This window comes from Nuphar pumila, chromosome 6 (genome assembly GCF_984573655.1).
Source record: "Nuphar pumila chromosome 6, dmNupPumi1.hap1.1, whole genome shotgun sequence".
Lineage (NCBI taxonomy): Eukaryota > Viridiplantae > Streptophyta > Magnoliopsida > Nymphaeales > Nymphaeaceae > Nuphar > Nuphar pumila.
In genome coordinates this window covers 105119744-105191832 of record NC_143254.1, presented here as the reverse complement: position 1 = coordinate 105191832, position 72089 = coordinate 105119744, and the positions used below count along the sequence as shown (strand labels likewise).

The 72089-nt window shown below is 35.1% G+C and overlaps 1 protein-coding gene across 1 annotated transcript; it reads right to left on the bottom strand.

Moving 5' to 3' along the window:
- Positions 1–27402: 27402 nt before the first annotated feature.
- LOC149835534 (uncharacterized) lies at positions 27403–49506 on the bottom strand. Its single transcript, XM_090010564.1, is given in 8 exon segments — positions 27403–27662; positions 27807–27914; positions 28733–28976; positions 31545–31691; positions 31693–31778; positions 47158–47348; positions 47535–47769; positions 49286–49506. Coding segments are annotated over 8 exon segments (1350 nt in total). The 5' UTR covers positions 49505–49506; the 3' UTR covers positions 27403–27542.
- Between the last annotated feature and the right edge of the window lie 22583 nt (positions 49507–72089).

Here is a 72089-nt window from a genome sequence, read left to right as displayed (position 1 = left end):
TTCCATCATTTTCCCTTTTATCCTTTATTCTTAGCTTTTGAAATCAAAAAGAGAAAAAAAATAAATTTTCTAAAGGGGGCACCACTTGGCATTTTAAAATTAAATCAAACTCGTTTTTTTTAAATCTACTTTTAAAAAACCGCTTTTGCTTTTAAAAATACACATGGGCATCACTTGGAAAGTGATGCCATGTGCCAAGGTTTTAATCGAATGCCCATTTTACCCATTTATAAAACTTGGAAAAGACTCACATGGGCACCCACTTGCAAAGGGGTGCCATGTGTCAAAAATTTGGCAAAGTGGCAATTTTGCCCATTTAAAAAAATGAAAATGACCCACAATGGGGTTGCCCCCCTCCCATGTGAGATCCCTTGCCACCTCAGCCCTAAGCCCCAAAACATCTTAAATTTTAAGTACCTAAACTACCCCTCACTCAACTTATAAGTAGACCCCTTAGGAGGGTCTATTTCCATAACTTGAGAAATTGAGAGAAATCCCTTAAAAATTGGGAATTCTCTCTTTCTCCTTCTCCTCTCTCCTTGGAGTTGGCGCCACCCTTGGAGCTTCTCCTCTCCTTCTTCCTCATTTGGTGCAAGGCAATCCTCTTCTTTTTCTTTGTTTGACTTGATTTACACTTTGTAATTTCTATTCTTTTTTTTTTAAGCCCCCAAGAAGATGGAATTTGATCTTCCATAGATCAAATTTCCCTTCAATTGGCAATATCAAATAGATGTAATGCCTTGTTTCATTTAATTTTTACATTAGATGATGCTTTCTTTTTTGAAACTATATCATCCATGCATGTAATTTGCTTTGATCATGTTCAATTACCTTCAATCCATATCTTCAATTCTGGCCCATTTTTAGATCCATTAATTCACCTATAATTCGAAGTCATTTTTATCTAAAAAATTTATTGTATCTTCATGCATATGTTTTCAGAATCTCCACAAAAAATCAGATCATTCTGAGTTTGTTTGACCCTCTAAAAAATCAGAATTCAGACCCTATCATTCTAGACCATCCGGATTTTACCTGAAATTGGACCGACTTGCCAGAGTGATTTCTCCCTAACTGGAGATGATCTCTCTAATCTGTAAAAAGTTGTGTCTTTGGCATTTAATCCAGTTTGTTCATGCCAAATTTCAGCAATTTCTATGTGTTTTCATGCTTTATTTTTGTCATAAACCATGACCCTATCACATTGTATCATTTTAATGGCTTAGATTTTACTTCGTTTTGTCAGAGTTAGATCTTCCTAATGGGAGATCATTTTTGAGATCTATAAAAATGATCATCTTTATATGCATGTATAATTCATCTCTTTAAAATTTCAGCAATTTCTATGGTGGATTTCTATTTTTTTATATTTAAAACCAAGACCATATCTGTTTGCAATCTCATACATTGCTCAGACCTAGGATCGATTTGTTGCAATCATATCTTCTTAATGGGAGATCATTTATTCATTTCAATTTTCATAAATTTTTATTTTTTTTCACTGACCATTTAGATAAAAAACCAGAACCCTATCATTTTTCTTTGTTAGGCTTTACACAGGTTTTGGGCCAACTTAATTGGATTGGATCTCCCCAATGGAAGATTATTTTTACGATTTGTAAAAAATATTTTTCTCCTTTGCACGTCTAGTTTAAATCTGTAAATTTTTATCAATTTCTATGGATATTGCATATTTGATTTCGATCAAAAATCAGAACTCTGTCATTTTGCTTCATTAAGCATTACTTAAATCATATCTCATTTTGTTTGGATTAGCTCTCTCTAATGAAAAATCATTTTCAAAATTTGTAAAGAAGGTTTTTTTTCATTTTGTGTTTAGTTTATCCATGTTGAATTTCATAAACGTTTATGTTCATTTGATATTCTAATTTTGCTAAAAACCGGGACTAGTTATAGAACTTCAAGTTCTATAACAGGACCATTTTCTGAGATAGATTAGTGACTTTTTGAAGTCATCATTTCCAAACCAGGATTGATTTTTCATTTATGTAAATTAGAGTTGTTTCTTGGTTGCATTGAAAAACTTTTCCTATAAATTTTGGAGAAATTAAGTCGGTTTAGCCTCTGAAACACTAAAATCACAAAAACTTGTCTGTTAAAATCCAATTTCATGTTTCTAAAATTAATTATCTAATGTTTTAATCATATCTCAAGTTTTAAAAATGATTTTGAAGTTTTATATAAATGATATGTTTATCTGATGTGTTACAAATTCATGTATTCATTTTTAGCTTAATTTGAGTTGTTTTACGCCTTCATTCACCCGGAATGCTCTAACAAGTTTCTTTATAAATCCTGGTTTTGTAATTTCCTGTTTTAATTGGATAAAAGACCCTAATTCAAGTTTTTTTCCAATATTTTCTTGCATTTTTTAATTCTAAAGCATTCCTAAGGTTGTTAAGAGTCAACATATCAATTTTTATAAATTTTTTTGGTCATTTGACCTCTTATTCATTGCATTTTTAAAAATCGATTTTATGAAAACCTTGTTTTTTTGTTAAAATGAAGTTAAATTGGGCATTTTAACCTTTTTAAATTTAATTTTTAAATATAATTCCTATATTTCATAAATTAAAAATAGTTTTCATCAAATTAGAATGCCTTAGCTTCATTTTAAACAAATTTTGGAGTTTATTTGCTTTTTATTTCAATCATTTTCAATATATCTTCATAAAATCCTCAATTTCAAAGTTAAATTCATTTTAAATTCAAAAATTAAAATGAATTTAGATATTTCAAATCCCAATTTTAAAAATTTCAAACTCCAAAATATATTTTCAAAATGCTTTTACAAAGGCCATGCATCATTTGTATTTATTTTTAATTTTTCTTTATTTTTGATAGCATAAAAGGCTAATTTTGGTTATTTTCTTCAATTTTCCAATAATTGAAGAAAAATCTATAAAAGACTACATTTATTTCTAACAAGTTTGCTTATTTTGCAGGAATTTTTATTTGTTATTTCTTTTTTAATTATTTAAGAATTGTAATAAATCAATTAATGAGATTTTTACTTTATGCTTAGTTTGGAATGAATGAGCATATAGTTTAATTTTTTATGATGAATTTTTTTATTTTTATTTTTTATTTTAAATTTACTATGGTAAAACATGAATGGCATGCGCACCATTTTAATAAAGAATAAATAAAACTAAGTAAATTTCATATTTATGGCTATAGTCAAAATATGAATAATACTTAATATTATTATTCTTTATTAAATGAAATTTGACCTACACTCTTTGGTCATTTTCAAAAAATATGATATTTTCAAAATTTATTCATTTCCTTCTTTTATTAGAGTTTAAATAAAGATTAATTCAAAGTATATTTGTGGCCATAGTCATGAGTATATAAAAAACTTAATCTTGTTTAAATTCTATAAATGCATAAAATTCTCTTATAAATTTTAAATAATTTTCAATATTTAGGATAGAATTGCATCATTTCAATATTTTCCATTTTCAAAATTATCGAAAATATTCTCAATTTCAAAATATTTTCCAAGTGATTTTCAAAATATTTTCAAGTTTATTCCAATTTATTTTCAAAACATTTCAAGTTTATTTCAAATCATTTTTCAATTTTATTTCAAATCATTTTCAAGTTTATTCCAATTTATTTTCAAAATATTTTTAAGTTTATTTCATTTTATTTTTAAAACTATTTTATTTTTAAATTCAAAGTCATTTTAAATTCATTGTCAAATTTTAATTTCAATTCAAATTTGAATTTCAAAGTTTAATTTCAAATTCTAATTTCAATTTTGAAAGTCAATTTCAAATTCTAATTTCAAATTTCAATTTCAAAGTTTAATTTCAAAATCTAAATTTCAATTTTGAAGTTCAATTTCAAATTCTGAATTCAATTTTCAAAGTTCAATTTTAGATTCAAATTCAGTTTTAAGTTCTAATTGTGATTTCAATTTCAATTCTAAATTTCAAATTCAATTTAAATTCTAATTACAATTTCAAATCTTAAACTTCAAATTCAACTTCAATCTCAATTTTCATTTCAATTTCAATTTTTATTTTAATTTCTAGTTCAATTTTGACTTCAAAATAATTTTGAGTTTCAATTTCACAGCATTTCCCAAGTATTTTCCAAAAATTCAAAATTTCCAAAACACTTTCAATTTAAAAATATTTTCTAAATAATTTTTGACATATTTTCAAAGTTAGGTTAAAAATCATTCTAGGATATTTTCTAAATCAATTTCCAAATAATTTTCAAAGTAATTGTGAATTCATTTTGAAATCATTTCAATTCAATTTTCAAATAATTTTAAAATAATTTTCAAAGTAATTTTGATTTAATTCTGAAAGCATTTTCAGATATTTTCAAACAATTTTCCAAAGTATATTTTCAACTCAATTTTGAAATCACTTGGAAACACAATTTCAAAATATTTTCTAAGTATTTTCAAATCAAAACAAATTTCCAAAAGTATGCATCATATTAACATTTTCAAAATTCATAGCACATACATGATTCTATGTGCACTTAGGACTTAGAGTAATTTCTTAGACAAATTTAGGTAAAGCAAAGGCATAAATTCGACCCTTGGTTCAATTACCTCTGGTAAAGGTGACAAGAACGGTTGAACCTCATACCGATGAGCGAGTCCTGTCTTCCAGTTTTCCCACATTTTAAAAAATGGAGATGAGTTATTTTCAATTTTTTTTTTAAAAGGTCAAGTGGATCTTGTGAGAGCTTTTCTTCCCTAAAAAGAGGAAAATTTTTTGCAATGATCATTGGTTTGGCGACCGTGATGGGACTCATTTTCATCTGATCGAATTAATGCTTTTGCCTTGCTTAAAATTCTCTAAGTTATTATTCTACAAATGTCAGCTTTGTTTTTCATGCAAAACTTAGGAGTCTAGACTCTGACCCAACTGACATAATGCATATAGGCTTAAGTATGGTTTGGTAGGACCAAATTGAAAAGATTTATTCATGTTCACTTAGACTTAGGCCTAAATACAACCCTCCTTAATCTAAGGATTGAATGCAAATATGGTATGCTTCTTATAAATTTTCAAAATTCTATCTCTTTAGGACTTTGCATTATAGACATGATTTTCTTGCATGTTGGTCATATTTCTAAAAACATCTCCTACCTATATTGTCCTGGTCTTCACGTTGTTGGGCTTTATCCATAAACCATAGTTAGGAAAAAAGCCTCACAACTGGGCCACTTATTTGAGCTAAAACCCCCCATGCCACGTACTAAGAGCCATAGTTCAAAGTACATCGACAGACACTCAAGGATGTTGGAAAACCATTACTTTAGAACCGGAGATATTTTTATGCCACGTACTTCGAGCTTTGACTCGAATATATTGACATATCTTGATTGGACTCAGATGATCTAAACCTTAGAGTTAGGATTAAGGTCCCATAAGCCTTTTAAAATTTTGCATGATAGAGTCAACTTTTTTAGGGAGTGTTGTTTGTGCATCCTTGTTTATATGATTTTTTGTTGTGACTGTAATTTCCTATAATTTCTCAGAATAATTTTCTCAAACCCTGGATATTTTAAAAATTTCCTCTATATTTTCAAAATCCAGGTATATATTTTACTCTTTCTTCATTTCTTCAGATCAATTTTCTAAAAACCCTGGGAGTCTTTTCCAAAATTTCTCCTCATTTTCAAAAACCCAGGTGTATACCTTTTTCCTTTCTCATCATTCTGGATCTCGATCTTTCTGGTCTTGCCTACTATTTTTCTCAACAATCGTGTATTTTTTTCTTTCCTTTTCTCCTGGATTTTGATCCTTATATTTCAATCCTGTTATCTATTTTCAAATATCTTCACCTTATTTTTCTCATATTTTCCAGTAAATCCCTCGATCGTTGCAATGGGAAGTTGTCAGCCCAAATCTTCTATTTTTTTACTCATTCTTTCTTCATGGTTGACGACCTCGCCTGGGTAAGAAGGCATATTTTTAGTTTTTACTTCCTTTATGGGAGTAATAATGCAATTGTCATGACTTCTGTGATGACCCAATCCCTGGTAATGGGATATCTTTTCCAAATTGTCAACCCAATTCTCAAATATCTCCTTTCTCATCATCTCTCTTTCTTTCAATTTTTTTAGTCTAAACCATCCCCTTTATTCTGTAGAGAGCTTGGCATTGTCACATAGTTCTGACGAGATCTCAACTTTAATGGATTCCTCGAGGTCAAACAAAGGACAAGATCAAACAAGCAAGGATGACATCGATCCCTCCATATATCAGTTGTTCAAAAAAATGATGACCAAGATGTTATCCGAGTAGGCTAAAGCAAGTTCCAAAAAGATTCCCATTGAGAAGAAGGCACCTGTCACCATCTCCATGAACGCCACTGGCAAAAACAAACACAACGGCACGGGAAGTTCCAAGTTCGACAAAAACAATAATTAAGGCAAAAGGGAAAATACCTTCAAGCAGGATCACAAGCCATTCCAGTCGAAATCTCACCAGAAATCTTAGCAAAAAAAAAAGATAAAGCGTGACGATTGGGGTAATGATCGCAAGTTCACTCCTCTACGTCGGTCGTGCGAAGAAATTCTTGAATACATGTTGATCAAAGGGATGGTTAAGCTCCCAAGAGTCGTTGATTCCCCTATGAACATGAAAAGATTTAAAGAGGAATTTTTCAAATTCCATCGGGCAACGGGACATGACACCGAGCACTGCTTCATCCTCAAGAATATCATTCAATACTACATCGAAAGGAATCTTCTTGTTAAAGATGAAGAAAAGGACAAACCGGCCATCCCGACCAAGCCTTCCCAATCCAGCTCTCATCAGAAAGCAAGCACTCTAAAGAAACTAAAGCACGATGGTTGGGGTTACGATCATAAATTCATTCCTCTAGATCAGCCCCTCGAAAAGGTCCTGGAACATATTTTGGTCAAGGGGATGGTTAAACTTTCAAAAGTTGTTGATCCCCTTGTCGCCAAGGGCAAATAGAAAGATCGATTTTGCAAGTTCCACCGAGCAATGGGACGCGATACTGAACATTGTGCAAGATTGCATCGACAGACAGCTCTTTGTAGAAGATGAGAAGGAGAGTCAATCGGCCATCTTGTCGACACCTTCCCTGGCCACTCAAAACGCTGATGATGCCAATGCTCCCACATTTCTTTCATTTTGATTCTGTCATTTTGAAGGGACAATGTAATCCCAGCCCCCTTTTTAGGTCCTCCTTAGGGTGTCATTTCAATCCCTAATCACCTGTTAACATTTCATCAATGAAGTATCAAATTTCTTCATGTTTCTTTTTCCAATAATTTTTTTCTTTTGCTATACTGAGGCATCTTTTATTTTGAAACTCTACTTTCACTTTGAATGTCTTGTATGCAAGCAGGATCAAAATCTTTCATCATCAATTTTTATCAATTTCTATCAATTTCCTATCTGTTACCATAATGGACAATCATGAAATCATTCATAAGAGCGATAGGATTACCTATAGGGGTTTGTTCTAAATCATGAGTATTTTCAAAAATTTATTTCTTACAAAAATCCCCATCAGGATCACAGAGCGCTTTCAAAGCAACGATCTTTTCATCAAAATTTAATTTTTACCAAATCTTGTTTTTTAAAAACTGGTTTTGAACCGGTCTTTTCAAATCAACCCTCATGTTGATCATCCGTTTATCAAAATTGGTTTTGAACCGGTCTTTTCCAAAATCAGCCCCCTGGGTTGATCTCCTTTTCAAAAATTAATTTTTACCGATCTTTTTTAAAATCAGTCCTTGGGTTGATCTCCTTTTCAAAATTTATTTTTTACCAGTCTTTTTCAAAATCAGGCCCTGGGTTGATCTCCTTTTCAAAAATTTAATTTTTACCGATCTTTTTCAAAATCCGCCCTTGGGTTGATCTCCTTTTCAAAATTAAATTTTTACTGGTCTTTTCCAAAATCAGCCCCTGGGTTGATCTCCTTTTCAAAATTTAATTTTTACCGATCTTTTTCAAAATCAGCCCTTGGGTTGATCTCCTTTTCAAAATCTAATTTTTACCGGTCTTTTTCAAAATTTAATTTTTACTGATCTTTTTCAAAATCAGCCTCTGGGTTGATCTCCTTTTCAAAATCTAATTTTTACTAGTCTTTTTCAAAATCAACCCCTAGGTTGATCTCCTTTTTAAAATTTAATTTTTACTGGTCTTTTTCAAAATCAACCCCTGGGTTGATATCCTTTTCAAAATTTATTTTTTACTAGTCTTTTTCAAAATCAATTCCTTGGTTGATCTCCTTTTCAAAATTTAGTTTTTATCGATATTTTTCAAAATCAACCCCTGGGTTGATCTCCTTTTCAAAATTTAGTTTTTATCGGTCTTCTTTAAAATCAGTCCCTGGATTGATACTCTTTTCAAAAAGTGATTTTTACCGGTCATTTCTAACTCAACCTTAGGGTTGAACATTTTTTAAAATCCTATTTTCAAACCAGTCTTTTTGAAGTCAACCTTAGGGTTGAACATTTTCAAAATCTTATTTTCAAACTAGTCTTTTCGAACTCAACCTTAGGGTTGAACATTTTTCAAAATCATATTTTCAAACCGGTCCTTTCGAATTCAACCTTGGGGTTGAACTTTTTTCCAAGCTTACATTTTTAAACCGGTCAAATTCAACTTTTGGGTTGATCTCTTACAAAAATTCATTTTACTTCAAAGATTTTATATGCAGGCAGAATCCAAATAAAATCTTTCATCATCAATTTTTCATCAATTTCTCCTCCTTCCCATTCAGGATAAGGGATAATCCTGAGATCATGCCTCATGAACAATACAACTTTGTTCGGATCATAAACTATCTTAGATCAAGAATTCTCATAAATTTCTTATCTTAATTAGTAATCTCTAGATCCAGTTCACAATCTTTATCGATTCTCCTCAAAATTCCGATCTTAGATCTAACCATTTTCAAAACCCAGTCCTCGAACTGGTCATTTTCAAAAAATTTGATCTTAGATCGAACCATTTTTGAAACCCAGACCTCGAACTGGTCATTTTCAAAAAAAATTATCTTAGATGGAACCATTTGCAAGATCCAGTCCTCGTACTGATCATTTTAAAAAAAAATGATCTTAGATCGAACATTTTTAAGATTCAGTCCTCGAACTAGTCATTTTTAAAAAAAATGATCTTAGATCGAACCATCTTTTTCTAAACCCAGTCCTAGCACTGGTCATTTTCAAAATTTTCAATCTTAGATCAAACCCTTTCTCTAAAATTCAGTCATCGCACTGAATATTTTCAAAATTTTGACTTTCAGATTGAATACTTTTCTTTCAAAACCAACTTTCGAGTTGGCCTAGTTTTCCTTCGAAAACGAGTTATGACTCAGACTTTCTTCAAAAAATGAGTTACGACTCAGATTTTCTTCCAAAAATGAGTTCCAACTCAGACTTTCTTCCAAAAACAAGTTTTGACTCAGACTTTATTTCAAACCCGAGTTCTGACTTAGACTTTCTTTCAAAACCGAGTTTCGACTTGGATTGTTCTTCAAAAATTTGAGTTTCGACTCAAATTTTCCTTCAAATCCTACTTTCAAGATTGGTCTAGTTTTCCTTCAAAAACTGGAGTTCCGACTCAGACTTTCTTTTAAAATCTAAATTTTCCTTTAAAGATTCAAGTTTCGACTCGAACTTTTTAATTTTTCTTTAAAGATTTGATTTCTGACTCGGACTTTCTTTCAAAAATCTGACTTTTGAGTTGGTCTAGGTTTTCTTTGAAGACTCGGGTTCTAACTCAAACTTTCTAGTTTTCCTTGTAAGATCCAAGTTCTGACTCAGACTTTCTGTAAAATTCAGCTTCCAGGCTGGTCAAACTTCCAAATTCAATTTTGTGCTTAATGCTATGTTTTTACAATCAGACCTTCGGGTCAACCAATTCTATCAATTCCAATCATTTTCCAACCTTCGGGTTGCAATTTTATCAATTTCAATTGTTTTCAAACCTTTGGGTTGCAATTTTATCAATGGCAATCATTTTTCAACCTTTGGGTTGCAATTTTATTAATTTCAAACCTTCGGATTAAATCTTTCTACTTAAATCCAGTTTACGGTGGTCGAACTTCCTAAATCCAGGTTACGCTCGTCAAACTTTCTAAATCCAGTTTTATATTGGTCAAACTTCCTAAATCCAGTTTACGCTGGTTGAACTTCCCAAATCTAGTTTTATGCTGGTCGAACTTTCTAAATCTAGGTTTCGCTGGTCAAAATTCCTAAATGCAGTTTTACATTGGTCGAACTTCCTAAATTCAGATTACGCTGGTCAAACTTTCTAAATCTAGTTTTACACTAGTCAAACTTCCTAAATATAGTTTACACTAGTCGAACTTCCCAAATCTAGTTTTACGCTGGTCGAACTTCCTAAATCCAGGTTACACTGGTCAAACTTCATAAATCCAGTTTTACATTGGTCGAACTTCCTAAATCCAGGTTATACTGGTTGAACTTTCTAAATCTAGTTTTACACTGGTCAAACTTTTTAAATTCAGTTTACGCTGATCGAACTTCCCAAATCCAGTTTTACATTGGTCGAACTTCCTAAATCCAGTTTTACATTGGTCAAACTTTCTAAATCTAGGTTACGCTGGTCAAACCTTTTAAATCTAGTTTTATACTGGTCGAACTTCCTAAATCCAGTTTATGCTGGTCGAACTTCCTAAATCCAATTTACGATGGTCGAACTTCCTAAATCTAGTATATGTTGGTCAAACTTCCTAAATCCAGGTTACGTTGGTCGAACTTCCTAAATCTAGTTTTACATTAGTTGAACTTCCTAAATCTAGTTTACGCTGGTCGAACTTCCTAAATCTAAGTTATGTTGGTCGAACTTCCTAAATCCAGTTTTACATTGGTCAAACTTCCTAAATCTATGTTACGTTGGTCAAACTTTCTAAATCTAGTTTTACACTGGTCAAACTTCCTAAATCCAGTTTATGCTAGTCGAACTTCTCAAATCCAGTTTTACGTTGGTCGAACTTTCTAAATCCAGGTTACACTCGTCAAACTTCCTAAATCTAGTTTTACATTGGTCAAACTTCCTAAATCCAGGTTACGCTGGTCGAACTTTCTAAATCCAGTTTTACACTGGTCGAACTTCCTAAATCCAGTTTACGCTGGTCGAACTTCCTAAATCCAATTTACGCTGGTCGAACTTCCTAAATCCAGGTTACGCTGATCAAACTTCCTAAATCGAGTTTTACATTGGTTGAACTTCCTAAATCTAGTCTATTTTGGTCAAACTTCTTAAATCTAGTTTTACGCTAGTCGAACTTCCTAAATCCAGGTTATGCTGGTCGAACTTCCTAAATCCTGTTTTACATTGGTCGAACTTTCTAAATCCAGTTTTACACTGGTCGAACTTCCTAAATCCAGTTTACGCTGGTCGAACTTCCTAAATCCAGTTTACGTTGGTCAAACTTCCTAAATCCAGTTTACATTAGTCGAACTTTCTAAATTCATGTTATGCTGGTCGAAATTCCTAAATCCAGTTTTATATTGGTCGAACTTTCTAAATCCAGTTTATGCTAGTCGAACTTCCCAAATCCAGTTTTATATTGGTCAAACTTCATAAATCTAGGTTATGCTAGTCAAACTTCTTAAATCTAGTTTTACATTGGTCGAACTTCCTAAATATAGTTTACGTTGGTCAAACTTTCTAAATCGAGTTTACACTTGTTGAACTTCCTAAATCCAGGTTACGCTGGTCAAACTTTCTAAATCCAGTTTTACACTGGTCGAACTTCCTAAATCCAGTTTACACTAGTCGAACTTCCTAAATCCAGGTTATGCTGGTCAAACTTCCTAAATCCAGTTTTACACTAGTCGAACTTCCCAAATCCAGTTTTATACTAGTCAAACTTTCTAAATCCTGTTTCACACTGATTGAACTTCCAAAATCTAGTGTTCGCACTGGTCAAACTTTTAAAACTCAGCTTTCGAGTCAATAACAATCTTTTCAAAGTCTAATGCTTAGTCACAGATTCATCAATCTGACATCAAGTAATTCTTTCACAAAGGATTCTGAGACATTTTGCCAATTTTCTATCAAAAATGTTATTTGATTTCAAATTTTCATTGTGCAAAAGAATTACCTTGAACTACCTTCAAAATTCTCCCTAAAAAGACAAAGCATCTCCAAGAAAAGAACAAAAATTCAAGCTTTTTTTCTGTTGATCAACCAAAAGGATAAAGAAAGATGCTCGATATGGCCGATAGGGAAAAATTCAATGATGTTGAAAAGCCAAAAATGAATTGACATTGATAATATCTATGGCACATTCTTAAAGACGATTCTTCTGGCAAATAGACAGTGGAAATATCCTGCACGATAAAAGAATCCACTCAATTTCCCCAATCATATAAACATAATTGATTATCTGCAAAAGGGATCTCTCAATCATCACCAAGATGAAGGTTGATAGGTGAGTTAGACCCCTGGGGACAAAGAAAATTCGAATCATCTCCAAGTTGAAGGAGCATGTGATGAGTCTTTCCAGGAAAGTTTAGATCATAGCCAAGTTGAAGGTTGACGTGATGAACCTCCCGAAAAACCCTAAAAGATATTTGATTTATGTTATCATCAAAAGATTTTCCATCAAAGAGACAATATCATCAAATTAATCTCTAGTGACAAGGCATTGATCATCTTCGAGTTGAAGGAGAATGTGATGTACTCTTCAAGAGAAGCTTTGAAATATCTCTAAGTTGAAGGTTGATAAGTCGAACTTCCTGCCAAACCCCAAGAGAGCTCACTTTCTATGTCTCAAAAAGAGTGCAAAAAGTTTATCATGAGAAAACCCCAGATATCAAACTACCAAAATTATCAAAAATCATCTTTACTTATGTGAAATTCTTTCATCAATGTTTTTTCATCAACTTGCTTATATAAAACTGAGAATATTTTCTCTCTTTTTATATCAAAAAAACAGATAGCTTCCTTGAAGAAACTCAATAGCAACAAATTTGAATTAGCCCAATTAGAGGTAATACCCTAAGTAAAAAAAGAGAATATTTTTTGCACAGATGTGCATATTTCAAGCATTTTGAATCAACTACAATTTTATCTTATTGGTAATATTTCCTGACTCTCCTAACATAAAATAAGAACTTGATTTCCTTTTGATATATCCCGATGCCCCCATTTATCCCTCTTTAAGACTTGATAACTGGAGTTTTCAAGGTCCTTCCCTTCTGTTTGGTCTAAGCGCCCAGGCTCTCAGATCCGCACATTTTTCTGCTTTCCCCACTATCCCACCATAGACAGTTATTTTCAGGTTCTAGATCGAGCTTGGTTTTGCAAATGGTCATTTTGAAAGCTCATTTTAGTTTCAGTCATGAGACGCTCTATTCCAATCCCTTTTTAAGCTTTAGGGACACCCATTTTCCCTGCCTTTTGCAACCCCTTTCGGATTCTTTGTGCGAAATCTGGAAGTCCCATCATGGTTTCTTTATTCGAGGACTTCATATTCTTCATATTCGTTTAGGTTAAGGATTGTACCTTAGCCTCACCTCGTGAGGTGTTCTTCATATCTGTTCAGGCTAAGGGTTAAACTTGAGCCTCATTTCAATGAGGTATTTTTTGTCCCCGTTCAGGTAAGGGTTAAATCTGAGCCTCATTCTGATGAGGTATTTTTGTCCCCATTCAGGTAAGGTTTAAATCTGAGCCTCATTCTGATGAGGTATTTTTGTCCCCATTCAGGTAAGGGTTATACTTGAGTCTCATTCCAATGAGGTATTTTCGTCCCTATTCAGGTAAGAGTTAAACTTGAGCCTCATTTTGATGAGGTATTTTCGTCCCTGTTCAAGGAAGGGTTAAACCTGAGCCTCATTCTGATGAGGTATTTTCATCCCTATTCAGGTAAGGGTTATACTTGAGCCTCATTCTGATGAGGTATTTTTGTCCCCATTCAGGTAAGAATTAAACCTGAGCCTCATTCCGATGAGGTATTTTCGTCCCCGTTCAGGTAAGGGTTATACCTGAGCCTCATTCCAAGAGGTATTTTCTCTTCGTTCGGGTAAGGGTTAAACCTGAGCCTCATTCCAATGAGGTATTTTCATCCCATCCAGGTTAAGGGCTAAACCTAAACTTTCTGCCAAAAAACCATTTCAAAAGCTTATTTTGTCTTAATCACGCGACCTATCTTCTATCAATCTCTCTTTCCAAAGCTTTAGGAAATTTCATCTTTCTCACCCTTTGCAACCTCACTTCTTAAGGATCATTTTCACAATCAATTCTTTTATATTCAGTCAGACTTTTCTAACTGGGGCATTTTTATTTTTGAAATTTGGTGTATTTTTCTTTACTACTAAGCTCGGCTTTCAACTAACTTAGCAGCAAAGAGGGGCATCTGTAAACACCCCAAATTTTTTAGGTCCATTCCGAACATTCCTTTTCGCAGATGCCAAACTTCTGTAGGGTAGTGTAGAGTTTCACCCTTAGGTTCACCTCAGTCTAGAGGATAGTTTTACCCTATTTTGTCAATAAAATTACCATTTTACCCCTAGTGTTAGACTTAAGTTCAGAAAAGTTAGAATGTCTGACATTTCTAGCTCCTCTGAGCTCATGATGCGTAGTGGCAGTTCATTCTGGCTAAATTTAATTTATTTCAGGAAAAATGAGCTCATTTTTAGCTCGAATTCCATCCAATTGACCTCAAGTCAACCAATTCTGGTAGATCCTATCCCCATGAGTCGAATTTGAGCTCACCAAAAGTTTAAATGGCCCAGTTCTAGTTCAAAGTCACTTTTTACACACTCAGACCTTTGTTTCAGCTCATTTAAGCTCATTTTAGCTCGCTTAAGTTCAATTCAGTCCAAATAGAGCTAGTCCCAATCAGTTAAGCTAGTGTTCTAGCTTTAAATTTAGTTCATCTTAGTATAAATAACTTTCAATTCAGTTCATTCCAATTTTGTCCAGTTCAAATTAGTTCAAACCAGTCTAGTACCGTGTTTCTACCCCTGCAGAGCAAAAACAAAAAAAAAATATTTTACTGAGGACACTGTTTCTATCAATTTTCTAAACTGAGACAAGTCTCAATTCAGACTCGAAACAATTCTCACATCTGATATTTTATCAATACCTGAGATCCAATCTATTTTAATTCGGATAGTAGATCCAATGCTAGATCTAGTGGACAATTTTCATCCTGAATCTGTCTTTTTCATCTGATTTACTCTATAATCCATATCCAGAGTCCAACTTATTCATTGAATCTGAAATATCCCATCGGATATCCAGGATCCAATTAATCATTTTGGATCCATTTCCATCTAGATCCACCTTCTGATCCGTTTAGAAAGATAATTGAATTGATTTTTGATTTCTGAACTCAGACTCAGATCCACTTCATTATATGATATCTGAGACCTAATTTCATTTCTTGGATTTCAATCCAGATCCAAGATCCAATTTCATTTTTGGGATTGACCCAATATCCAAATCCAAATATCATCATAAGCTTGGGTTTTGTATATTCAATTCATCTCGTATCTGGGGTTCGAACACCAATTCAAATAATTCTCCTTCATTTTTCAATTGAGATCCAGATCCAATCTTTTTCAAACATCGGATCCAGATCCTTTTCAAAATCCAATTTCTAAAACCAATCTTCTTATTTCAAAATAAAATCCAATATTTTCCTCATTTCAGAAATCAATATTTCAAAACTGGACTCATTTCAAAACCTTGATTTGGATTTTTAAATGTCAAACTGGTTCCAAATCCAAATTTAAAATCCAATTTTTATACCAAATCCATTCTTAGATTTTAAATTCAAAATCAAACCCAATTTTTATCCCAAATCCAAAAATAATTCTTGGATTTCAAAACCAAATTCAGTGTTTTTATAAAATTTCTCAAAATTCAATCTGGATCCAGTTTTAATTTGGATTTCAAAAATCAAAATGGATCTTAAATCCAATTAAGATCCATTATTTTCAAATCATCTTTATTTTGTATCATTTTTCCCTTTTATCCTTCATTTTTAGCTTTTGAAATCAAAAAGAGAAAAAAAAAATTCTAAAGGAGGGACCACTTGGCATTTTCAAAATTAAATCAAACTCATTTTTTTTAAATCTACTTTTAAAAACCCGCTTTTGCTTTTAAAAACACACATGGGCATCACTTACAAAGTGATGCCATGTGTCAAGGTTTTAATCAAATGCCCATTTATACAACTTGGAAAAGACCCACATGGGCACCCACTTGCAAAGGGGTGCCATGTGTCAAAATTTTGGCAAAGTGACAATTTTGCCCATTTAAAAAAAATGAAAATCAACCCACATGGAGTCCCCCCTCCCATGTGAGCTCCCTTGCCACCTCAGCCCTAAGCCTCCAAATATCTTAAATTTTAAGTACCTAAACTACCCCTCACTCAACATATAAATAGGCCCCTTAGAGGGGTCTATTTTCATAACTTGAGAAATTGAGAGAAGTTCCTTGAAAATTGGGAATTATCTCTTTCTCCGCCTCTCTCCTTGGAGTTGGTGCCACCCTTGGAGCTTCTCCTCTCATTCTTCCTCATTTGGTGCAAGGTATTCATCTTCTTCTTCTTTCTTTGATTTGATTTACACTTTGTAATTTTCATGTTTTTTTTAAGTGATCAAGAAGATAGAATTTGATCTTCCATAGATCAAATTTCCCTTTAATTGGCAATATCAAATCGATTTAATACCTTGTTTCATTTATTTTTTACATTAGATGATGTTTTCTTTTTTAAAATTATATCATTCATGCATGTAATTTGCTTTGATCATGTTCAATTACCTTTAATCCATATTTTTAATTATGGATCATTTTTAAATCCATTAATTAACCTATAATTTGAAATCATTTTTATCTAAAATTTTTATTGTATTTTCATGCATATGTTTTCTAGAGCTCTACCAAGAATTAGATTATTCTGAGTTTGTTTGACCCTCTAAAAAAATTGGGATTCGGACCCTATCATTCTGGACCGTCCGGATTTTACATGAAATTGGACCGACTTGCTGTGAACAACCCAAATTTTTCAAAAAAAAATCCAAAAAATTTCCTTTTTGCCCCTAACTTCCATCAACTGAATAAACTGGGTCAATTTTTGATCAAATTTTCATTTATTTCTCGATTCACTGAAATCCAGACTCAATTTTCATTTCTGACTCAATTTTTTATCCAAATCGGATACCCGGATCCAATTCTGATCTCAGATCTCTTATTCTTCAAAAAAATCAAGAAAAATCAATTTTCTGGATTTTCTCGGATGCTTTATCTGGATCCGATCTCAATACGAGATCCAAACCCAATATTTTATAAAAATCCTGGATCCAGATCCATTTTGGAGTTCGTTTTCTGAAATAAATCATGGATTTTCCACAAAAGCTTCATTTTAAAATTCCTTATATTTCAAAATAAAGATTTTTGCAAAAATACTCCAAAAAACCTCATTTGGGTCTCGGATTCTAAAATCCTCAGGCTTCCCTTATATTTTCGGATCTTCCCTCCAAAAATTTAGAAAAAGAGTAGTTCATCCACTTTATGAAATCCCCTTTTAGCTAAAAACTCTTTTTCTGAAAACCTCTTTTTAAAATTTCAGAAAAAAGGGGAATCCCTGTTGTAAAAATCGTAACGGCTCGTCGTTATAAGAAGGAGCCGAAGGCTCCTCTCCTTTTCATCCGTCTTCACCTTGCCATTTACCGCTTCCTCTGGATCTCCTTCACCCGACCATAGTTTCTTCTCGATTCTTCCTTCCTTCTTCCTGTCATCCTCCCGACTCTTCTCTCACGACTGCTTCTTCACCTCTCCACCTTTCTCTCTCTGATTGACCGCCTCTTCACCCCAACACCCTTCTATCTCCTTCAATCCCTCTTCTTCTTCTTCTTCTTCAGATTTCCCTGGCCTTCCTCCATCTAGTTGAAGAAAGCCGACCAATCTTTGCAGCAAGGCTACAGGGCACACAGAGGAGATCTCATTCCATCTTGATTAACCCCCGGTAAGCACCTTTACTCTCCTATCATTTTCATTGTTCTTCTGATTAATTTATATTTATCTCATCTAAGCGCCCATGTAGGGTCGACTTGTGTATGGCAAGATCGGCCCACATATGTGCAAAATTAAAAGGGAATATCCAATTCCAACAATCGTTTCTCCTTTTTGAAATTTATTCTTTTGAAATCGTATCTGTAATTTGCTGCTATAGCAGAGTTTCGGTAAATACCGTTCTTCATCTTTTGCTTTCCCCGAATTTCCTGTTAATTTCTTCCAGTTTTCTTTTTCTCTTTTTGGTTTTCTTCTTTCATCTTGTTTTCTGTTTTTCCTTTAATCAAGGCATCCGTGCAGAATCGATCTGTTATAACAAGATCGACCTGTGTACGTGCAACAACAACAGAACATCAGTTCCGACATCTCCCTTTTAAATTATTGAATTTTCTTTGGTTCTTTGATCAAATATGTTCATACTCGATTTTCTTATCTGATTTCCCATTTATGCTTTTAGATTTCTCATGTGCACTCTGATTCCCAATTCATGGCGAATTCCTGTTTTATCTTGATTGTATCTTGAATTTTGGATTTCTGCTTTTTATTTTGATGGCCTGAGGATTTTGATCATCATAGTGTGTTTGCATTCCCGATCCACATCAGATTCCTTTTTTTTATCGATGGTGTCGTGTGAGTATGTATTGGAGTTCATTCACGACACTCCCTTTTATCTCCTGGTTTCGATTACCTTCTAATCAGTCAGCTGATAGTATTGGACAATGTTTTAATCATTTTTACTGCATTTGGTTTTATTGAATATTCATGGTGTCTGATAATTTTTTTTATTACCCATGGCTTTCTTACATTTCTACATTTGGAAATCTGGGATCGTTGATCCATTATAGCAATTTGTGTTTTCTGAGTTGCAATCTTGCAAATGGCGACTTGAATCTGCTAATTCATTTTTGCAAATTGTCTTTCTTGAGATCACGCTTCTACAACTTGTGATGGGGAGATATCCTTTGTTCTGTTGATTTTGTTAAAATGTAAAACTGTACATATATGTATATATAATAATATTATATTATTATATATATATAAATACATTTTTCATTTCTTTCTTTTCTGTATTTTTTCCTTTATTTTTATTTTTTGTCTTTATGTCATCTAGTTCAGTTTGAACTAGAATGACTGTTGCTAGTCAAGTCCTGTCCAGACTTGACTAGCAATAGAGCTGTTGGACTGACACAGTCCAACAGCTCTTAATAGAGCTGTTGGACTGACACATTCCAACAGCTCTAAATAGAGCTGTTGGAATGTGCCCAACAGCTCTATTGAGTCCTCTTTCAGCTGTGTATATAAAGGGGTGCAGCCCCTCTTGCTTTTTAACTCCAATGCTTCTTAAGCATTTGGTTTTTCATATCAATAAAGAATACATTTTTATTTTTATTTTGTTTCCAGTTATACCCTTTTTAAGGGTTATGCTTTAGTGTCATTCTTGACACTTGCTCTTGTTAATCAAAGCTCGTGTTTCGAAGATCCCCATTTCATTTCATGGTATCAGAGCCGCGGAAGTACTAAATCTTGAGGAAAAGCTGCCTCGGTTTCCGTGCCCGTTTGCAAAAGTGTTCGCCACTTGAAGAGAAGTGTTTTATCACTTCATTGGAGAAGATTTCACATCTTGTTGTATTGTTTTTTTTTTTCTTTCTTTTTCATTTTCCTTCTTGTTTCTTTTCTATCCCTATTCTTTCTCTCCTTGTAATCGATGGATGACAATGATAAAGTCACCATCATGGCTATGAAACTAAGCGATACGAACTATGTAACATGGGCTTCAATCATGAAGCACCATATATGGGGAAAAGGCTTATGGGGGATTGTGGATGGTTCCGATTCGGAACCTAAGCTATCTCTTACTAAAAAGGAGGGAGATAAAGAGGTCCCTCTATCGGAAGAAGAGAAAATCAAGGCTATTGCCTCATACGAGAAGAAATGGAAAGAATGGAGAATATCTCATGCGAAGATAATGTCATGGCTTATCAATAGCGTTGACATTAAAAAATGCTCAAGTCTTGCCAAATTTGATCATGCCGATAAGGCATGGGAATACCTTAAGAATATGTATTCCCTTAAAGATATTGCATACGTGTGCAACCTCCAAGAAAAAGTTCGAATGATGACACAAGGAGACAAAACTATTCGTGAATATTACAATGGGTTGTCCGAACTTTGGGAAGAACTTTCCCTTTTAGAACCAAAGTGGCATTGTGCCGAAGACATCGAGCTTCGTCAGAAACAACTCGATGCTGAACATTTTTACCAGTTTATCACTGGATTAAGGCCGGAATTTGAAACCACTAAATCGGCCCTACTTCACCGGGGAAAAATTCCTTCTATTGTTGAAACTATTGAAGAGTTAACAATGGAAAAAAATCGTCTCCAGAAAGGTTCTTTAAAAATTGAAGATGATTCTGTTTTAGCCGTGTTTAGACCAGGGAATCATGTTCGATCATATAGGCCTCCTCACTTTAATCGACAAAATAGTGACTATGATAAGAAGAAAGTTATTTGTCATCACTGTCATGAACCGGGACACTACAGGCCACAATGTCCCAAACTTAAGGAGCTGAGAGAAAAAAGAGCTGCAATTGCTGGATCGGAGCCTAAAGATCAAGATGCACCAGTTTCCCTGGCCCAACTAATGGAGATTCTTCAGCCTCTCATCAAAGGTGCCTCTTCCTCATCTGAAGCTTCAACCGGCGCAACAGCCTCATCTCTTTCTGATTTAGGTAAAATTTCTTGGCTTCTTGACTCTGGTGCATCTTTTCATATGACCCCAAATAATCAAAGTCTATCCAAATGTGTTAAAAATAAAACAAGTGTGTCAAAGGTCTTTACTGCTGATGGGACTTCTTGAAATAGAAGGAATAGGAAATTTTGAAAAAATTTATAAAACAAAAAAAATTTTTATTCCAGAAATTAGACATGTTCCCAAATTAAATTTAAATCTTTTATCTGTATCTCAAATTTCTGATTATGGGTGTAATATTTCTTTTTCTTCTCATGGTTGTTGGGTACAGGATCGCCAGTCAGGCAAGCTGATTGGGGAAGGCCATAGAGAAGGAGGACTCTATTACATGGATTTTTTGGAAATGCCGAAAAAAGCTTTTTGTTATAATATTCAAAAAATAGAGTTGGAACTGTGGCATAAAAGACTTGGTCACCCACATATAGCCAAAATCCAACATTTTCCAAATCTAGGGAAATTTTGTAACTCTGAATCATTTGATTGTAAAGATTGTATTCTCGGCAAAATGAAAAGATTACCATTTCAGAACAGAACCTTTTTCTCTTCAAGACCACTTGAATTAATACACTCGGATGTTTGGGGTCCTGCACCAGTAATTTCTAAAGGAGGATTTGTTTACTATGTTATTTTTGTCGATGATTTCTCCCGACATACGTGGATGTACTTTCTCAAACATAAGTCTGAAGTATTTTCATACTTTTAAACTTTTCATAATATGGTTAAAAACAAGTTTCAAAATGATATTACTATTTTTCGCACAGATTCAGGGGGAGAGTTTTTATCCACAGATTTTCAAAATTATCTTAAATTGCATGGCATCACACATCAAAGATCTTGTCCTTATACACCTCAACAAAATGGACTGGCAGAACGAAAACATCGCCATATTATAGAAACCACTAGGACTTTATTAATAGCAAATCAAGTCCCTAAAGACTTTTGGGCAGAAGCTGCCTTAACTGCCACCTATCTCATTAATAGGATGCCATCTTCTTCGTTACAAAATATCACTCCCATTGAAAAACTTATGAACATTTCTCCAGACTACTCTAGACTAAGAATATTTGGGTGCAAATGTTTCATATTTACTGACAAAAATGATAAACTTTCCCCTCGTGCGATTCCCTGTGCCTTTTTAGGATATGCTGAAAACCAGAAAGGTTATAGATGTTTTGACTTCAAAAATAATAAACTATATGTGTCTAGAAATGTTTTCTTTCTTGAAAAGGAGAGCTTCTTTGATTTTAGAAAATTAAAAGACGTCACTGAGTACTCCTTTTTGCTAGATCTAACATCAACATCTGATGAATATGACCTTGACTGTAACTTTGATGATGATCAAAGAATTATTGATCTTAATGTTGAAAATGAAGAAGTTCATAGAGATACTAGTATTCAATATTCCAGGCGACAAGAGTCTAATACTCCATGTGCACTTGAGAAATATTCTAACATTCCAACTAGACAATCATCCCGAATATCGAGGCCTCCAGGAAAGTTTGTATCATACGAGTCTTTCTCACCCACATATAGGGCAGTTATTGCATTAATTCACTCATATGAAGAACCATCCACATATTTTCAAGCAAAAAATGATATCAAATGGATGGAAGCCATGAAAGCTGAATTAGATGCACTTGAAAAGGCTTCTACATGGAATATTCAAGATCTTCCTCCAGGGAAGAAAACTATAGGATGTCGATGGGTTTATAAAATTAAAACCAAGAGTGATGGTACTCTTGAAAGATATAAAGCCCGTTTAGTAGCCAAAGGTTATGCCCAAGAATATGGGATTGATTATGAAGAAACCTTTGCTCCGGTGGCTCGTATGACTACTGTCCGAACCTTAATTGCCTTAGCTTCTATCAAAAAATGGTCTATTTTTCAAATGGATGTCAAAAATGCTTTTTTAAATGGAAAGCTAGTTGAAGAAGTATATATGGAACCCCCTCCTGGTCTAAGTATTCCTAAGGGTAAAGTCCTTCGCTTAGAAAAAGCTCTTTATGGACTTAAACAAGCACCAAAAGCTTGGTATGATAGGTTTAGTCGTGTTATGATTGATATTGGTTTTCAATTCTGTTTAACTGACACTGCTTTGTTTATTAAGAATTCTGATGCAGGGATCATTGTGCTTCTTCTCTATGTGGATGATATGATCATCACCGGAAGCGATAAACAGGGAGTTGAAACAATCAAAACACTTCTTAAATCTCATTTTGAAATGACTGATTTGGGCTTGTTGAGATATTTTTTAGGCATTGAAGTTGCTTATTCTCCTAAAGGATATTTATTATCTCAGACTAAATTTGCTTTTGATATTGTTTTCAGGTCTGGTATTACTGATGATAAGAAAGTTGACACTCCAGAAGTTGTTAATGTTAAAATGAAGATTGATGATGGAGAACTTCTTGCAGACCCTACTCCTTACAGACAGCTTGTCGGGGCACTTTCCTATCTATCCATTACCAGACCAGATATAGCACATGTTGTTCATACAGCAAGTCAATTTCAACATGCTCCTACTTCTGTTCATATGGGAGCAGTCATGCGTATTATCAGATACATCAAGTCCTCTCTTTCACGAGGACTTTTCTTATCTTCCTCCTCTTCTCTTGATTTAATTGCATATACTGATGCTGATTGGGGAGGTGATCCCAATAACAGACACTCAACCACTGGCTTTTGTGTCTTTTTAGGGGAATCATTAATCTCGTGGAGGTGTAAAAAGCAGCAGAAGGTATCTCTCTCATCCACCGAAGTTGAATACAGAGCCATGGCAACCACGACCATGGAAGTAGTTTGGCTCCGACGACTGCTTGCTGACATGGGAGTTGAAGCAACAAAGGCTTCACAAATGTGTTGTGACAACAAAAGTGCGATCTACATTGCCAGTAACAGAACATTCCACAAACGCACCAAACACATCGAAATGGATTGTCACTACGTCAGAGAGGAATATCTACATGGGATAATTGATCTGCCATATGTCACTTCAGAATATCAATTAGCAGACTTCTTTACAAAGCCTCTCGCTGCTCCCCGATTTCACTTTCTCTTAGACAAACTTTCGCTCATTGTACCGTAAGTTTGAGGGGGAGTGTTAAAATGTAAAACTGTACATATATGTATATATAATAATATTATATTATTATATATATATATATAAATACATTTTTCATTTCTTTCTTTTCTGTATTTTTTCCTTTATTTTTATTTTTTGTCTTTATGTCATCTAGTTCAGTTTGAACTAGAATGACTGTTGCTAGTCAAGTCCTGTCCAGACTTGACTAGCAATAGAGCTGTTGGACTGACACAGTCCAACAACTCTTAATAGAGCTGTTGGACTGACACATTCCAACAGCTCTAAATAGAGCTGTTGGAATGTGCCCAACAGCTCTATTGAGTCCTCTTTCAGCTGTGTATATAAAGGGGTGCAGCCCCTCTTGTTTTTTAACTCCAATGCTTCTTAAGCAATTGGTTTTTCATATCAATAAAGAATACATTTTTATTTTTATTTTGTTTCCAGTTATACCCTTTTTAAGGGTTATGCTTTAGTGTCATTCTTGACACTTGCTCTTGTTAATCAAAGCTCGTGTTTCGAAGATCCCCATTTCATTTCAGATTTTATATTCTACAATTTTAAAGATGTTATCTCAATTAGGTCCCCATCTTATTCAGCATTTTCACCCACAGGCCTTCATCCAAACCAGACTTTCACAGTCAGTAAGTTGATCCTGTAAACATCACCAGGATTGAACCCCTTGAATGATTCTCCTCAATCTTATCCTTCAGGCTTGGTTTACACATGTCCCAACATGCCTGCAGATATTCCTTCTGATGTTCAGTGCCTACAAAATGTTGAATTAGTTGATGCGTGTCACACTTGTAAACCACAGCTTGTGGGTGAGTCATCAAGTGTGTACATTGATCCTGTAGAATACGTACCTGATGAAAACATATCTGTTGAGCCATCCGCCAGCAAAAAAAAAAACTCAGATAGTCTGGCTGCCCCCCCCCCCCCAAAAAAAAAAACCAGTAATTGCTTAATTCAGGATGCTTATGGTGGTTCCAATAGGATGTTATTTGGAGAAATAAATAGTGCATTAACCACATCAATTTTACCTGCTGCAACATCCCAGCACATTCTATCAACACCTTCATACAATACCATCTCCAGTCTTCCATTCGTCATCACCAACAGCTCCACCTACTTGCTGTAACACTCAAGCACCATAGCATCCACTGTACATTCTATAAAACCCCTACTTGTTGCCCAGCACTCACTGCCCGCAGCTAGAGTTGAGAGCTTATTATGATGCCGATTTTGGAGGAGTATCCTAGGACAGACATTCCATCGCTTGGTTTTGTGTATTTTTTGGGGACTCTTTGATATTGTGGAAGAGTAAAAAACAACAAAGAGTTGCACTTTCCACAATAGAGGCAAAATATCATGCCATGACGTGATGCGGCTAAGATGGCTGCTAAGGAGCATGGGTATTGTCATTGAGAATGCAACACCTTTGCATTGTGATAATCATAGTGCTATTCACATAGCTAAAAATATTGAATTCCACGAGAGAATCAAGCACATTGAGATAGATTGCCATTTCACTCGGAAAGCTTACTTGGATGAAACTATCTCTTTGTCATATATTGGGACAGCAAGTCAGATTGCCAATTGTTTTATCAAAAGTTTGCCCTCAAAGTCATTTCAATTTTTTCTTCAAACTTGAAATGATTGTGTTTTCATCATTCCAAGTTTGAGGGGTAGTATTGTGAAATGAAATCCATGTATTATAGTTATTGTGTGCTACCCTCTTATCCCATGTACATATGTTTATTCTTGAGGGGTACTCTTGTATTTTAGCTATGGGGCTCAAGTCAGGCATTTATGTCAGCCAAGAGGGGACGCCCCTTTATGTTGTATCATTCTCTCTTTGCTTAATTAAAGTTTGTTGTTCTCTCCTCTTCGTCTCTTCTTGGTATGCATATATGCCTTTGTGCCCTAAGGTCTCGATTGTTTCATGCAACTTACATGAGAAAGTGTTGAGCTGATGTAATCCTTTTCCACCATGAATGAAACAAAAATCAAATCATCATGGTGCAAAATTGTCCTGCTGGCACAAGTGGTTCCCAGTTTTTCCCACCACCTACCACTTTTTATGTGTAAATCCATTCATATCTTCCTCCATATGAAAGCTTTCACATGAAAAACTTTCACATTAGCCGAGCTGGCAGTTTTTTTAGAAATCCATGCCCATTCTCATGTAAAGCCTTTCCTTTACATGAGAATGAAACAAACGAGGCCTAAATGTATATAAGCTTCACCTTGTCTTGAGATCTATGGCAATATAGAAGTGATTTATCTAAAACTGGAGAAAGATCTTCAGTTATAATATTTCCAAGATTTGATGGATTATGAGATTTTATCCATCATTATCTTATTTTGATTGTTTGTGATTAATTTCCATACTTTTCTATACAAAAAATTTCCTCATTTAAATCATAAACCTGTATAAATATGTGACTTGAGAGATTGAATAAAATAAAAAAGAAAGCGGGAGTGTGAGTTTTTTCTCGTGGATGTAGGCCTTTGGCCAAACCACATATATGTGGCATTTTCTTCCTTTCTTCTTTTTAATTTCTTTTCTTATTTTAATTTAATTCTTTATATATTAACTGGGATCTGGTAACTACTGTTTGCGATAGGGGTGGGCTGCACATTGTGACCTGCACATATTCAACCTGGCCCTACCCATGTTCAAGGTAACTGTTGGTGGTCCATATGCTTAGAGGACAACTGTGGATTCAGTTGGGTAATGCAAGCTGTGTTGATTTATACCACTTTGATTTATAAATGGATATTCCCTTAAGTTTTCCGTGTTTTCAAGGCTTTATACATATGAATATCAATGAGGGTGATGTGTCAAAATAATGGCCTAAAGGATGAAACATTCTTTCATATTCCAAGTGAATAATGGAGTGGAATGGTTGATTAAAATCATCTAATGATGACATCTACCTTTCCTTCAACTTTATCACTAAATTGGTGCTCTAAAATTAGCATTGGAAAATACTGGAAACTCAATTCTAGGGATACCATTTAGGAAATGTCATTGAAACACTAAAGTAGACCCTTCAGGAACATACAGAAATACGAAATCTGGGGATATTTCATAGCAAGAGAGTATGTTGGTCAGTGAAAGTAATACATAGTGAATTACAATCTTATGTTTAAGTCAGGTGTTGCTATGGATCTCCAATGACCAGCATTACAATATTTATATTATTGTAACTACATATGTGTCCAGCTATGTCGCACATACTCTTCTAACAGGGCACCCCACCCGCACATAGGCGGGTGCGACACTTGGGCACAACTTTCTTTGTGTTAGGTAAAGTCAACCACGCCAAGGTCCATTTCTATCCAAAGGTAGATTGAGTTAACCCTAATCAAAGTCATTTTTATCTATATTATATATATAAATACATACATAATATATATGTATATATCCTCCCCTCACCCCCGCACCCAAATTTTTTTAAAGTGCCGCATCGCCGCATCCACACCCGTACCCGCACCTATGTGACATAGGTGTCCAGTAAGTAGGCACCCCCAAAGAAATATCCACCTTGTTGCCACTTTTGAAACAGTGCTGTTGCATATCTAGACTCGTTCACATCTCTAACAAAGTATCATGCATGACCAATCCAAGCAATGTAACCAACCGAAAGCATATACAGTCTTCTTCATGTCACTCCATGGCCAGGTTTCTTGTAATAGGAAGGCTTCCATCATAGGTGCATTTGAGTACATCTGGTTTCTTCACCACCTTGGGGCCAACTGGCACTTCTTGTTTCTTCGGACATATATCCTGCACCAAACCCACAAAGACATTGGGTTCAAGGTTTTTTCCCTATAGAGTTAATCCACAGAGTACGTGGTTTAAGCATCACTAGCCAGCTGCAACAGAATTATTGTTAAAGAGAATACTAGTGTGTGAAGGAGAAATTGGTACCTGGTCAAATATAGCAGTGGGTATCGCAAGTGTAGCCATGGCATTTGGAGTGTCCACTATCCCTGATAGCCTGCCTTCACATGGGCAGCAAGAGAGGAGAAGGTAGCACTAGCACCATTCGAAGGTACATCAGTAAATATGAAATTATTTCTGAAACAGAATTTTTTCATATCTAAAATAGATCTTGAATCACTATTAGGTCATCTATTTGTTTGTTTCTTTGAGTTTGATGTGGTTCTCTGCTTGATATCCTCATTTTGATGTTTGCAATTGTTGGTTCTCATGTTGATTTTTGTGTGTTTGAATCAAACCAAACTACCAAAGTTGCATGTAGTTTTTCCTTTACCCATGGAGAATTTAGAGCATGAATACAATGAGGGCCGGGTGGTTTTTGTTTCTTGCCTTTTGGGTTAAATGACGTTCAGTTTCTTTTATGACTCTGAATGCTCGTTTTTTTAACCAAGTCCTACTTGTGACATTTATTATCTGCTGTACTTTCTTGTAAGTATCAATGCTTTGCTACCAGATTATGAAATATAAATAAATGGTTCCCCTTGTCAGAACTCTTCTATTTTCTGTTCTACCCAGCCATGATCCATTCCATTTCTTTCCCTCTCCATTTCTTTCTATGCTGTTAAGGTGCTCATCAGCCTCTGTTTTGTGATGGCCGTTCAGAACTTCTAGAAATACATGATTGCATTAGTCATCCTTTTTGTGAAATCGTGCATTGTCTGATTTATATATAGAATCAATTATTAGTAGCATTCTTCACTTTATAATCCCTTTATCTTGCTTCTTCAATTACCTGTTGTTTTGGACTGTATTGCGTATGAAAGATGTCATGATAGTTTGTGTAAAAAGAACTGTTTCAACAGAACATGTCAGTCAGCATTTATCGCTTTTGAGCCTGATGAATTAGAGCAAACCTGTTCTTTGGAGTAGCCAAATTTGGAGAGGTAGTCAACGGCATTGAGAACTGCTCGCTTATAAGCAACAGTTGCATCAAGATAATGCTGCTTTCCACTTTCATCCACACTTATACCTTCAAATACAAGCCATTCTGAGAATCTTGGTTCGACTGGACCAATTTCAAAGATTGGATTTACGTGAAGAGTTGTTGGACCCATTGGTGTGAGGTATTTTCTCATCCCATCCCGTATAATTTCACATCTACAATGCACATATTCCTTCTGTCAGCACAAAGAACAAAGAATATATGACATGCTTTAGCACAACAAGAGAACTTTTGAATTTGGTTCCTTCAAGATATCATATCATGGTTAGTGATGGAGAAGTATTAAACATGAACATTGATAAAAAAGATTTTGTACTAAATTCAGTATGGTTTATGTTAAAAGTTTACCATCTTGTTTACAAGAAAAATGGAGATATTGCAGTCTAAAAGTGCGAAAGAACTATCAAGGAGATTTGTGAGTCTTCAAGATGGTGAAGGGCATATTTTCATTGACAAAATAGGGTTATCTAGAGTCCAATATGATGGCTGGGTTGTTTTTTTCTTAACCAATTTTGATGGCTGAATTGTGAAAGTCAAACTATCTTAATTAAGAGGCTTGTTACACCATCTCAATTAAGAGGTCTCAAGTTTGAATCCTCTTGGGTTATCCCCTAATTTGGTTATCAAAAGCATTTTTTTGGTAGGATTGTTAAGTTCATCTCATTGTATCTGTGAAGGGTAAATTTAGTAATTTACATAAGTAGGTGATGTTTAATGGTATATGCATAATAGTATCTGTTTTCATACTCACTGTGCATTATCCTTCCTGAACTAGTGATTATCTGTGTGTGTGTGTGTTATCTGATTGCTTTAAGGAAACAAATACATGCAATTTCTTATAAGGCATTTCTGTAACTTATTTACAGCCCCTCATTCCTCCTAACCCATCATCCTTCTTTTGTATCAACAGATTTTTATGTTTTTTTTATTACTCATCTACTTGCAGCAGTTTCTCCCCATTGACTAAAGTTCGTTTTGGAAGCACACACATTCTTGCATGCAAAAGTTATTGCTAGATATAATTTACAACTTTTAAGAGGTTTAATTTTAAAAAATACAAGGCTTCATATTGCATCTCTTTGTTCTATTGAGTCATTCAAAGCATAGTTAAGAAATTGTTTTGACCATTTTTCTCTAGTCAATCATGTGATTGATGTGATTCAAATTTTTGTGGTCTTTTTGAATGTTACTATTATATTCCTATAAAAAAATGTTACTAAAGTCAGAATAAATTTAGGTTTTAGTCCTGAGAAGATATTCTCTGTATATGAAACTCTATCAATTGTAAAATATATTTAGGTTTTGTTTTCAGAGGTGGTGTTTCTACTTAGTGAAGTATAGAATCCTATTTTGATAAATATTTCCGTGCAGTTTCTCAACAATTGAAACCTGATGTATTACTTGAAGCAGAGTTTTGGAATTTAATTCATTTTTTATAAACATATAAAACACTGACATCTGTCGTTCGTCATATAGAATATGAGGAGAAAACATTGCATAATATACCATAAGATAGGGTGTCTTCAAGCATGGGCCTTTAGAGACTTTCATGTTCAATTTCCTTCTTTTGTGATCTAAACTAATATTTATGTTCTAAGCCAATGAACCATGACCTTAATCTTTGTCGACTTCGAAAACTATAGATTCTTGTACAAATGGGTTGGTTGGGTTTCAGTGTTAAGATATCCAATCGAGGATCAGGTTCAGCATTATCCAATCTAGGGTCCGGTTCAGCATATGGTACAGATTCATCTCAAGAGTTGGAATCACAGAAGGATTTTAGAAACAATGTAGAATTTGGAAACCTTCAGCAGTGGACTTCTAAAATCAAGGAAGAAGATCTTACTAAAATTGTGAGACTTGTATCCCAAGTAAAGGAGGATTCAATTAGTAAGAATCCTAATCAAATTAGTAATTGTAAAAGCATGGCTTGAACACCATTTTTTAAATGGTGGAAACCTATCTCTGGTGCATGTATGAGACAGATAGGAAAAGTGAACGTAGGTTGTATAACCGAACCACTATAACCATATCTTGTGGGTGTGATTAAATTATTTTTTCCATCTTTCTCTGATCTTATTATTCAGTCTTCGCATAGAAGGTGTGAACAGAACAGTGGAATGAGTTCAGATATGATATTGTAGACCATTGCAAAGGGTTGTCCATGCACAGTTTGTGTTTGATACTTTGATATCAAGATCAAACTTAAGAAATCTAGCTTTTTGTGATCAAGTATGACACATTTCTTCAATTTTATAATGTACTTGTAAAGTTGCAAAAAAACAAGCATGTGTGCTAACTGTTTGTGTTTACTTCTCGGGACCAAGGGACTTGAGGAAATTTGGAAGGAGAATGAAGATTTGTGGCACTAGGAGGCCCCCGTTTCCATTGATATTTGTTTTATGGAACTTGGCAGCTTTCAATGAGGCATTCCAAAAGATAACATGTCTATGATGATGGTAGAAATGCTAGGTGAAGAGTGAAAAATATGATAATGATCAAATTCATGTCCACAAAAATGGCAAGGAAACATTATTTTTCCATGATTAAACAAATTGGTATCCATTGTGGGTACCTCATTTGTTAATGATGGAAAAGTAACTATATCTTTTCAGAATGCAAGAATAGGAATGCAATTGAACTATTGGAGTAGGTATATTTTTGTAAAATACCATTTCATCCATGACATGACTCAAGATTATTCTTAAGATGAGATGAAATACTTTAGCTCTAGGAATCCACTCATTTCAATTGCCCCACAAAATGAAACTTCACCATCGCCTTGGGAGAAGTGCATGTCTCCCATGCTAAGGTTTGCTCCATCCACAAATACTGGTAAGTATACTTTTGAACCCCTACTGAGATTCTTTGTCACAGTTTCCACCATTCTCCCTCCCTGGTATTGTCCTTGCAGCATCAGCTGCAACCTTTTCCCATTTCTCTGTTCCTTCTTTGATCTGCACATTTGTGGGGACATCGTGATCCTCCCATTTCATGGTACCATATCCAAGTATAGTGAAAATCTACAGTATAATATGCTAAATAACATAAAAGATTCATGCATAGATATTGGAACAAACAGTGCCTAGAGATGTTTCATGTGAATTTTCCAATCATGCAAGTGTAGTAGTATTACATAGCATAGTATAACATACAAGATCTGCATGTGGACTGTAATGAAATGAGGGATCACAAGTGATATCTCTAAACACGCAATAACAAGCCACTAATGGGCAAAATACATAAAGTCACAAGGCCACTAATGGGCAAAATACATAGAGTCACAAGATGCCTAGGCACAATAGCACATGAGAACATAAAATAAATAATGTATTTTATTGATAAAATGCTCTAAAGAACAATGCAAATAAGAGAGGAGAAGGTCCCTATTTACACAACAAAGGGGATCTCAATAGAGCTGTTGGTGAAATGAAACAAGGGCGAACAAATATAATGCCAACAAAGGGCTTATACACACACGAATCGAGGATGTTTTGAAAATTCTTCTGAAAACTCAAACAAATTTCGTGTTCCAAAAATTAGATATATACCCAAACTTAATTTAAACCTTTTATTCGTATCTCAGTTAACTGATCATGAGTGTAATATTTCCTTCTTCTCTCGTGATTGTCGAGTACAGGATCACCAGTCAGGGAAGCTGATTGGGGAAGGCCATAGAGAAAGAGGCTTGTACTACATGGATTTTTTGGATTTTCCCAAGAACACACTCTGTTGCAATGTTCAAAAGTTGGATTTGGATCTTTTGCACAAAAGATTTGTACATCCTTGTATATCCAAGATTCAATACTTTCTGAACATGAATTTTTTTTATAATTTTGAAACTTTTACATGTGAAAATTGTATTCTTGGAAAAATGAAAAGATTACCTTTTTCGGAAAGAACTTTTGTTTCTACACGACCACTTGAGTTGATTCATTCTGATGTCTGGGGTCCTGCACCAATTATATCAAAAGGTGGCTTTGTTTATTATGTTATCTTTGTAGATGACTTTACACGACACACTTGGATTTATTTTCTTAAACATAAATCCGAAGTCTTCTCACATTTTAAAATCTTTCATAATATGGTTAAAAATCAGTTTAAAGAGGACATTCCAGTATTTCGTACTGATTCAGGGGGAGAATTCCTATCAAAGGAATTCAAAGATTATTTAAATCAATATGGAGTTATACATCAAAAGTCATGTCCCTACACTCCTCAACAAAATGGCCTAGTTGAAAGAAAGCATAGGCACATTATTGAGACAATAAGAACCCTCCTCATATCACATCAAGTACCAAAAATTTTCTAGGCTGAAGCAGCCTTAACTGCTGTTTATCTCATCAAGAGGATGCCCTCTTCATCGTTAAACAATATTTCTCCAACCGAAAAGCTTCTTAAACAAATTCCTGATTACTCCAGGTTAAGGGTATTCGGGTGCAAATGTTTTGTATTCTCAGATAAAAATGATAAGCTTTCCTCTCGAGCTATTCCTTGTGTCTTCTTAGGATATGCAAGTCATCAAAAGGGTTATAGATGTTTTGACTTTAGAGATAACAAATTATATGTCTCAAGAAACGTATCCTTAGAAAATGAAAGTCCATTTGAAACCAAAGCATCTGCAGAAACAGATGAGTATTCCTTTCTATTTGATTTAGTCTCAAAGAATGAAGAATGTAACGTTGAGCAAGATGATCAAAGTGATATTTTTTCTATTGAACCAATTAGTGATAACCAAGAGTTCATTCAATATTCTAGACGAGGAAACTCAGAAAGACCATGTGCCCTTGAAAGATACTCTGTAGAATCAGAACCCAAGATGTCAATAAGAAAATCTACTAGGATCTTAAAAATTCTTGAGAAATTTGTGTCATAAATCTTTTTCGTCAAAATTTCAAGCCTTTATAGCCTTAATTCACTCCTATGAAGAACCTCCCAGTTATGCTATAGCCAAAACTCAACCAGAATGGGTAAAAGCCATGCAAGTGGAATTAGAAGCCTTAGAAAAGGCAAACACTTGGACTATACAAGAACCTTAGCCTAACAAGAAACCTATTGGTTGTCGATGGGTTTATAAAGTAAAGACTAAAAGCGATGGCAGTTTTGAGCGGTTTAAGGCTAGATTAGTTGCCAAAGGCTACGCTCAAGAATATAGAATAGATTATGAGAAAACCTTTGCTCCAGTAGCTAGAATGACCACAGTTAGAATCATAATTGCCCTTGCCTCTATAAAGCAATGGTTCATATATCAAATGGATGTTAAGAATGTGTTCCTAAATGGTAGTTTAACTGAAGAAGTATACATGGATCCATCACCAAGAATTGATGTTCTTAAAGGAAAAACTCTTCGTCTAAATAAAGCCTTATATGGACTTAAACAAGCTCTGAAGGCTTTGTATGATAAATTTAGCAAGGTGATGCTTGATTTTGGTTTTCAATCTTGTCTTACTGACACTGATTTGTCTGTTAAGAATTCTAATGCAGGTATCATTATCCTCCTTCTCTACGGCGACGACATGATCATCACTGGAAGTGACAAACAGGAGTGTGCAATATTAAAAAATTTCTCAAAACTCACTTTGAAATGAGTGATTTGGGTTTCTTATAGTACTTTCTTGGTATAGAAGTTGCTTATTCTTCTAGATGATATTTGCTAACACAATCTAAGTTTGTTTGGGATATTGTTGTCAGGTCAGGCATTTCAGATGAAAGATATGTGGACACTCCAGAAGTTGTAAATGTCAAGATGAAGAGTGATGATGGAGAACCTCTTGAAAACCCAACTCCGTATAGACAACTCGTCGGGGCTTTGTCATATATTTCCATTACAAGACCTAACATTGCACATGTTGTCCATACAGCTAGTCAATTTCAACATGCTCCAACCTCTGTCTATATGAGCAATTTTGCGAATTATCAGATACATTAAAAATTCTATATCTCGGGGTCTATTTTTGTCTGCTTCTTCTAATCTCAAGCTTCTTGCTTATACTTATGCAAATTGGGGAGGTGATCCGAATGATCATCATTCAACGACAGGTTTTTGTGTCTTCTTGGGGGAATCGTTGATCTCATGGAGATATAAGAAGCAAAAAAAAATATCCCTTTCATCAATAGAGGCTGAATACAGAGCAATGGTTACTACAACTATGGAAGTAGTCTGGCTTCGACGACTGCTTTTCGATATGGGAGTTGAAAGTTCAGAAGCATCCGACATGTGTTATGACAACAAGATCTCTATCTACATTGCAAGCAATCAGACGTTCCACGAACGTACCAAGCATACAGAAATGGATTGTCATTATGTTCGGGAGGAATTCTTGCGCGGCACCATCAATCTTCCATATGTTGCTTCAGAATATCAGCTGACCAATTTCTTCACCAAGCCTCTTGTTGCTCCTAGATTTCACTTTCTCTTAGGCAAACTTTCGGTTATCCAACCGTAAGTTTAAGGGGGGGTGTTAAAATATGTAATCTCATAGACAACTCATATCTCATATGTAATCTCATAGACAACTCATGTAATCTCTTGTAATATTTTTCTTTCTTTTAGTTAGTTTAGTTCTAGTTTAAACCCAACTAGAACTTACTTAAAACCCAATTTTAGGACACCTTTAGGCTTCACCTTTTTGACTAGTCAAAAAGGCCTTTTTGACCAAGTCAAAAAGGTGCAGCTCCAAGGGAGCTGTTGGGCTCCCAACAACTCTAATAGAGCCGTTGGGAGTCCAATGACTCCCTTGAGGCTCCTCTCCCCTTCTATAAATATGGGGTTGTTTCCCCTTGTAAAGGCATTCTTTTGTTCTTTGTTCTTGTGGGAGTTCTCTCCCAAGTTTATGAAATCTTGTTCTTCATTTTATGTATACCCTTTTTTGGGTATTGTGTATGAGTGTGAGCTCTTTTGTGTGAATGCCTTTGTTTCGTAAATCCTCTTTGTGAGTGTTGAAGAAAAAATCCTTGTTAGGGATTGCTATATTCTTTCAACAACTCCCATGTGAACTATGGTGGGAGCATGTTAGAACTGGCTGGTTGTGTGTACAACATGTGCTATGTCTGGTTTTGTAATGGAAATATAAGAAAGTGCTTCGATAAGCTGTCTGTAAGGAGTAGGGTCCTCCAGCGATTTTCCATCATCATTTTTCATCTTAACGTTAACAACTTTTGGAGTGTCCACTTTCTTATCATTTAGTAATTTCAGCCCTTAAAACAATATCAAAAGCAAACTTAGATTGGGACATTAAATACCCACGAGGGGAATAAGCAACTTCAATTCCCAAAAAATATCTTAATAAACCTAAATTAGTCATTTCAAAATGAGTTTTAAGAAGTTTTTTGATATTTTCAACTCCCTGTTTATCGCTTCCGGTGATGATCATGTCATCCACATAGAGAAGAAGCACTATAATTCTTGCATCTGAATTCTTAATAAATAAAGCAGTGACAGTCAAACATGATTGAAAACCAATGTTAAGCATAACCTGACTAAACATGTCATACCAAGCTTTTGGGTCTTGTTTAAGACCATAAAGAGCCTTTTCTAAACAAAGAACTTTACCCTTGGGATTACTAATTCCAGATGGGGCTTCCATGTACACTTCTTCAACTAACATACCATTTAGAAATGCATTTTTGACATCCATCTGAAATATGAACCATTTTCTAATGGAAGTCAAGGCAATTAAGGTTCTAACAGTGGTCATATGAGCAACTGGTGCAAATGTTTCTTCATAATCGATGTCATATTCTTGGGCATAGCCTTTGGCCACCAATTAGGTTTTATATCTTTTAAGAGTTCCATCACTCTTGGTTTTAACTTTATAGACCCATCGACAACCTATAGGTTTCTTACCTAGAGGAAGATCTTGAATAGTCCAAGTAGAACCCTTTTCAAGTGCATCTAACTCAGTTTTCATGGCTTCTACCCATTTCACACATTTTTTGGCTTGAAAGTACGATGATGGTTCCTCGTATGAGTGTATTAATGCAATGACTGCCTTATATGTTGGTGAAAAGGATTCGTATGACACAAATTTTTCAGGAGGCCTCGAAACTTGAGATGACCTTCTGGTGGATACTTCAGAATATTTTTCTAGTACACATGGAAGATTTGACTCTCTTCGTCTAGAATATTGTAAACTAACATCCCTATAGTCTTGTTCTTCATTGTTGCCATTGTATTTGAGATCAATAGTACTTTGATCATTGTCAAAGTCACATTCAATATCATATTTAGCAGGTTTTGAGGTCAAATCTATTAGGAAGGAATATTTAGTGACTTCCTTAGGTTTTTCAAAATCAAAGAAGCTTTTCTTTTCAAGAAACAATACATTTCTTGATACATGTAGTTTTTCATTTTGAAAATCAAAGCATCTATAGTCTTTTTTATTATCAGCATATCCTAAAAAGGCACAGGGAATCGCACGGGAGGAGAATTTGTTATTTTTGTTAGTGAAAATAAAGCACTTGCATCCAAACACTCTCAATTTAGAGTAATTCGAAGAAAGATGCACTAGTTTTTCAATTGAAGTTATATTTTTCAAAGAAGAAGATGGCATTCGATTAATGAGATAGGTAGCAGTTAGGTCCGCTTCTGCCCACAACTCCTTTGGAACATGATTAGCTATTAATAAAGTCCTAATTGTTTCCATGATATCACGATGTTTACGTTCGGCCAGTCTATTTTGCTGTGGTATGAATGGACAAGACCTTTGATGCGTAATGCCATGTAAATTTAGATAGTTTTTGAATTCTTGAGACAAATTCTCCCCCTGAATCTGTGTGAAAAATGGATATATCATTTTGAAATTTGTTTTTAACCATGTTATGAAATGTTTGAAAGTATGAAACAACTTCTGATTTATGTTTGAGAAAGTAAATCCAAGTATGTCTAGAAAAATCATCAACGAAAATGACATAATATGCAAATCCACCTTTCGAAATAATTGGTGCAGGACCCAAAACATCCGAATGTACTAATTCAAGTGTTCTGGAAGACACAAAGGTTCTCTCACAAAATGACAATCTTTTCATTTTGCCAAGAATACAATCTTTACAAGTAAAATTTTCAGAATTATAAAAATTTTCAAGATCAGGAAAATGTTGAATTTTGGCCATATGAGGATGACCAAGTCTTTTATGCTACAAATCCAACTCTATTTTCTTAATGTTATAACATAAAGCATTCTTAGGCAATTCCAAAAAATTCATGTAATAGAGCCCTCCTCTATAGCCTTCCCCAATCGGCTTTCCTGACTAGCGATATTGTACCAAAAAACCATAAGAAAATGAGATATTACATCTATAATCAGATATTTGAGAAACAACTAAAAGATTTAAATTTAGTTTAGGAATATATCTCACTTTTGGAATAAAAAAATTCTTAGTTTTATGAATTTTTTCAAAATTTCCTATTCCTTCTATTTCAAGAGAGGTTCAAACAGCTGTAAAAACTTTTGACACACTTGACTTATTTTTGAAACATTCAGATAGACTATTGTCATTTGGGGTCATATGAAAAGAAGCACTAGAGTCAAGAACTCAAGGAAAGTTACCTGGATCAGAAAATGATGAAACAACTACTCCAGTTGAGGCTTCAGATTAGAAGGAAGCCCTTTTGATAAGAGGTTAAAGAATCTCCATTAATTGAGCCATAGAAACCAGTGCATCTTGATTTTTTGGTTTCGATCCAATAGTCACAACTGTTTTTTCCCTTAGCTCTCTAAGTTTAGGACACTGAGGTCTATAATGCCTTGGTTCATGACAATGGTGGCAAATGACTTTTCGCTTGTCAAAGTCACTATTTTTTCTATTAAAATGAGGTGGCTTGTAAGAGTGTACATGGTTACCCGGTCTAGACACAGCAGAACGGAATCATCTTCTGATTTTGGAGTATTCTTTTTAATTTTATTTTCCTCTATAGTTAGTTCCTCTATAGTATCAACGATAGAGGGAACTTTTTCTCGATGAAGGAGAACCGATTTAGTTGGCTCAAATTCCGGTCTTAAACCGTTTATAAAATGATAAAAATGCTCCATGTCGAGTTATTTTTGATGAAGCTCAATGTCTTCGGGATAGTGTCGTTTTGGTTCTAAAAGAGCCAATTCTTCCTAAAGTTTGGATAACTCATTGTAATATTCTCGAATGGTTTTATCCTTTTGAGTTATAGTCTGAATTTTGTCTTGTAAATTGCACACATGTGCAATATCTTTAAGGAAATACATATTTTTAAGGTATTCTCAAACCTTGTCAGCATGTTCGAATTTAGCAAGACTAGAGCATTTTTTAATGTCTACGCTATTAATTAGCCATGATATAATTTTTGTATGCCCTATTCTTCACTCTTTCCATTTCTTTTCATAAGTGGCTAACGTTTTGCTCTTCTCCTCTTCTGTTAGAGGAACTTTTTTATCACCCTCTACTTTGGTAAGAGATAGTCTAGGTTCCGAATCAGAACCATCCACTATACCCCATTGCCCTTTTCTCCAAATGTGATGCTTCATAATTGAAGCCCACATTACATAATTAGTATCGTTTAGCTTCATGGGTATGATGGTGATCTTATCATTGTCATCTATCTTTTATAAGGGTGAGAAAAAAATTAGATGAGAGAAGAGAAAGAGAAAAAGAAGAGAAAAGAGAATAAGAGAGGATGCAATACAAATTTTTGTAGTAAACGAGGTTCTTCAATAGCCTTCTTTCTTCAATGAATCTTCTTGAGCCAAGAAAAAGGTGATGAAACATCTTTGCAAGGAAGGCACGAAAAATGAGGTGGAAGCTCTTCAAGATCTCCACGACCTTCGATACCATATAATGAAATGGTGGTCTTTCAGAAATACACTTGAATCCACCAGAAGAATGTCCATAAAGATACTTCAATCAAACCCATAAAAGGGTATAAAAGGAAGAACACAACAATAAATAAATAAATATTTATTGATAATAAAAATGCTTAAGAGGCATTTAAAGTGCATTACAATGAAGGGGTTCACCCCTATTTATACAAAGAGAATGGGGTTGGGAGAGCTCACTTTGAGCTCTCCAAAACAGTCGTTGGACTCTAGTCCAACAGCTCTTAATGTAGCCGTTGGACTAGAGTCCAATAACTAGACTCTTAGTCAAGTTCTAACTAGAACTTGACTAAGTTCCATAGCTAGTTCAACGCGAACTAGATATGAAAAGAAAGAGAAAAAATAAAAGAAAATAAAAAATATAAATATAAATATAAATATAAATATAAATATAAATATAAATATTATAATATAATATAATATTATATATATATATAAATGTTACTTTACACTTTATATTTTAACAAAAAATAGTCAAAAAGGTATAATAATATAATATAATATAATATTATATATATATATATATATAAATGTTACTTTACACTTTACATTTTAACAAAAATAGTCAAAAAGGTAAAAGGAAAAAAGTAAAAAATAAAAAGAAAGAAAAGTCCCTAGTGGACTGTGCTAAGTACATATGATAAAAAGACAAAAATTCCCCCGAGGGTTATGACAATATACAACTATATATATATAATAGCATACATTTTAGCACCCCCCTCAAACTTACGGCGAGATCACCAAAAGTTTAAGTATAAAAATAAAAGGAGAGAAGGGCTTTGATGAAGAAATCCACAAGTTGGTACTCCGATGTGACATACGGCAACTCAATAATTTCTTTTAAATATTCATCACGAACATAGTGGCAGTCTATCTCAATGTGTTTGGTTCTTTCATGGAAGGTGTGATTGCTTGCTATGTAGATTGCAATTTTGTTGTCACAACACATCTTCGAGGATTTAGAGATAAAAACTCCCATGTCTTGGAGAAGAGACCTGAGCCAAATAAGTTTCATTGTTGTCATTGTCATTGCTCGTTCATCTGCCTCAATTGAGGATAGTGAGACCTTATGTTGTTTCTTATACCTCTAAGAGATCAACGAATCTCCTAAAAAAATATAAAAACTAAAAAAATATAAAAACTAAAAAAATACAAAAAACAATAGTTGAGATTCTATCATTTGGGTTACCACCCCAATCAACATCAGTATAGGCAGTTAAATCTAAAGATGGGAGAGAGAATAAGAAAATCCCTTTTGAGATAATGTTTTTAATGTATTGCACAATTTTTATAACCGCAACCATGTGAACTGTGGTAGGGGCATGCTGAAATTGACTTGCGGCATGAACGCCATGAGTGATATCAAGTCGGGTGATAGAGAGGTAGGTGAGAGGTCCAATCAATTGACGGTATGGAGTAGGATCTTCAAGCAATACGCCATCTTTAATTCTTTATTTTGCATTTATAACTTTTGGGGTCTCCACCTTCTTTTCATCTGACCTAGCACATATGTCAACAACAAATTTCATCTAGGAGAGAATATATCCTCTAGGAGAGTAGGCAACCTCAATCCCTAAAAATATCTCAAAAACCCCAAGTCAGACATATCAAAATTTTCTTTAAAAATGATTTAATTTTAATAACTCCTTTGTCATTTCATGTGATGATCATATCAACATATAGAAGAATCACAATGGTAGTCTCTATTTTCTTCACGAGAGTAGTGCCGGTATAACAAGATATAAATCTTAAATTAATCAAAACATTACTAAATTTATCATACCAAGCCTTAAGAGCTTGTTTAAGACCATAAAAAGGCCTTTTGAGTTTTAAAATTTTTTCATTTAAATTAATCACTGGAGGGGGGGTCCATGTAAACTTAGTCACTAAGTTCTCCATTTAAAAAGACATTTTTAACATCTAATTGAAAAATGGGTCATTTTTTAATAAAGGCAATGATAATGAGAGTTTGAATGCTAGTCATTCTTGTGACAAGAGCAATGGTTTCTTCATAATCTATTCTATATTCTTGGGCATACCCTTTAGCGACTAATTTTGCTTTATATCTTTCTAATGATCCGTCACTTTTGGTTTTGACTTTAAACACCTATCTACATCCTATAGGTTTCTTGCCTAAAAGAGGATCAACTATTTACCATGTGTTTGTAAAAGTATCTCCAACAAGATACGAGGATCAAGATTACAATATTCTTGGAAATAAATACGTGCACATAAGCACAACAAGAACTCTTGAGACACTTGTGCACAAAAGCACAATACAAACTCACAAATGCGCAAATGCATACACAAGAATCATAAGCATTAAGAAAATAAGCTTGGGAAATAATCCCAAAGCCTTGAGAATACATAAGGGGAGAGCCCCTTTAAATAGATGAGGTGGAGGCCTTGGAGGGGCTCCACTTCTAGTCGTTGGAGCCCCTCCAACGGTCACAAATGTGACCATTGGAAGGGGCCCAACGACTAGATAGTGGGCCCCTCCAAGGTACATCTTACCTTTTACAAAATAAAATAAAAGAATAAATTAAAAAGAAAAAGAAAAACAATAATTACAAAACATATTCCAAAAAGAATGTGTAAAAAGACTAAACTACCCCTACAATACGAAAATATATATTTGATATATATAATAAGTAGATACATATACATATATATTAATATATGTATATGTATTACCTTATATATATCAATATATATCAATATATATATATATATATATATATATTAGATTACATGGTTGATTACATAATTTAACAGTGTTGGCTTTCCTAAGAACATTAAGTTCTATTTTCATTGCTTCATTTCAATGAGGGTATTGTTTGACACCATTATAATGATATGGCTCATAATAAGAGTGAAGAGTTATTAAACATGCTCTAAAGTTTGGAAAGAATGAGTCATATGACAAATCTATTTGAAGTACTAGAAATTTGACTTGTTCTCCTAAGTTGGGATTTCCCTAATAATATGTTTTGAGAGAACTTGTCAAGGGTACATGGGTGATTACCTTTCCCTATACATGTATATCACTTGATGCATTTTCATTCAAACTTTCATGTTGATGACTAACTTCATCAACAATCGGATGATCAATACTAGAGTCATTGTCCAAGAATCAAACACTTAAATAGAGTTAGACTCATGTCTTGGCAATAGATCAAATGGAAATTAATTTCTTCTTTAGGTTCTTTGCTATTAAACCCATTTTCATTTTCAAGAAAGGTAACATCTTTTGAAACATAGAGCTTGTTATTTATTGGATCAAAACATTGATACCTTTTTTTATTTTCATCATAGCCCAAGAAAACACATTAAATGGCTTTGGAAGATAGTTTATCATTTTTATAGGTAAGCACATAACATTTACAACCAAAGATTCTTAGTCTTTTAAAATCGAGAGTCATTTTAAAAAGTTGTTCAAATGGAGAGACATTTTGTAATGAAGACGAATGAGTTCTATTTATTAAGTAGGTTGAGGTTAAAATGACTTCGTCCCAAATTTTTTTTAGAATGTCCCTTGAAATCAAAAGAGTCCTAGTGGTTTCTATTATATATCTATGCTTTCTTTTCGCTAACCTATTTTGTTGCGAAGTTCTAGACAAGATCTTTGATGACAAATTCTATTTTGTTTCAAGTAGCTTTGAAAATCATGACATGTACTCACCTCCCAAATCTCTTCTAAGAATGGATATGTTGCTAAAAAATTGATTTTTAACCATTGAATGAAATTCCTTAAATAAAGAGAACACATTAGATTTAAGATTTAAAAAATAAATCCATGTATATCCAGTAAAATCATCAACGAAAGTAACATAATAGGAGTAACCTCCTTTTGATATGACCAATAAAGGGCCCTGTACATCTGAATGCACTAATTCAAAAGGTCAAGTAGAAATAAAATTTCTATGAGAAAAGATAATAACTTTCATTTTTCCAAAAAATGCAATCTTTAAAAGATATATCTTTTTCATTACAAGTATTTTTAAAGAAAGGAAAGAGATACATCTTCAGAAAACTAGAATACCAAGTCTCTTATGCCAAGTGTCAATACTTTTTTCTTGTACATAATTACAAAATGACTTGGGTGGAAGGGACAAAAAATTCACAAAGTAAAGATCGCCTCTCATATGGCTTTGCCAAATCAGCTTTTCGGGCTGGAGATCCTATGCACTCTTTAAATGAGAGAAATTTTGCAACCATAATAAAAAATTTGAGAGACAAAAAAATATTTAAATTTAACTTTGGAACAACTCTTATTTTTGGAACAAGAAATTTTTGAGAATTTTTTGAGTTAAGAATTCTAATACTAATTATTTTTAAGGAAGTTTCATCGGCCGTTGAAACGTAAGATGAAGTGGAATTAGTGTGAACTTCAGAGAGGGAATTCTCATGAGGGATCATATGAAAGGAAACACCAGAGTCAAGAATCCACATACCTCGAGGAGATGAAGAAGATGCAATGACGAAACTCGACATAGGAGAAGATTTGAGAAGTTGAAGTGCTTTCGATATTTGGCTAAGTGTGTCTTTGATATCTCTACCATTTTTGCTTGACTCATCTTTTTTGCGTGTGAATTCTCCACCAGGAGCGACTTTGCCTTTAAGCTTTGGACATACCGGTCTAATGTGTCTCGGTTCATTACAATAGTGCCAAATAGCATCCTTCCTATACCCACTATTATAGTTGGACCCTCCATTATAGTTATTTTGTTTTACAAAGTGAGGGGACTTATAGGCCCTTGCATTAGAACACGGCCTAGTAATGGCTAAGATATCATCATTCTTATTTGTCATGCCAAGGCAAGTTTTCTCTTGACACTCCTTGACAAGAGCATATTCAAGAGGTATATCCTTAGTTCTATGAAGAAGAGAAGACCTTGTTCAAATTCCAGTTTTAGATCACGAAGGAATTGAAAAAAGTGTTTCTTTTCAATTTGCTCTCTTCTAATCTCAACATCTTTGGGATTCAGTGTTAATTCGTCTTAAAGAGGAGACAAAATACTAAAATAATCTTGAACATACATGTCATCTTGCTTAATAGATCTAATCTTGTCTTGACAAAAATATTATCTAGCAAGATCCTTTTGAGTATACATACCCTTAAGAAAGAACCAAGCTTCATTGGCTTTTCTAAATTTGGTGATGTTGACACATATTTTTATGTCAACATTGTTCATAAATCATGCCAAAATTTTTGCATGGTTTCTTTCCCAATTCTCTACCTTTATTTGATGTTCTTTGATAGTTTTATCACGATCATCTTCTACAGTAGCTTTCTCAACACCTCCTTCAACTTTGGTAAGCTTTAATGATGGTTAAAGAGTAGTACTCATTACAAAGCCCTAAAGCTTCTTTCCTCGAAGATGATTTTTCATGGCCAAAGCCCACATCAAGTAGTTTCTTCCATTTAGTTTGAAGTTGAGCTTCAGTTCATACTCCATGACGGAAAAAAAAGAGGTAAAGAGGAAGAGAAGATAACACACCTTAGTCACGATCTTCACTCCTCCAAAAGCAAGACCTCCAAGATCAAGAGAACTCATTGGGCTTTGATATCATGTAATGAAATGAGGGATCACAAGTGATATCTCTTAACACGCAATAACAAGCTACTAATGGGCAAGATACATAAAGTCACAAGGCCAATAATGGGCAAAATACATAGTCACAGGATGCCTAGGCACAATAATACAAGTGATCACAAGAGAACATAAAATAAATAATGTATTTTATTGATAAAATGCTCTAAAAAACAATGCAAATAAGAGGGGAGAAGGTCCCTTATTTATACAACAAATGGGAGCTCAACAGAGCTGTTGGGAGCTCCCCAACGGTCACATTTGTGACTGATGGGAAGGATCCCAACAGTCTTATAATATGGACAGTTTTGTCCATGGTCAAAACAGTAAAAAAGGTAAAAGGAAAAAGTAAAAAATAAAAAGAAAGAAAAGTTCCTAGTGGACTATGTTAAGTACATATGATAAAAAGACAAAAATGCCCCAGAGGGTTATGAAAATATACAACTATATACAAATATATATATTTTGATATATATGTATATAATATCAATATAGCATACATTTTAATAGCGAACATGGTAACAAACAGTGCTGCGATATTGCATGTGAACTGGTTAATCATGCAAGCTTAATACTGTTACACGGTAGGGATAGTGTCGTGAACGATAAGAACATGAGGAGCACTCTCTGGGGATGATGGAAATTTCATGCGTGATTTCTTTGTCTAAGTTATTCAAATGACCATCCATACATGGATCTTTATGCTAGTTTTCCATCCAGTGTATGTTATGTAGATTCTTTAAATCATGCAGCACACCGTCAGTCTGTTGTCACATAAAAAATGACACGAGTTTATGCATAACATAGGAGTGACTGGCATGGTACAAGTGGTTATATGTGTATACACCATGGTTACTGGAATCTTTTGCCTATCTTGGGAAGCTCCACTTCCCCGAAGCTGCTTTGGAAATTGAACCAAGTGCTTTGGAAACTTGGTTCCATTATCATGGAAAGTATCCTTCCATTGACATCAGATTTTCAAAATGAAAACTGATCTTTTTTTAGAAAACAGTATATTATTATTTATATAATCAATGAGTTGTAATTGCTATAATAACAATACCATAGTTGACATATTTTAATTATACCGAGGAATAAATCTTAAATGGAAATATATCTTCTAGAGTTTCTTAAAATGTAAATGTTTTTTGTATCATTATTAAACTCAAAGGTGCTCTACTTTATTCATCTAACAAAATAAGGCGATAATGTTCAAGACCTTATTTTTTATTATATGACCATGTGTGATATTATGTACTCTTGTCTAATTCATAAGTTTGTTATGCTAAACTTCAGCTATTATTTACTGCTTATTAGCTATTATAAGATCAATCAATAACTATTTTTGCTTAGATATTTTCAAAACAGATATTTTCTTTATATGTATATGATCATAGCCACAAATATCGGTCTCAGCTATATTTCAGCGAGAAAAAATCTCAGGATATTATCATTTTTCGATAAATATCAGAAACATCTCCGGAGAATCTTGGAAGCTAAATTTTTTTTTAAAAAAAGTTGGAAAAAAAGAAAAAAATACATGTTAAGCAAAGAAGCAATAAAACGTGAATATAAATATAAATAACAAAAGTTATATGTTAACCAAAGAAGCATTGAAACATGACCATAAAACATAAATATAAATTCTAGAGATTTTCCCAATATTATCGCAATAAATTGGAATTCCCAATATTTTCAAAATATCACGAGATTTTTCCTGTAAAATCATTTTTTGATTTTACAGCAATAATATTGTGATATTTTGAAAATATTGCCGATATCTGTGACTATATATTAAACTAATTTTACAGTCTTATAGTAAAAAATAAGAGATTTATTTATTTATAGTGTTTTCATGCAAAACTGGTAATGCTTTGACATGATGGATGGAATCTTACTATTCCTAGTAGGCAACCTTTGGCTGTTGGTAAATTAGCAAGAGGTCGTGTGTGAAACACATCACATAACTTCAAAGAATTCAAGCCGTTTTCCTGTAGTTCCTTTTCCCTTTCATTCCATATGTCAAGAAGTTCCTTTGATGGTGCTGTTCCAATTATTCCAGGGTGAGTTAAACCTGGAAAGCGAACACCTGGTGTGCAAATATTATCACAATATGAATCATTAGTCTCATAGGTGTGAACAAGTTATTTCAATATGTAGCAATCAATCCTACCCCTTTTTTGGTTATAAGTAGCTTAACTATGGTTTTCAGAAGAGAACAAAACTGACCTATTTGATATATTTTCTGAAGAAAATGATTGTTACTTCATTTTACCTGGTATATGACGTGAGTATGCATAAATTCCTTCAAAATACCAAATAGCTTTGGTCGCACAGTGGAAATGATCAGTTAGGAACCCTCCACCATTTTCTCTATCAAATGTGGCTGTGTAACCCCATTCATCTCCAGGCAAAGGGCCCAAGTTGCAGATTTCAACAACAAGGTCTCCAGGCTTGGCAGGTACTCCGTCCACATCAAGAACTCTACATGGACCACTAAGATAATGCACCTGGTGTAATGTGAAAGAAAATAGAACCTCAACAGCAGGAAATATGATTACATACTTAAAAAAAAATCTTAGGTTCATATTCTTAATGTTGACTGGGAAGATATGGGACTTGCATGAGTTTAGACACCAGATCTGTGCTATGATCTTGTGTTGGTTCTATTATAGAGTAGGAGGTCAGTACACATGATGTATTCAAATATTCGTGGGAGTTTAGAACTTGTAATCACCACCAAAAGTCGTGTATAATCTGCAATATGGATTGAGCTTAAGAATTTGTAGTTTACCACCTCAAGTGAAACGTGCATATCGATCAATTCATTCCCTCCCAGTGATTGAGCAAGGATTTCTGAGAGGGGCCAATTAATTGTTCATTGATGTTGATAAGGAGTCAAACCTGCACAAGGCGGCCAAACCTATACCAAGACTATTGCTTGGAGGTACATAACATATTAGAAGAAAGTCAATTTATTCATCATTTGGTAAATCTAGTATCTATGTGATTGGTAAATTGATACTGTTATAATGTCAAAGTATGCATCCTTACAATTGCATTAACCAACACAAAGACCTCTGAGGGCATGAGGTCAGTCGCTTCTATATCATGTTGTTTGCATAAAATTTGCTTTTTCAGTTTTTGTTTTTGTATTGCTGCTGTTGGTTTCTTGTCCTTTTGTTTTTTCAAAATATCTTCAACAAGGTTGAACTGTGACCAGATTGTGAGTTTTATTTGCTTCTAGCGTGAACCTATTTCATTTTCTGTACTGTTGCTGCATTTGGGAAATTATTTTCAGAAATGGAGGTTGCAGTAGTTTATCTCAAATGTGAAATGTGTAGCACCAAGAGATATTTGAGATTTTAATTATATTATTTGGAGAAATAATTTCTGCAATGTGTAGTTCTTTTGGTGTTCATGTTTTTCATTATATTGTACATCAACTGATCCAGTGGCTGACTTTGTTCTACTCCGGAAGCAAGTCCAGTCTAGCTGGTAATTTGCTTGATAATTTTCTCTTTGCATAATCATGTGACTGCTTATTCTGAAACATCAGCATACTCTTTCTATTTATTTCACATAATCACTAACTTTTACTCGGATTGCCCATTGGTGATGTTGAGCCTCTAGAGGGCAGCAGGAATTGAAAACTGTGGTGTGATTCTGAGTTCTATCTTCCTAGAAGTGGCGTATACTTTTATCATCTAGGTATTCACTGGGAGTGTGACATCCTGGTGAACTGGAAATTCATCTCTTCAGAGGAGCATAGATTGTGTTTTAGCATGTCATGGTCTAAAAAAGTGTTCTAGATGCTCTACCCAACTGTTCCTGTGGAATCTATGCTGAAGGGATAGTGGAAATAGCTAGTGTAGTTCTTTGTGTATCTTCCAATTGGAAAGATAGTTTCGGTAAGTGGCAAGCCAAGAGATGTATTAGCAAATTCTTGTTTTTTTATAGTCGTAAATTCTTGCTGTTGGCAACTCTTACGTTTAGGAAACTATTGAAATGTTTATGCATACTTACTGTGGACAGATCGATGAATTTGACATCCATTGCAGATTCATTATCTCCAATGCTGCCTCCAGTCCAGTCCACCATCTCAACCCTGAACAGTTCTCCTGTTATGACATCTGCGACAGGGGGTATGATCGGGTGCCAGCGGTTATGGAGTGGCAATTTCTGTTCCCATGGCTTCTTCTTAGGGTCTATGGGCACTACCAACCTTGGGGTATTAGGAGCCATGATCATCCAATGAAGGGTTTGGTGTTCTATAGTTTTGTGTAGTCTAAATTGAAAGTTTGATTTCTTTCTGGAGTTTGATTCTTGTCTTAGTGGTCCCCCTGTCAGAATGCCAACCAATTGGATGGTTTCGTCTGTATGGTTGTCTAATGGGCAACCGATAGACGATTTCATCTCTATGGAAAATAAGCATTATTGTTGGCGTCTTGCCAAGCACTGGATTCTGAGGCTTGAGGAGATGATGTCAGGTTGGACTTCTGCCGTACTGCAGCCCGATTTGATGGACCTCATTCAGTCACCAAATCCTATACAGTTTTAAAGTTAAATTCATTATATAAGAGAGAGAGAGAGAGAGAGAGAGAGAGAGAGAGAGAGTAATCCGTCTGTCCTTCCTAATTTGAGTGACAATATGAACTTCCAAAAATCATACCTGCAAGCGTTATTTGATTAATATGAGGCTATAAATGTATTTATTATCATTTATATATATTGTAAGACAAGCTATATATTTTGCTTATCTGGTAGGGGCGACTTGTGAATGTCACCAAGTTGACCGGACGTTACAAGCTCAAAACCCATGGGTGTTGTCCCTTGCTGCAAGGTCGAAGCTGGGTGTTCTCTTCAGTGGGCAGGAGGGACTTTCAAGGGTTTTCCCAACTGGAGGTCACTCAATGTGCGGTTTGGTGTTTGGAGTTTTTTTTTTCCTTGGATTATCCACACAAAAAAAACTAGCTTTATATCAAATTGTCACTTTCATTACAAAGTTTTCATGCAATATGGAGCATTGATTTCAGATTCTTCTAAAACCCCGTAAAAGTTCATCTAATAGAGGTTGAATGGGACAGCCGGACAGTGAGGTTTGCACTATCATAACCGAGTAGCTGTTGGTTTTGAATCCCATAGGGTTAGCCCCAGCTTGCCTATAAAAAAAAAGGAAGAAAAGTTCCCTAAATGAACTACAAAAAATTACATTTGTAGGGTTTGATTTACAAAAATATGTAATGGAATATCGTAGTCCATTCCAAGTCTACACTCAAATTAGGATCTACATATATAGAGAAGAGTGTAACAATGAACACCTTATTTTTTGAAAGGCAAGCTGGGGTTAGGCAGACCCCCACCAGTTATTATTCAATCGTACCACTAGGCTTTTGAACCTGCAACATCTCACTACAGAGATACGCACTGACAGCTCCTACCATCCACACGGAGCCCCCGTTGGTAATTAACACCGTTCTCATCCAATGCAAATCAGATGCCTGCGTGATCTACAAAGACAAAAATAATCTTTAGTGGCAGTCGTGACTGCTGCTAACGCCCGTTCAATGCAGCATCCAATGATACTCTTTTTTGTTTGATATATATATATACATATATATATATATATATATATATATATATATATATATATATATATATATGCTAAATGAGCATGTTAAATGGGTTTTTCAGCTTTTTTCATTTTAATTATAAATTCTGACTGTACAGATGTGATTTATGTTCTTGATTTTATAAGGATCAGCTATTGAAGCATTTGATTCCAACACATAGGTGTGTTTTTATAAGGTTTGAAAAATGAATGGTCCAAAATCTTTGTAAATTTTCTAGGCTCCAAACATCATTTTTTTCATCAAAAACACATGACCCGGGTGTGGATTCTTAGTAAATTTACTATGCTCAACACATTTATAGTGTCAGAACCACGTGAAAAACAAAACACAGAAGAAGCTGAAAAACCCATTTAGCATGTTGATTTAGCACCCAGCGTGTGAGCAACTACCAAATTTTCTCTTTCTCTCTCTCTCTCTCTCTCTCTATATATATATATATATATATATGCTAAATAGTTTTTTTTGCTCTTCTGGTGTTTTTTTGCAGTTCTGACCCCATAAATGTGTTGGACATGGTCGATTTACAAGGAATCCACACCTGGATCATGTGTTTTCGATGGAAAAATGATAATTGTAGTATTGAAAATTTACAAAGATTTTGAACCGTTGATTTTTTTTAACCTTATTAAAACCCACCCATGTGTTAGAATCAAACACTTAAAAAGCGGATCCCTATAAAATAAAATCAAGTACACAAATCACATCTGTAAGGTCAGAATTTAAAAATAAAACTAAAAATCCCATTTAGTATATTTCATTTAGCACCTTCTCATTACTCTCTCTCTCCTTCTATATATATATAAGTCCGGTAAACCTAGTATTTCACTGTGCGAGTTTTCACTTGATCCAAACTTGTAGATGTGGCAGCATGGTCAATCGATCAGAATCAAGTCAACTATTTAAGTCAACAAATTTGGTGCGTTTATTGTCATTAACGAAAATACACATTGGAATCCAGCGATCTAAACCCCAATCCCAATGACCCAACCTAACACACAAGGATGTGTTTCAAAATTTGTCCCTAATACAATTTTTTACATGTAAATAGCTTGTCTTTGTTCAATTTTTTCGGGATCAGTCTGACATGTATTTTGGAATCAGATTCAACCTTACCTCCTTGGATCTGATTCAGATCCAGATTCCGAGTTTTTGTTGGGATCTATTATTGACATTTCAGATTCATGTCGGATTTGGCAAGATCAAGCCCAAGTCCCACCCGTTTGCACCCCTACTTCCAATTCAAGGTCACAAATCTGGATATTGCCAAAAAAAAAAAAGAAGAAAATTCTCCGTTGCAGGACAAATTCGTGCTGAATTAAAACAAAAACTTTTGAGGAAATCTTAGCAAAACACATTGGTACAGACGCATTTTTAAGAGAGTATCTTGTCAGAGGCAATTCTGACGGTAATCCATCAGAGCTGCTTCTGAAACGGTCCATCCACACCATGAACGCTCTCCAAAACACTGCGACTGTGTTATTTTCATCTTAGATGGATCCCCATGTTTTTTCAGAGCCATTGATGCTCTAGATGAAGGGCATCTAGAGCATACAAAGTTGACGGCTGGAAACAATCCATCAGAACTTTGTGTCTGGGAGACCGTTCATCCTGTGGATGAACGGTATCAGAGGCAGCATTGACGGACAAAGCAAGCATGCAAAATGTACCAAACATTAAAAAGCGTATGAAAACGTAAGCAATGATATCACGATGTTTTCCCGCACATGCGATATTTTGGAAATATTATGTTATTTTCAAGATTTTCATCGATATTTTGGAAATATCATGTTATTTTCAAGATATTCATCGATTTTTGGAAGATATTGCGATATTTGTCCAGCATGTAGACTAGCTGCCGTTAGCAAGACTTGCCCAGTCGGTGTTCCTTTCAGAACACTTGAAATTTGAAAACGCCTCCCCATCCCATTTGGCGTCTGAATTGAATTAGCTCTTTGAAGTTCAGTCTGGTCTGGGCAGCATTCATAGAGCTTTGGGGTGTGGCTTGGTTTTAATGGGTCGAATGACACTGTTTTCTTCGAGATTTTGCGAAATTTGCTGGGTTATGGCCGAATGTTGCAAGTTTCTGGTCTGCCTGGTTTTGAGCCGATAGGAGGAGATTCTCCTTCAGGATTGGGGAGATTGCTGGGCATTTTGAAGGATTGTCTGCATCGGTGGATCTCCCACATTGCCTTGTAAACTTTTTTAGCTGTGCTGGTAAGAACTTTTGGTATGCATTGCTTTTTCGGTTTCTTTTTTTCATCTGCCAGTACTTTGGAAAACTTTGTAGAAACAAAGAACACCAGCTTTTTTGTAAAGAAATCAGACTTTGGAAGTCATGAATGGGTGCAGTTGCCTCTCTCTCTCTCTCTCTCTCACACACACACACACACACACACACACTGCACCATTCTTAATTAGCATATCATATGGAGTTCTGCCATCCAAAGAGTTTGCAAACAGATGGTTTAAAAGATAGTCTGCTTACAAAATGACTATCAGCAGATATTTTGGGGTTCCATTAGCATATGTTAGCGACAAGACCAGCTTTAGTAATGTAAGCAAGAGTAGCATTGCTTAATGGTTTCACACACTCGTAATAGGTTTTAATCTTATGTTTAAGGCAGGTGTGGTGTGAAATCAGATCGAATGTTGCCATGGATCTCCAATGGCCAGCACTACCTTATTTATATTATTCTAATTGCATATGGTATCCAGAAAGTAGGCACCCACAAAGAAATGCCATTCCTCATTGCCACCTTTGAAATAGTTCAATGCTATTGCATAATAGACATATGCATGTATCTAACAAAATAACCACAGGACTAATCCAATCACTGTAACTAACCAAAATGTATGTACACTACAAGAAAATATGGAATTAGCGATCGAATTATTCCAGCGTTAACTAGCGACGGATTAACGAGAGAAACAAATCCGTCGCTAAAATGAATAATATTTACGAAAATAGCGACGAAATAGATTTTGTCGCAAACGTCGTCGCTAATTAGCGACGGATTTTGCGACGAAAGGTTTTGTCGTAATAGTCACGCCATTCAGCGACGTATTTTGCTACATAATCTATTTCATCGCTATTTAGCGACAGATTTGGCGATGAAATAGATTCCATCGCTATTTTCATATTTTGATTTACGACGGCGTAGCGACGAAATAATTCTGTCGCTAAGCCGTCGCTAAATGTTGCGTAAATCCCTAATCTCATCCCTCTTTCTCTTTTCCTGTTTCACTGCCTCTTCCACTGCTCCCGCCCGCCACCCTCTCCCTCCCGCCGCCCGTCGGCCTCTCTCCGGCCCTCACCGTTCACCGCTCGTCGGCCGCCGCTCCCCGTCAGCCTCCTGCCGCCGCTCGGCGACGTGCAGGTAAATGTTTTCGTCGACAGAGGGTCGACCCCCCTGTGTTTCCGGTAGGGGGTCGACCCCCTGCGTTTTCGGCAGCAGGGCACAGGGGGTCGCCCCCCCTGCGTTTCCGGCAGCAAGGGGTCGCCCCCCTGTGTTTCCGGCAGCAGGGCGCAGGGTTTGCATTTCCGGCAGGTAGGGGGTCGACCCCCTACCAGGGGGTCGCCCTCTATGCGTTTCCGGCAGGCAGGGAGTCACCCCCCCTACATTTCCGGCAGAGGGGTCGCCCCCCTTGCATTTCCGACAGGGGGGCTGCCCCCCTTGCATTTCCGATAAGGGGGCTGCCCCCCTGCGTTCTGTGAAATTGCATCGTTCTGTGAAAGTGCGAATGACTCATTAAATCAGTTATAGTTTGTTTGATGGTTCCTGCTACTCGGATAACTCTAGTAAAGCTAGAGCTAATATGTGCACCAAAGCCCGACTTCTGGAAGGGCCACATTTTTTAGATAAAAGGCTTATGCAAGATTTTTTCATTTGCCTCGGGTTTTTTTTTCGACAGGTGGTGACTTCATTTTAACACAGTGTTTTTTACATATTTCTCAACGAAACTCACTCGTGCCCCGCCACCCGTGGTAAGTAAGTGACAAAAACAATACAAATCAGGTAAATACCTGTGGTGAGTAAGTGATGCAAGCGCATCACATGTTATTTAATTTATTGGATGCAACACTTTATTGTTCACACACTCACTTAGTTGTTGATATCTAGGACTGTTTTATTGGAGTTCAGAGATCATGCTGAGCATGATTTTAATGTATGAGAATAGAAGTGTTCTTATTTTTGGAGTACGGATTCTATGTTAGGCATGATAGTAGTTAGCGAGATATTGAAGTGTGTTTGTTGCATGTACATGTTTGACATTTGTTTGATATGAATGATTTCATTGTATTGCAATGTTTGATGTGATTATATCCATGCTTGCATGTAGTTACTTTCAATTTGATTATGGCTTCCATGTGAAATTGTATAATGAAAGCATGCTTCAAATGAATGTATCGTGTCATGAATAGTTTGCACATAAAAATATTAAGTTATCAATACATGCATCATAATTCTTGTGATTGTATGACATCATATATTACATGATAAATTTGATATTTTCTTCATCATAGCATTTTGATGGTTCTTTTTTAATTGGTTAGGATACTATTCGTAACATCATACGACAAAATGACTGTAAATCATGAATGGATGTATCGTAGGATAGTGGACAATGAGTTATAGCATGAATATATGGATGGTGTTGAAAGTTTATTGAATTTGCAATGGCAAGTGTCAGTACAGTGGATCCCACAGGTCGGATTAGGTGTCCCTGCAAGATTTGTAAGAATAATCGATTTGTAGAACCTCATGACGTTAGACATCACCTATACAGGAAGGGTTTTGTGAGTGATTATCAGAATTGGACGTTTCATGAAGAAGAATTTAGAAACAATTTTGATGCATGGGTGAATGTGGTGCACGATAATCCATATATGTATTTGATATTTGATGCCGCAGAAACAGAACTGGGTTCTGCTATGAGTCCTAGTGATGTAAGAACTGCAATAGATGAAGAATCACCAAACGATGCAGCTAGTAGATTTTATGATTTACTTAAAGATGCTGATGAGCCACTTTGGAACGGTTGCGAGAGTCACACTATCTTGTCTGCAGTTCTTCAACTAATGAATTTGAAGTCCGAGTATAATTTGAGTCAATCATGTTTTGACCGTTTGTGCATGATTGTCTGCGAATTATTTGAATGTATTATATGTCATTTTTTATTTGTTAAAATATGGTTCGTGGAGCTTACATTGGTCGTTCATCTAGTAGTAGCCAGGCCCAACCTTCATCTTCACAGGCTCCTGTGATAGGTATATCATTTAACTAATTGGATGCTTGATTAGTTGAAATGCGCATTCTGAGAATTTCTAACATATTTTTTTACAGATGATGTTTCGCCTGTACATGACCCACCTACACCAGTTGATCACACAAGTTAGGAGCCAACACAAGATGCAGGGTCTTCTCAGTCTGGCACAAGAAGACTCATTCAAATAGTGTATATCGATAATCGACCGTAAGTATTTTGTTTTCACTTATTGCATATCTTATAAATATTTTATATTGATATTTATTGTGTATCAATTCATATGCAGCACGAGGTTTGAGCCACAAGAAGTAGTACGCGAGATTAAGAATTCACTTCTTCAACATCTACTAGGACCGGTCGATCAATGGAAAGAGTATACAAAAGAGGTGATAGACAGATTGTGGTTCTCATTCACGGTATAAAGTTGTTTGTCATAGTTAATGTGTTTCATATTTAAATTTTTTTTATAGTCATGTCTATTAACTTTTTGAAAATATATATAGGCTTCGAATTGCTTCGCGACTACGGTGGAGGAACATGATGTAAGGAAGGTATGGCAGAAGGTGGCTGTCAATCAATTTGTAGACATACTGCACAATATGAAGACTGCAACAAAAAAAATATATGGCAGAATAGATGATCCACTACAGTGGAAGGGCCATGGCCCTATTACTATCAGGAGAGATTATTTGGAGGGAATGCGCGACAAGTGGGCGAGGTATGCATTTCGAAATCGCTCTGCAAAGGCTGTACAAAATCGAGCGAAAACGCCCAAAGCCCATCTACACACAGGTGGATCTAAGACTTTTGGGAGCCACCTGAAGAAAATGGTAACTCATCAATATATAATATCAATTTTATAAGTATTGTTGCAAACCTGTTAACTAAATCTTTTATCATTTAACTTCGCAGAAAGCAGAAAAAGGAGACATTGTACCATATAAGGATGTGTTTGTTGAAACACATAAACGGAAGACCACGGGAGACTTCGTATCAGAGAAGGCGAGAACGACAATGATATATATTTATTCTATTAATAATCATTGCAATATATAAGTTATCATAAACATTGTAATTCTTAATTATTAATACATACTGTAAACATTATTTTGTAGGAGGCATATGAGCAACAGATGGTAGAGCGATATGGCGATGACTCTACTCAGCATCCATCATTTGATCCTGCAGCATGGGTGACTACAGCAGGAGAACCCAAAAGGGGTCGTGTGTTCGGGTTTGGGAGTAATATGAACACCTCACCTGTCATTGCTTCCTCCAGTCACGGCTTATAGACTTCTTTCGTCGACATAAGCTCCAAGCAGCATCCTATTTTTTCCGGTAATGATATACGCCAGATCGTTAAGGACACAATGCATGACTACTTCCATGAAACCATCGCCGACGTTCTCCGATCTGAGTTCAATAATTTTTCGTTGAACAGGGGAACTTCGATTGCAGGTGCCTCTCAGGTATGAAAGTTTTATGCAATATATTGCATGTCGTTAGATTTCATGTAACTTTGATTGCCTTAACTTAGGTGCATTGGATATAATTTATTTCAGTATATTTTGTTTATCAGTACTGACCTTTTATATAATATTTTAGTATAATATTTTTACTGCCTTAGAACACATATGAGCATGATAGAATCACATATACAGTTTTTTGCCTGCCTTAGAACACATATGAGCATGGTAGAATCACATATAGAGTTTTTCTGACTGCCTTAGAACACATATGAGCATGATATAATCACATATAAAGTTTTTTTACTGCCTTAGAACACATATCATTCATGATAGAATCACATATAGAGTTTTTTACCTGCCTTAGAACACATATCATTCATGATAGAATCACATATAGAGTTTTTTGCCTACCTTCGAGCACATATGAGCATGATAGAATCACATATACATTTTTTTTACTGTCTTAGAGCACATATGAGCATGTTATAATCACATATTCAGTTTTTTGACTGCCTTAGAACACATATGAGCATGATGGAATCACATATAGAGTTTTTCTGACTACCTTAGAACACATATAATCATGGTAGAATCACATATAGAGTTTTCTGACTGCCTTAGAACACATATGAGCATGATAGAATCACATATAAAGTTTTTTGCCTGCCTTAGAGCACATATGCGCATGATAGAATCACATATAGAGTTTTTTTTACTGCTTTAGAACACATATGAGCATGCTATAATCACATATTCAGTTTTTTGACTGCCTTAGAACACATATAAGCATGCTATAATCACATATTCAGTTTTTTGACTGCCTTAGAACACATATGAGCATGATAAAATCACATATACAACTTTTTGCCTGCCTTAGAGCACATATGAGTATGGTAGAATCACATATAGAGTTTTTTTGACTGCCTTAGAATACATATGAGCATGATATAATCACATATTCAGTTTTTTGACTGTCTTAGAACACATATGAGCATGCTATAATCACATATTTAGTTTTTTGACTGCCTTAGAACACATATGAGCATGATAAAATCACATATACAACTTTTTGCTTGCCTTAGATCATATATGAGCATGGTAGAATCACATATAGAGTTTTTCTAACAGCCTTAGAACACATATGAGCATGCTATAATCACATATTCAGTTTTTTGACTGCCTTAGAACACATCATTCATGATAGAATCACATATAGAGTTTTTTGTCTGCCTTAGAGCACATATGAGCATGATAGAATCACATATAGAGTTTTTTTTATTTAAATATATTTTGTTTATCAATATTGACCTTTCTTTTCTTATGTAGGTTGCTGGCGATAATCAGTGTAGCGGAGCTGAAGGGACAGATCAAGGCAATGAACAAGAAGACACACAAAATCTTGGCGATAATTAGATTAATGTGTTGAATTTGTTCTACTTTTTTTTTTTTTCGAAAATGTAATTGTTGAATTGTAAATAATTAAAACTTGTGAATTTTAAAGTGGAACAATTAATTGTTTTAGTTTCCTTTTATATGTAACTTTATGTGTACTTTGTTTTTTATTCACAGGAAATATAAATTGTAGCGCGAGAAATTTTTTCTCGATATTTAATTTTCAAATAATTTTTTTTAATTTTTTTCCTTGTTTGCGACAGATATATCTGTCGCTAGATGCATAAGTTAGCGACGACTGTAAAGCCGTCGCCAAATTGAGGTCGCCGTTTAGTAATGATGGCTTTGCGACAGAAGTTATCGTTCGTTATTCTGTCGCAACTTATCGACGGAACTGGCGACGGATATATGTCGTCGCTTATTAGCGTCAAAAAATTTGCGATAGAAGATATCCATCGCTAATCCGTCGCTAAGCCGGTTAGTGACGGTTTAGCGACGGAATTAAGTCGTCGCTAATCCACTGATTTGTTGTAGTGGTAGTCTTGTCTGTATCATTCTGTGGCCAAGTTTCTTGTAATGGAAAGGCTTCCATCGTAGGTGCATTTGGGTACATCTGGTCTCTTCATCACCTTGAGGCCAACTGGCACTTCTTGTTTCTTTGGTCGAATATCCTGCACCAAATCCACAATATCCATTGGCTTCAAGTCTTTTCTCCCTTCACAGTTGCATCCATCAAAGCACATTGCTTAAGCATCCCTAATCAGCTGCAAAGAAACTAGTACGGAAGAAGAAATGTTTACCTGGTCAAATATAGAAGTGGGTATCAAGAGTGTAGCGATGGCATTTGGAGTGTCCACTATCCCTGATATCCTGCATTCAGATGGACAGCAACAGAGAAGGTAGCACTGGCAGCATTTAAGGTATGTCAGTAAGCAAAAATGTTCCTATATAAAGTAGATCTTCTTGAATCACTATTAGGTTGTTAATTTGTTTGTTTGGGTCTTTGTGGTCCTCTGCTCAATATTTCATAAACAAAATGAGGGTGGGGTGGGTTTTGTTTCTTTCCTTTAGGGTAGATGAGGTTCCATTCCTTTTATGACTTTGGAAGATGTTTATCTTTTTAAAACAGTCTTGCTGGTGGCATTTATTGTCTCTTGGCTCTAGCTAGTACTTTCTTGTATCAATGTTCTACTACCGGACTATGTAAATGTCATAAAAATTTACTTCTTGTCAGAACTCTCCAACTGCCTCATGATCCATTCTATTCATTCGTCTCTTTTTTTCTTTCTATGCTGTCGAGGAATGAATGTGCTCATTGCCGTCTGTTTTTGTGATGACTGCTTGTAAACTAGTCCTTTGAAAAATCCACGAGTGGATTGGTATTTTTGAAATTTTGCATTCTCTAATTCGCATATAGAATAAGAGTATTAATATCCGCTTACACTTTATAGATCCATTGTCTTGTTCAAGTACCTGTTGTTTTAATCTGTAATTGTGTGTGAAAGGTACTATGACAATTTGTGTAAAAAGGTCTTTTCAACAGAATATATGTTAGGTTCACATTTGTGTCTTTTGAGGTCGATGAATTACAAATAACCTGCTCTTTGGAGTAGCCAATTTTGGAGAGGTAGTCAATGGCATTAAGAACAGCTCGCTTGTAAGCAACAGATGCATCGAGACGGTGCTGATTTCCACTTTCATCCACACTTATACCTTCAAATACAAGCCATTCTGAGAATCTTTGGTTCAACCAGACCAATCTCAAATAAGAGGTGTTGGACCCGTTGGTGTGAGGTATTTTCTCATCCCATCCCGTATAATTTCACATCTACAATGAACATAAAACACAATCCACTCTGTCAGCATAAAGAACAAAAAACTTATGACACTCTTTATAACTGCAAGACAACTTTTTAGAAATGGATACCTTCAAGAGATCATATCATGGTTAGTGACGGTGACACATTAAACATGAACATTGATAAAATGATTATGTACTAGATCAAATTCAGCATGGTTATGTTATGTTTATTGTCCGATTTACAAGAAAAGTGGAGAAATTGCAGTCTCAAAGTATGATAGGACTATCAATGAGATTTGGGAACAAGTTGTCATGAAGATGATGACTAGATCTATACATGTGGTATATTTCCCATCAACAAAGATAGTGTTATTTAGAGTCCATTTTGATATCTGGATTCGTTTTTTGGTATTTTTTGTCCAATTTAGATGGCTGGATTGTCAAAACTACACTATCTTAATTAAAGAGCTCTAAAGTTGCACAATCTTAATTAAGGTCTCAAGTTTGAATCAATTGGGTTATCCACTAGTTTGGCTGCTAAAACATTTTTTTTTTGTTTCCAATTAAGGATTGTTAAGGTTATGTCTGTATCTTTGTGCAAGGTAGGTTTCCATGGATAGGTGATGTTTTTAGTAATGGTGTATGCATGATAGTATCTGTTTTTGTAAAAATTTCTAATACGGTACTTCTTTAAACTTGTTCACGGCCTCACATTCCTTCTGACATATCTGTTAATATATATATATATATATATACACACACACATTTATATGTATATATATTATGTTCCTATGATTGTAAATTAGTAATGCCCACCAGGGCCATTTTCATCATTTTCTCCCTATAATAGGAGTTTTCCATTAGGGGCAGCATTATAATCTTTTTTATTATTATTATTCTGTTTGGTGTCCCTTACACATTAGTGAAAGGGCATTTTTGTAAACAGCCAATAGAGCTGTTGGGGCTCTCCAACAGCTATAATTATAACTGTTGGGAGATCCCCAACAGCTCTATTAAGCTGCCTTGTGGCCTATTTAGAGGGGTTTCAGCCCCTCTCTTGTTAATGTTTTCCTTAAGCATTTTGTAAAAGAATTATATATTTTTTATGTGTGTTCTTGCTCCTTGTGAGTTTTGTTTGCTTAGCCCTTTGTGGCTTATTGTATTTAGCCTATTAATGGCTTTTGTGTTTGTACACTTTTGTAACCCTTTAGTGGCATTGTGTTTGTGCAGACTTTATTTCATTACATGGCCCCTTGGTGTTCTCACTCTTGGGCATTGGTGATCATGGTCTTCTCACAACTTCTTCGACATAAATGAAGGTTAGATATTTGACCACCAAGCGTCATATGTTGCAGTAGTAAAATGATTGGACTGGCGAACAAGGGGCATCATCTCATCCCATGAGTTGCTAATGAACCTCATGGGAAAATCCCGCTAACTGCTAAGGGAAAACTCGATAAAAGGTTGGTCAGTCACAACATTATATGGAACCTCCTGGCAAGTAGAAAACTGTCAAAGGCAGCGACCTAGATAACAAACTTATTCGAAAAAGGGACTAGGAAGTACTAGAGGATGGTGGATCACCCTAGACATAGTGTAATGGTGGCAACCCAGTATATCCCATGTCACTGAATCAAGGGTCAAGCGCTCTATAAGCAGCCCTCAATAAAAGCAAAGTGAATCAAAGCCATCATGATCTCGAACCACACAATATCGAGTCTCCACTGGATCTGAACGAAGGGTAGCAGAAGGTCGCTCAGCCCCAAAATGCTCAAAAAACCACAACTGAAGGAGAAATTTGCAGCCAAGGAACTTCGGGTGCCCAAAAACATAGTACTTGCTCATGCCCCTATAAGTTTTCTCCAGAACAGCCATGCCCAGAGATGAGCTTGGCCCGTTGACGTACCCACTTTTCAGCATGCGCATGTAGTGGAGGTCCATGAGATGATCTCCATCAGGAAAAAGCAAGAGTCATAGAACACAAAAATAAAAGTCCCATAGTAGATGCTTCATTGGACGAGAGCTGGTGGCTGAAAGGGTGAAAGGCTAGAAGAAAGACTTGAAATCTTTAAGCAAACTGTGGGGATGATGATTTTGAGTAGCCCAGGAAGGGTGAATTTGATTCCAGTGAGAATGACCAAAAAAGGAAGACAAAAGCTTAGCATAGTGCCCCGGCTAACCATGAATCCATCTAAAGGGTGCATTCTGTGAAACTAAACCAGCCTCATAAGATAAATTGTCTTATCAAGAGTAATGGTCATCTCTCTAAAAGAAAGTCAAAAGGTACTCATGCAAAGACAGAGAGAAGAGCACCATTGATCGACATCCTGCAAAAATGGCAGATATAATAGATTTCATAAGTTTTTAGAAACTGATCATGAACAGTCTGAAATTCAGTATACCATTCATCGAACCAGCCAGGGGCAGAAATCTCTCCTTCATATTCGTGGTTGATCTACAAAAGGGGGCACATGGGGTGAATAACAATGAGAGGTAAGCATAAAAGAGAGAAAAGTTCTTACCAATTGCCATGACAGATATTATGATAAGTGTAAACTTGACGAGGGTTGACAGGGAAGATGTTGTTCTTCTTGAGGGTGACTACCACGGCAGGCGAATCCATTGCAAGAACCGGGGCACAAATCAAGCTCACCAAGAAGCCAAAGATTTAGAGCAAAAACGGACGCACAAAGCATTTTTTATAAGAAAAGAATTTCAGTTTGGCTAGGAATCAAATTCTTGCATAAATCCCGCAATGGAAAAGGCGCATTCAAACAACAATCTAGGCTTTGTTGTCCATCATGGGATGGCACCCCATGTTTTCTCGTCCGATATCAGATGGCCCCCCTTGCTTGGCCGTTCGACATCGGATGGCACCCCCCGCTTGGCCATCCAACATCGGATGGCACCACGGCTTGGTCGTCCATCTCCAAGATGGCATTTCTGCATTGCCATCCACCCAGAAGTGGTGCTCCCCTCTGAGCCATCCATGCAATGACAGCAAGAAGACTCTTGGTTTGTTCATCGCGGGAGTGAAAGATCATCTTCGCCAACAAATAACTCAAAAAGCACTGTCAGTCAACACTCCTCTAAAAACATTGTCCCGTGGCGAGACCAATTATGATATCGATAACTCAGTTTTTCTCTCAAAACACTGGTTCGACCTCATTCAACGAGATCCAAGTGGTCCCCATAACCTCTGGTTGTTTTTAAACTAGCCCGACCTTATTCGGCGAGACCAAGCACGGTCTCAACAATCCAGTTTTTTTTTAATACATTGGCCTGACTTTGTTCTGTAGGAGCCAAATGGTCCCTATAACCTAGTGATTTTTAAACTGGCCCAACCTTGTTTGATGAGACCCAAACGGTCGCACAACCCAATGTTTCTTCCCAAACATTAGCATGACCTCGTTCGATGAGACTTAAACAGTCCCCACATCTGACCTTGTTCGGTGAGACTTAAACAGTCCCCACATCTGACCTTGTTCGGTGAGACCACTCACGGCCTTTATAATTTAGTTTTCTTCTCTACCTAAAAACACTAGCCTGACCTCATTTGGAAGGACCCAAATGGTCTCCATAATACAGTGATTTTCAACATTGGCCCGACCTTATTCGGCAGGACCCAAACGATCTTCATAACCCAGTGGTTTTCAAAACCATCCAAATCTCGTTCGACGGGACCACGCATGATCCTGACAACTCAATTTTTTGAAAATTTTGGGTATGTGTCTACTTCTTTGTCACAAATTGAATCACATCAATTAATGAAAAAGATGAGCATATGTAGACATCCAATTTTTCCAAATCCTAGACCCTTGCATTGAGAGTGCCAGTTATGGGCCTCCATCCCTATGTGGGATAGCTCCTATGTCTGGCCGTCCTTGATTAAGGATGACCCTTCATGTGGACGTCCCATCCTGGGGACAGTGCCATGCATAGCCATCCCTATCCGGGATGTGCCTTGGGATGGGCACTCCTTCGGTCACCCCATCTTGGGATGATGTCTGGTCTGGCCGCCCTGCCTTCAGGACGACTCTCTGTTTGGTCATGACCTATTTTGTTGTTCCGCCACTCGAGTGAGAGGCTAAGTCATTTGGCTTATTCTCACCCGACTTTATCTCAAACCCCTCCCCCTACACATTTTTTTGGAGGGGAGAACTCTTATGGATTGAGCTCTATCTCCATTTGAGATAGATTCAAATCCATTTGGACTGGATTTGAATTTGAAAAGCCTGGTAACTTGTATCCCACTCAAAAAAACTATAAATAGGGGCTTGCCCCTAGACTCTGATCATATAGAAATTATATGTGCAAGCGCTGACCCTAGAGAGAACGAGTCTCAACCTTTCCATAACTCTCTCTCTCTCTCTCTCAAACTATCATACCTGCGCATAGGTGCTGGAAGAGCTATTGCAATCAACTTTGTACCTATGCAGGAGCGTTGTCCGGATTAAAGTAGAACCTAAAAGTTGAAGAGACCCTCGAGTCCGAAAAAGGTAATTTTCATGTCTTTTAATTAGATTCACTCTTTCATTTCATTTTTTATTGTTTTAGAACATATACTTACACGCTTTTTATCTTCATTACATATTTGAGTTTTTCAACGGTGCAATTCTGGCTACGGAGATTGAAAAACTTGTCTAGACTTTACCTTGAATGACGATGAAGACTCGTATAGGCATCTCCATATTTCTAGATAGGATTTTAACGAATCCGGGTAAGTCTCTTATTTCCCGTTCAAAAATTTTTGTTAACAAATAGATAACCCAATAAAGGTAAACAATAAACAAAAAAGTGTGTAAAGTACTTAATCCACCTGTGGACAATACAATCAAGTGAAACACAATTAAAGAATACAACAGAGCCACTATGGGCAAGCACAAGTCATAAAAAACATATTCTTTTCACTTAGAAATGCTTTAGAAAACATTAAAGAAACACAAGGAGAGAATGCCTTTAAATAGGCACTTGAGGACTCAAAGGATCTGGTCCAGTCCAATAGCTATAATAAAAAAAGAAAATACAAAAGTAAAATAAAAAATAAGACAGGTCAGTCCCTAAAGATTGATGAAATGAGTATTTTAGTGTACATAAAATAGAATATATATATATATATATAAAAGGACACACTTATAATTTAACAAAGACTGTTTCTGGTATTTACCAAGAGGCTACTGTCATAAATAGATGCGCTGCCTGACCTAGATGTCTATCATTCTCCAATAGCTGCCATCCCTCTCTCTCTCTCCCTTTATTTTTTTTAGATGAAACGCTGGAGGCTTTGCTCTGAAATCTATTAATAATAAAAATAAAAATTACTGATTTGAACACTACTTATAAGATCAAGCACTACAAATTTCTTAAACCTTAATTTTGAAATTTTTGAATTTTTGAAATTTTATAATTTGAATACTTATAAGATTAAGCACTACAAATTTCTGGATCAGAGAAGAAACCCTCATTGAGATTCAAGAATCAAAATCAAAGCATGTTCAATATCTTCACCACTGGGAGTGATCACACTAACCTTGAATCAGAAAAATTCCAGGTCTTCTCTCAAAGCTAAATATTCTAACTTTCTGAGACTCTTTTCTTCTAGATCTTCACAATCAATCCTTAATCCACCAAAAAAAACTCCATGGATCATCATATTCAACTCTGTTCCTCCTGATTCACGCATCCAAACACATGAGAGGATATGGTGGGAACCCTGCTGACTTGGTCTTGACACTTCCTGTATTTGAGGGTCGATGACCCTTTTGACTTGTAGGACCGACATCTTTGTCGTCTCTACCGCTATGTACATGCATCAAACGTGCTACAGACAGCTGTATCCAAGCCCCTGTGGCCCACAGCAATCTTGGGGATATCTCTTATGGCACATTATTCTTATTATTCTTATTATTGTTGTTGTTGTTATATACCATATGTTTTTTGTTGTTCAAATAGCTGGAATTTGGTTTCCAGTTTGCATATTTTAGAGCTTGTTCGTATTTGCATCGCAATGTCATTGTCAACCAACTCTCTCTCTCTCTCACTCTGGCACATCGGGAGATAGAGGAATTATTGCATCTCAAAGAAACATGTTTCTCATTATCACTTGAAATGTCATATTTTTGACGTTTACAAGAAAACTCAGTTAATAAAATACAAATGTCAGAAGATATCATGGTATCACAATATTTTCATTTATCATTTGAAAATATTGTAAAAAAAATTTGGAAACATCGCTGATATTGTTGACCATGGTTTTAGAGCACGTGATCACCTAAACATGGATGCATTTGGGTCTCAGGTTGAGTGCAGTTAACTCAACCAATATCCACTTTGGATAAGGTGCAATCACATATTCACATTGCACACCTTGAGTTCGCTGCTGCACCTGGTCGCCCTTCATCTCTGGGATACAGCCGGTCAGATATGGGGCCCAACAGAAGGAGGGCGGATCAGGTACAGCGGCACGCTAAAGTATGCAATGTGATTGCACCCGATTTGCCTTTCACTTATATGGGTCTATATCGGTTCCACCATTCAGTTACTCAATTTTTGAAAAATATAACCGAAAAATGATCGTACTGTATGACAAAAATAACGTGTTTTAAAAAACACCCTCCAATTTATCAAATTCATCAAATGGACAATTATGCAGGTTTTCAATTTTTTCTGAATGCTTTTACCCCTCACAACTGTGGATTTTTTTTTATTTTTGTGGGTTATGTAAACTCGTGAAACTCATCAACAACATCACATCGGAGGTTGGGATTTTTCAAAAAAGATTGTGAAATTTCAAAACACTTGCAAAACTCATGATGAGCACTGCAAGGCATGTTGCGAAAATCCTTTAATTATAAAATTTCTTACATTGTGAAATTCTGAAAAAAGTATCACATGAAGTGTTGTGAAATTACTAAAAACTTGTGAAACTTCGATATTGCAAAATTTCTTATTCGAATCACACCAGTATTGCAAATTATGTGTTATTTCTCTTTTTTGTTGTCATCACGTAATAAAAAAATTCAATTTCCATGATAACAAGAGTGGTACAACCATATTTCAAACAAGCGATAGAGACAGACCATTTTCTATATTGAAAAAAAAAGTTGCACACAGAAACAACAATAACATTGTAAAATAGACATAAAAAATAAGCCAATCGAGAGACGTAACCAACACATACAACCAATTTAAAAATAAAACCGTAACATTATCAGGAAAACAACTATGGAACACTATTCACTGAAAAAACTAGCCATTGATAACCTTACCAAAAAAAACTTAGTTCAGGGACATCGATGAGGTTGTTGCTGATGGTTTTACTGGAATATTCATAGGTGATTCACCAAAATTTGAGGTTTTCCACCATCAGTGAACCGTTGTCAATGAACTACAGTTGATGAGGGATTTTTGCAGCCGTTGACTGTCAAAATATTTGCCTAAATGTCATCAAAATGTCACCGAAAAGATTGAGGACTATCGGTTGAAGACCATAAGAAATGTAAGATTACAAAAATAGGGCATCCAGATGCAAAAAGGGTTGAGAAACAAAGTGTTATTTATATAAGACAAAATTTCACAATACTGGTGCAATGCGAATAAGAAATTTTGCAATATCAGACTTTCGCAAGTTTTTAGTAATTTTGCAATACTTCATGCGATACTCTTTCAAAATTTTGCAAGGTATGAACTTTCGCAACACTTAAAAGATTTGTACAAAGTGTCTTGTGATACTCATTACAAGTTTTGCAAGTGCTTTTGAGAATTTCGCAAACCTTTTTTGGAATATCGCAACCTCATATGTTATTTTGTTGATGAGTTTCATGGGTTCATCAACTTTTAGCGTCGTGACTCACAAATATCTGAAATTCACAATTGCGAGGAGTAAAAGCATCTACAAAAATTTGGGAACATACACAATTATCCATTTGGCGAATTTGGTAAATTATGAGGCATTTTTTAAAACACATCATTTTTTCTATATAATAGTGTCATTTTCTGAAATATAAATATCTTATATGCAAAAAATATAAGGGATAGTTGGACTGGACACAGACTTTACCCATTTTGAGCCCTAGGTGTCAGTCAAAAATTTACAAATTCTGATTGGCCAGACCCGACCCACTCATCACTCTGATTTGATCCGACCTTGGGCACCACCTTAGTAGGGGTGGGCAATTGGCTGGTTGGCCTAATGGGCCAACCGACCCGGCCCACCATGAGTCGGATTTGGGTCAAGGTTTTAGGCCCAATCCCATTAGCTACCAGGCTGAAACTCAACCCGTTATATACGTGGATCGGGTTCGAGTCGGCTTGCGGGCTACCGGGCCAGCCCAACATGCCTAATCTATTTATTAATTATTAATAATATAAAAATTAGAAATAATAATAATTAATTGCATAGTAACTTTGTAACTATTATTTACCTAATTAGTTATATTAGTTTAATGAAAGCTAGAAAGATAATTAGTTGGGTACATGGGAACTTGTTAATTATTTATTATTTACCTAATTAGTTGGGTTTGCGTCGGGCCGAGCCTGACCCGCTTCACATTGGCCCATTGTGTAAAATTCAAGAATCTTTTATGATTATTCATAAATAAAAGTGAAATTTTGCCCAAATATGGTGTGAAATTATGGTATGACTTGACTGCCTTTTTTGCAACTATGATAAGACTTTACGTGATCGTATATAGTGCAACTAGAGCAGGACTTTAACCTAACCAAAACTCTGTGTACTTTGACATGACTCTTACCTGATTGTAGGTAGTGCAATTATAGTAAGACTTTACTTAACTAAAATTCAATGCACTACCACAAGACTTTTACCTTATTGACATTATTGCAACTATAGTAGGACTCTAACCTTATCACAATTCAATGCACTATTGTTGGGCTTTTACCCAGTTGTAGGTAGTACAACTACAATAATACTTTAACCTTACCACAATTCAATGCACTGCACTTTCTCACGGGAACTATTTTTTTGAGTTATGTCATTTTACAAGAAACACACAAGGTGAAAAATACGATATTCACAGTTACACCAGAGTCAATATCCACAATTTATCATACTACCAAATTGTGCATCACATGCATATCACAAGAAATTTGCCAAATTTGTGAATATCAAATACAAACAGCAAACCTTCACATTCGAGAAAACAATGGGTCAATGCCTATCACTTTAACAATTGAAAGAAGATAAACATACACATATCTTATTTATAATCCACCATTTGCCACATTCACAAATGTCAAACATGAATGACAAAACTTCGCCTTCGCAGGGATCACATGGGGTCAATACCTTTTACCTTTGAATTCATAGTATACATCACAATACATTAATAAATATACATCCACCTATTTTTACACAATTCATAAATAACAATTATCTTTTAATACATGCAATACATCCTATGTAGTTCAATTCTAATACAAGAAATACATTCTATGCAGTTAAATTCTAATGCGTATAATATATTCTATCTCATAAAATCCATCATCCCAAACACATTACATTCATACTTACGTATGTGAGTTACATACGCAAACATCACACCACAAAATCTAGGCATATGCCTCTATTGCACATGCAAGCAAACAAACAATCCTTCGTGATAATTAAAAACACAAACGTCTACAAGTATGCTCGATTGTATATGTGTACACATTGTTACACGAGTATTCATATATATGCTCAATTTCATATGTATATATCACATATCATCATAAAAAATATGTGTGTATGTACTTCTCCTTAATACACATGCATACACACATCAACATACACTTTTAGTATTCTTTTTCACAAAACATGCAAATTTATATTTAATTTTTATCTTTTAATTAAATTTAGCATTCATCCTACAAAATAAAACACTTCATAAAGTTTTGTATTACCCCGGTTCTCCAATTATAAATTTCTTGTCCACTAATTTCCCAACTTCGATTAGTTTAGAAATTCTAAATATATATTATGAACCCAAAAAAGCATCGTTCGGGGCTTACATATCTTGCCAAAAGTCAACGCAGAGATTGCCTAATTTCTGTGCGATTATCCTACAAATGCGGCAAAGAACTGAAGAATTGTACCTCTCTAGTCATGTCCTTTGCTTTAGAGATTTTCCCAAACTCGGCATAAACTCTCACACCATTTTGACCATTCGAGCGATCAATGGCGATTACAAGGAGAGTATGGCATGGATTATGAAGCAATACATGCATAGACAATAGTGGGGTGCTTCCCAAGACAACATGCCACTACTAGAAGATATGTCATTACTAACCAAAAAATAGCGATGATAAATTATCGTCATTAATAATAATATAATCTCAATGATATTTCATGTCATAGTAAAAACATCTATTGTCGATGATATTTTATCGTCGCTCTAATTTGGTCTATAATATGAATAGAAGACATAGAAGATGGTCAGGAAGAGATATTGCCAACAATATTATCGTCGAGTTTAAGTTACGATGATAATTAATCATCACCAGATTTCGTTTATAATTACGATGATAATCAATCATCATCAATAATCACACGATGATAATTATTGTCAACTTTAATCAATAACTGACGATAATTATTGTTGGCTTAAAATCATATTATCGATGATATTTATCATTAGTTTTAGACTAATGAAACTGACGATAATTTATCGTCGGTATAAGGCACATAGCCAATGATTTTTATCATTGTCTATGTCTATTTTTTAAAATTTTGAATATAACATAACCGATGATAAATTATCGTTGGTATAAGAAATATAGCTGATGATTTTTATCATCGGCTATGACCATTTTTTAATTTTTTTATTTTGAAACTAATATAACCAACAATAAATTATCAGCAGTATAAGAAATTATAGCCAACAATTTTTATCATCGGCTATGTCCAATTTTTGTTTTTTATTTTGAAACTAATATAACCGATGATAAATTATCATCGATATAAGAAATTATAGCCCACAATTTTTATTGTCGACTATGTCCAATTTTTATTTTTAGTTTTAGTTTTAAAACTCATATAACTGACGATAAATTATCCATTATAAGAAATATATCTGACGTTTTTTTATCATCAGCTATGTCCAATTTTTGTTTTTTGTTTATTTTGAAGCTAACATAGTTGACAATAAATTATCGTCGGTATAAGAAATATCACCAACTTTTATCGTTGGTTATGTCTATTTTTTTTAAACTAATATAGCCAATGATAAATTATTGTTGGTATAAGAAATATAGTCGATGATTTTTAT